This window comes from Trichoplusia ni, chromosome 6 (assembly GCF_003590095.1).
Source record: "Trichoplusia ni isolate ovarian cell line Hi5 chromosome 6, tn1, whole genome shotgun sequence".
In the NCBI taxonomy this organism is placed as follows: domain Eukaryota; kingdom Metazoa; phylum Arthropoda; class Insecta; order Lepidoptera; family Noctuidae; genus Trichoplusia; species Trichoplusia ni.
In genome coordinates, this window is record NC_039483.1 from 6,621,856 (window position 1) to 6,693,944 (window position 72,089).

The 72,089-nt window shown below is 33.8% G+C and overlaps 1 protein-coding gene and 1 non-coding gene across 2 annotated transcripts; both read right to left on the reverse strand.

The window, feature by feature from the left end:
* Positions 1-14,923: 14,923 nt before the first annotated feature.
* LOC113495008 (octopamine receptor beta-1R-like) lies at positions 14,924-47,570 on the reverse strand. The gene is made up of 4 exons (XM_026873567.1): positions 46,310-47,570; positions 20,844-21,041; positions 20,300-20,467; positions 14,924-19,880 (listed from the first exon to the last, which is right to left on the reverse strand). The coding sequence occupies exons 1-4, from the start codon at positions 47,089-47,091 to the stop codon at positions 19,700-19,702; spliced, it is 1,329 nt and encodes a 442-aa protein (XP_026729368.1). The 5' UTR covers positions 47,092-47,570; the 3' UTR covers positions 14,924-19,699.
* Positions 25,748-25,819, reverse strand: Trnae-cuc. Its single transcript has one exon. It is a non-coding gene; the product is annotated as a tRNA-Glu (tRNA).
* Positions 47,571-72,089: the final 24,519 nt, after the last annotated feature.

The window sequence follows — 72,089 nt, forward strand, 5'->3', positions numbered from 1 at the left end:
TATTCAAAACAAAAAGATTTTTCAATCCAAACCAGTAGTTACTGAGATTAGCGCGTTCAAACAAACAAACTCTTCAGCTTTAAAATAATAGTACAGATAATTATACCAATATCACCAATTAGTTTTACCTCCACAATTAGTCATAGTTAAAGTTTTGTCTACTGGCCGTTCATGTCTGTTCTTTCATAGAGCAGTGGTGGATGGTTCTTGGTAGATGCCCCGTTACAATTTGCATTAAAGTTCTCGAAAAAGTCTTTGCATTTTGGACCTGTGTCTCCATGTAGCACCTCTTCCTTTATTCCTTTTAAAACGTTCCAGATTTTTCCTTAAAGTTTTCACACGAAGGGAAAGAAATGTAATATTACAACTCGGCTGTATCGTGCTTAGTCGTATTGCAAAAATTTATACAAAATTTTCATTTATTTCTTCCAAGTAGACGACCTTTAGGTTGAATTGAATAGTATAAAAGAAATTGAAAAACCTCTTAAGCTTTTCGAACTTAGGTGTAAAGCGAAAGTAATTTTTTTTATATACACATAATATGAATATGTATCAATAAATGAATTTTAATAGTTTATATTTTATTACCGTTGGATTGCCAACTCAAAAGTCATAGGTTCGAATTCCGGCAAGCACCAAGTCTTTCACAAAGTTATTATAGCTTGCCAAAAACAGTGAAGGAAAGTATAATCAGAAAACCGGGGCAAGTAAAGATTTTGAACTTGGATACCAGGTTGTAGACATCAACCATAGGTTTAAAGGTCTCGTAGCAAACCCACTGAGGTGTCAAGTCTTCTTCTCGCGTAGCTCAAAAATGAGCTTTGCAAAAACATAAAAGCTATTGAATCCGTTTAGTTGGAATGATGGAATGAGCGTTAGAATTCAGGGACCTACAACCACGATTAAAGTTATATTATTATAGATTCCAAATACTTCCAATCTAGAATCCAAACCGCAGTGAGCTAGCATAGATCAATGCCCAAACCTTCCACACTTTAACAGGCTTGCGATCACCATTACGACATTAAAATTTATATGCTCGTTCTAAATAATGATTTATTCAAATCCTAAATTGCGTACAGCCTTTGACAGTCGTATATTTACGGCACACATGATCGTTTGCCGACAGAGAGCTTTCGTACGTTGATTATATTCTTATCAATTAATTAATTTACCTCGCTCACGGACGGACAGGGTATTGTCAGAAGTGACAGCGGACATCGAGGCATCCTTTGTGGTATAAGGCGTAAGCGCGAGCTGTTGTCGATTGGCAATTGTTTTATAGGGATGGCTAAGGATAGTACGTGCCGGAGGCAAGTGACGGCAAGAGACAGTTTCATAAAGACAAAAAAAAAAACAAAGAAAGAGAATAGTGTCATGTACTGTACATCTGAAGAAAAAGTGTGTATTGACAGGCTCTGACGCTTACTGGTTTACTTAATGGTCATGAGCGGCCAGAGTCGATGGCAAATTGAGTTTAAACTTGATTTGAATGATTTAGATATTTTATCACCCCTTTTTCTATTCCTGCTTATTCTCACTCAAGATGATTTGATCACGTGTAAGCTTTTTAAATTATTGAAGCGTAAAAGATATTTAAAACTGTATTTCAAAATAAATGAATCAGTTAGTGACTAAAATAGTAGACTAGATGAAGAAGGCTTTAGCAGAGTATATCTATTGTTTTCTAATAAGTAGCGTGGCATAAAAAAAAGCAAAAAGCATTTAACACACTACCCTGAAACTAACGGTTACTAAAAAAATCACCTGCTGTTTAAATAAAAAACTAAACCTACGTATTTATAACTTGGACCACCTAAGTGCCGAAGGGTCTACCTTATTCCTAAAGGCGGTTTCACCGAATTTAGCTTTCCCTAATTGAGGCACGTACCTACAAACACGATATATTGACTTGTGAGTCGTGACCCACTATATTTAATTCTCGATGTTTAAAATTCGAAAAGCATATTCGTCCCTAAATACAGAACGAAACTTGGGGTGACATGAATTCTTATTGACATTATGGAGAGTGGAAAGCACGGGTGGGCGCAAATAGCAAAAGAAAAAATAATTGTAACAAGTCAAAAAGTTTTCAGGAGACCATCTCATCATACTAATGTTAAACAAAAATAAAATAAATAAAAATTTACATTGGAACGTTGTAGAAGGACTGACCATTGTGGAAGAGAGATGGCGTACTATACAGTGCGTATGTATTGCAGTCTGCCGATACAGTACTTGGCATTTGCACTGAAGTACCGATCTTTGGCTTTTTTTCGTTTTATTTTTTATTTTACCAATTATTTTAAAGTTGCGTAGCCTCATACGTTAACTACCGCCCAGTAAAGTGGACATGGGTCAGTTAGTGCTTAAAAAAGCACCTGAAAAATGAATTAAATCAATCTAAATTAAATAAATGATGAATTATTTTCAAGTTTTTGCCTCACCTCGAACAATACAATTGGTCATTGATTCATTCAACTAACGCGCCGTCCTTCAAATTGGGTAATTACTGACTTTTTTTCAGACGCAGCTAAATGAAAAGGTATTTACTTTGAACGCTGTCTATTGGCTTAACGAATCAGTTTGGCCTCTAAATAGGCGAGATATTTTTTTGGTTTCTCAAGATTCAAAACAAAAATACTTATCCTATGGGTACATTTTGGTGCAAGAGTTAAACCCTCTGAAGGCTTCTGAAGTGGCTTTACATTTTCAGGCGAGTCGGTTTCCACACAACGTTTTGTTATATCGCTTTAAAAAAGTGTTTGTTACTTTTAATACGAATGTAAATTCGATAAAAACATTTGTGTGTGCCTCTTTCAGAATCTTTAACTTTTAAGTTTGGCTAGGTGACCTTTAAGTTGTCAAGGTGACCTCATATTTTGAAAATACAACAACTCAATTGTGTAATCACAAAAATCCAAAAACCGACTATTTGTCGTGATGTCATGTGTAATATACGTGTTAATTTGGCGCACATAGTTCATATTCCTTTTGTGTCTTTGATTTCATTATCTTTGCTTATCATCGGCAACCGTAGTTACTTGGATCGCTTGACTGGTTCAGTATTTAAGTTCCCGCTATTTTAGCAGCCGCATATATATTTTTGCAGCAAGCGTTGTAACTAAATTTATTACGTTGCAATCAACTGTGAGGTATTTTATTGGCAAGGAGTTCAAGTCGAAGAGTTTGTTATTGCCGCACTTGATTTCTTGATGTAAAGTGTTATTGATTGCAGTTGGAGTTCCATTTCTAGTTATATAGTGAGTAAGCAAGGCTTTTACAAGAATTGTCTGAAAATTTTTGCAGGTAAAATTATAATAAGTTCTACCTTAAAAAAATGTTGTACCTTCTGTATCAAGTCCATTCAAAAGTTGTAAAGACTATTCTAAATTAGATTTTTGAGTACAATACTGTAACAAAAGGCTTATTTACAATTTGTACCTAGTACATTGCTGGGTGATACGGCAATAGCAATAGAAGTGTCTAACCATTGACGTCAATGTACCGCAACTTGCATGTTATTTCTCGCACCGTCTAAAACGGCTTTAAGAAATGAAACACTAAAATAAATAGAATAAACCAGTGTTTTACATAAAGTAACTGCCTGACGACCTTAACTTACTCAGGTACATGATCTAGTACATCCTAGTTTTCTAGTTTCTTAATGCCCTAAATTATCAAAGGCAAGTCCTTTAGAACAGTCAAAGATTGCACTCAAGCTTACCGCAGAAACCAAGTAACATAATAACTATTAAAGATTTACCAATGACAGCCAGAACCCACAATTTTATATACCTTCCGAAAGACTGTTGAACTAGCCATGACATAGATCGTTCTATCCACAGATCAACCGTACCAAGAGTTTTTCAAACCTGAGCTCTTTCTAGCCTTTCCCACAATCTCCTCTTAACCCAATTCACCAAATTCAATTCCATTATTTTACTACGTATTACGTAACTACTTTCATAATCTCATTAGAGTCTGCTGTTAACTGGGAGCAGGTGGCGTATTCCAGTTTTACATTTTTTCGTCATAAAAGATAATGCTCTTTTCAACCCAACTTTAATCCTGTAGAAAAAGTTTGAAGGCGAATCTCACGGATGTATTTAAACCCGATTAGGTAATTTTATAGCTTGTTAGTATGTTATATTTTAATCGATGTTAATTGTGAAACAACTGACACGTGCCCGCTTAATTGAACGGTATTTTTTGACAACCGAGTGGCGCACGCACCGGTTTCAAGGTGTCGCTAGCTCTGAGGTCCCGGGTTCGATCCCCGGCCGGGTCAATGTAAAAATTCAGATTTCTACATTGTCTCGGGTCTGGGTGTTTGTGGTACCTTCGTTGTATCTGAATTCCATAACACAAGTGCTATAGCCTACTTATTTTGGGTTCAGAACAATGTATGTGATGTTGTCCGCATTTATTTATTATTTATTTAAAAAAAAACAAAATTTAAGAATAGTTCATAAATAAATTGGTTTTCTTTTGCTAACCTTGCAGTAACAAAGACTCGCAAGGAAATAGATGGATGTTAAGGAATCGTTTTGGATTTGCTCAGATGATAATTACAATTTAAATAAAATGAAGTCTTGGCAAAAAATCATCATTTCAGGAAAAAAAAAACTTGATCACTGAAAAGTAACTAGGATTAAGTTATTTATGTGGTGAAATTGATCCTCCTTGCAGTCTCTGAATAGTTCAAAATAGATATACGTACACATGGTTTTAAATGCGAAAGTATGTGCATGTGTTTCGATGTGCGTTTATGTTTGTTACGTTCCTCTTTACGCTGAAAACTAGGCTAAAACTCAATAATTTATTGTTGATTGTGGGAAAATGCTTCAAAAATATTTATTTAATAAAGGTTTACCCACGCCCGTCTAGTTTAAGGCCCAACTTGAGTTCTTAATCATGAGCTGATGCGGCGTCAGGGTCGCATGTCGAAGATTTATTTTAACAACTAGCTGTTGCCCGCGACTTTGTCCACGTGGTTAGAAGATCTTGAACCGTTTTCGCAGTGCACGCAACGGAAGCCCTCAAAGATGAATAATTTACCCCATTCATTGTATCTTCTCTCCTATTCGTCGCAGCGTGATGTTATATAGCCTATAGCCTTTTTTGATAAATGGTCTATTCAAAATAAAAAGAATTTCTCAATTCGAAACAGTAGTTCCTGCGATAAGCGCCTTCAAACAAACAAACTCTTCAGCTTTATAATATTGGTATGGATATGAAAATACTTCAAGTATTGAACATTAAATCGTAAAAATTTTTAGACATTGTTCCTTAAACAAGACATTTCAATTCGCTTACCAGAAATCTTGAACGGAATAAAATCAATTTCATACTTAATACATTTGAATACTTACCACAGAGATTCTAAACAGAAAAAGAGATTTGCCGAATAAATTGCTAATCGGATTCAGAACGTTTCGACGTTTGAGTATTAATAAGACAAACTTTATATCAATCATTTGATAACGGTTTACTCGCGCGTATATTGTGATCTCTCGACACGTTAAATTCTATCGCCTGCCGCCTTGTTAGCTCATGATTAATGACTCGAGTTGGATCCGAAACTAGAAGGAATACCCCACGAAAATGGAAATGGAAAAACGAAAACTTGAATGTTAAAGCTGTGCATTTTTGATATTTTGGAATGGCTAGAATAATTTTGCTCGAATTTGTCTACTTTCCATTCGTCTTACAAATTTTCGATCAGGCATCACGTACCCTGACGCGACTTTTATTTTTTTCCCATTACAAAAAATGTGTACAACACCACTAAAGAAGTTTTCAATTAAAAAATGTGAAGAACACAGAAACTTCGCCTTATTCATACGCAGATGTATAATCCCAACTTGTTACAAGACTTACAAAGATTATCAACGAAAAAACTCCTGAACATTTTTTGCTTCGAGTTCATATAAAATTTGGTAATATATTTCCATACTGAGCAGAAATTTCGGGGTATTCAGTCATCTTAACATGGATAAAAAAAGTTTCTGGTATTTTGTATATCAATTTTACGGAGCGGGAGTTTGAAAGATTTCGAAAATTCTTGTGTTTGATGTTTCTCTGCGTAATTGAAAATGGAAAATGCTCTAGTGTATAAATATGACCGGTTATGTTTTTTTGTACAATTATCACACGTTTGAGTAATTTTTCCCTTTCAATATAATCTTTATTTCTGAATACCAGTGCAAGAACAGGCGTCCCGGTACCTACAGTATTAGTAGAGTTACGCTACTTTTTTTGTGATGTTTATATTATTGTAAAAATAAATGTCTCATTTTTTATTCTTGTCATTTATCCTTTATTTGGCATCTAAATTTAGCAGCCTGTATTTTATAAAGATAACCAAGACACAAAAACGTAGCGTGTCTAAGGATAACTATTATTTAATACCTTTTTCTGATAAAATATCCTCTTCAATAATGTATTCCCCACATTCCAATTATAATTGTAGCCTAATATATTGGAACAGTCAGCCATCTTCTTTTCCATTCCATTATCTATCAAACTCAACATCCGGGTACAGTCAATCTCACTCGTCTTTTCTTCGTGACTTTATTTTTATTTTGTATATACCGAGCCTGACTGTACAGACTGCAGTTATCGCATTACATTTTAATTAAGTTAATATTTCGACAGAATTCGAAATACTGGTGATTTATCTTTCACAGGCCGTTGTTTCCATCTCCTATACAAGGGAGGGTGGAAAAGAGATGCCACTACGTATAGAGTAGAGCGCTATCTCTCTCGCTATAGGAACAGATTTAATTTAAATTAGTGGTAGGCGTCTCGTTATTTATTAATGGAATAATGAGAATTAATTGACTTGTTAAATTAAAGTTTTAATGGTAAATGAGAAGTTGGTACTGATAGTGACAGTTTTTTAAACCTACTATATTGTTTTGGCTTTGCTTGCTTGCGTGTCGGTTATAGCTGTGCAAATATTATCCTCATTTAAAAAACGTCGGATAAATGTAACTGAATTGATAAACCAAGGGGTTAGCTAACTCTAAACCAAATCATCGAAATCGACCTCATGTCTTCCTCTTGACGCTGTGGCTCCGTACCAATGGGCTAAAGATAAATAAATCCCTCGGATGACAAATAAATTAGAGACTGTAACAACCTTTCCTTAACGTCAATCTTCACATTTAGCATTTGTTGTTATGGCACCAACAGAACTGTATCATCTGTGAAAATGACGACTGTCTAGCTATCACTGTTCATAAGATAAGTAAATGGCAGATAAATAGACACCGGTGCTTCAACATAATTCCATTTTTGTTTCCCTTAAATAATATTATATTATTTTGTATTCAATTCTAAAGTTTAACATGTCATGTTAACATTAAACTTCCTAACATAATACTCAAGAAATTGGAACACGTAAAACACAAAACACAACTTTTCGACAATGTCGGTTAAGTTCTAACGACAATACATCAAGTTGTGGTTTAGTTAAAGTTAGTTAGTGTTTGTGCTACAGTTTAGGGTTTAATGGCATCATAAGTTTCTTAGGTTTACGCGAATGTTAAACATTGAAATGAAACTACTTTTACGGATTTTACGAGACCATGATGAAACGTCGGGAACTAAAATCAAAAATTAAACCGCGATAAAATCCGTAAAAGTAGTTTCATTTCAATCATAAGTTTTGATAGTTGGCTCTAAAAAGCTGTTTTGTAGGGATTGAGTTACTTCAGTAACTCAATCCCTACAAAACAGCTTTTTCTTTTTAGAAGATTTCCTTTCTAGAAGATTCATCTTCTAGAAAGGAAATGTGAGACATTTTTGGCCTTGTATTTGTACTGCAGTCGGACTCGCAAACCTGAGGGTTCAACATAAACGGAATAAAGCAAAAAGTGTAAGAAATGTATATAAAAAAATTACCATTCTAACCATTGTTTAACTTCGATTTTTATTTTTGTTGTTTGTTAAAGCAGTTGTTGTTGGACAAAGCGGACAACACAAAAATGACTGTTTACCTAAACCGGTTCATGAGATAAAATCTAGAGACAATAGTGACAAACGAAACGGTGACAGTAGTCTAGTTAGAGTCTCCCGTTTTTACCCTATGGATGCATAACCCTACAAACTAGACACTTTGGCCAGGACCTTAACAAGAAAACTTAAACTCTGACATTTGTAGAAGTTAGCGATATAGAATCTTTGGTGTATGACGTTTGACATTTATCGACACATTCAAATCTTCTAAGAGCAACTTTTAATGGTCTGATAGTTTGAAGATAGTTCAATTTGAATATTCATCACATCTATTGGACGGCCAATATAAAGTCGAAGTGAAAAATATCAGAACTTTCGTACTATTTCATGTTATCGTCCGGTTGGGGTTTCAGTCTAAACTGTAGGTCTCCGACGCAGTTTTACAACCTCGAGGTGTTTTTCCAACCGTTTGGTAAATGATAATTACTTTGTAATAGGCATATGAATTGAAATTCATATTTGCGTGGCAGGAATTGAACTTACGACCTTTGACTTGGCAACGTTGGATTGCCAAGTCAGGTAAGTTATTTCTGATTAAACTATGTATTAGACAGTTAAAAAAATGTCTACGGAACCTCAGAATAATAAAAAAAATAACTAACTTATAGCCTTTCTTCTTACATACTGCCTAATATTACAAGCCTACTATAAATTTACCCAAATTTTATGAAGATGACGGTTTACTTAATACAGATATTTAAATTACTTCAAAACTAAGGATATTAAATATGAAAAGGTCAGGTTTGAAACCTGAAATTACAGCTTCAATCTAATATTATAAATACGAAAGTATGTGAGGTAGCAAACATGCACATGGATTTGTTACTTCATGGTACTCGTAATTGACCCGGTTTTTAATCTTTAATTATATCGCTATAATGGTTATAATAAATGGAAAAATAATAAATGCGTCAGATAGCTAATCATTATTTTAGTATTAATTGTTACATTGTCTAGCTATCACGTTCATCAGATACAGTCTTGTGACCGACCAACAGCCAGACAGCGGAGCTTCAATACTTCAGCATGTACCCAGAACAGAAAATGTCTTATTTATTCGGAAAATTATTACGGTACCCTTTAAAACACTAATTCTATAAAGAACAGCAATTTTTTTAGCTCTACTTTTTCTGTACAGAAACTCTTTGTACAAGAACGTGTTTCAGTAGACAAATGACAATAATAACGGTATCACTTACATCCTTTGTCTGTAAAACAACGCGACAAAACAAGAGCCTCACTAATTAAGAAGCTTAATTAAGTGTAGTTAATCAAGTGTGTATTACAAGTAGGTAAGATACAGGGTGGAATATCGATTGTCACCTCCTTCCAACATCTCTATAGTAATATTATTGTCGATATAGAAAAGAGATGCCACTCTACTCTGTATATCGCTCCGTCTCGCTTTAACAACTCACGGAATTCGATACTTTATTGGTTAAGTTTTAATCCTTCATTATGAAATATATGAATACTACTTCTAATAAAATAATAATAAAATTATTCTTCCTACCTGGGCCCCAATTCTGCTATTTACAATGGCTGTTGAATGAATGAAAATTGGCTAAAAATGACAATTTTCGTATTTTCTTAATCATTTTCTCCTACACAATAAATTGAAACAGTGTGGGAAAGTGTGAAAATGTATTTTCAATTATTGTGTCAAAATCAAAGTATCTTCATTGTGTTGATTGAGTAGGTTGAAGGTGTTAAATAATAATAATAATACAGTACTACAATCAGCCCATTTAGGCATACAATAATTAAATCCTAGTCGGGCAGGAAGATAAATACTATACTATCGTTTGCATAATGCTTAAGATAATAGAAATAACTTCAAATTTAATCGAATTCCCATTCATTCATCGGCCATTGTAAATAGTAGAATTGGGATGATAACAGGGTATAAAAAGAAAAAATCTCATTAGTCCCTCAGTTATATAATTGAAAAGTATGAGACACGATTTTTTTCCTTTTTCGGAAAAACTAGAATTGACAAAGATTAACTGCTTTAAAGTTTAGGAGAGGGGGCTTGTGACTTAAAGATAGAGTAAAATTTATACTCAATCGAGACGTCACGCGTAAGTTTCATTTACTGTAATTCGGTCAAATTTATGTTTGCGGGACAAATAAAAAAATACGTATCCATTATTATACAAAAAAACTACAAGACGGACAGTGCAAAAAAAAATTGTCATCATCCCTATTGGGGCCCTGTCCGCTAACAATCTACATCAACATAACTGTCATTAAAGTTACTATAACAGCTGAATACGTATCTCAATCCAATATCCGATTCATCACGGAAATGACGTACGGAAGCAATAATGTTAAAACTAGATACAAACTGATCCCACGTAAATAGAGTATGCTACGCACGCAACGTATGCAATGCTTTTTGAAGAATGGATTCTGACTTTTCTATTACAGAATAAAGATTGGACAGCATGGATGCAAAATATGCAACACAATCACATGTATACCACATGTGATTGTGTTGCATATTTTGCATACGTGGAACCATTGCCTGTATAGGTGGTTTAGCAAAGTCTAGTCTGTGTAACTTAGACTTTACTTACGCGTCGAGTAATTTTAAGTCGTTAATATTGTTATTATTTTAAATTATCTTTTTGATTACAATTACATGGGTACAGTAATAAGTTCAATTTAACATTGTAGTGTATTATTATTACTAATTCAAAGTTAAAAGTTTGGTGATCAACGTTTTATAGATTTTTGTACAAAATAAAAATAAAAATGAGCATTCAGTATAATTTAATACTTCATTAAAATATAAAACCTGATATTATTTTTTTATGCTTTCTGACTAATCGAATTCATGAAAATTTACGAAAAGATATGTTATAATTATACACATACGTTTGAAATTGCAATGCGATGTAACACTTTCTCCCCAGTTTATCTCCAGCTTTACTTTTATCTAACTGCTTCGCTTGGCAACGTAACTTGCATTAAATGCCAAAACAGATAAGCGTTTGGGAAACAGTTAAATTTAAAGTTGAAGCTGAAGTTTAGATAAAACATACGGGGATGAAGCAAAGTATGTATCTTATTGACGCAAAAAAAGTATTTTAACTTAAAACCAAGCTTCACGATTTGACGAAAATATTTGATCATGAGCATTCCCCTGCCCTTATCCCAATTATCATTTGGGGTCGGCGCAACATGTCTTCTCCTTCCATACCTTTCTACCTGAAGTCGTCATACAAGAAACACTCGTTGCAGCACGTAATCTTCTAAAAAACAATTGATATTGATTAATATTTAATCCAATTGTCAATGAACTGAAGACAAATTATATTAGAGAAGAGTTACGTAAAGATTTTAAGTTTTGAGTTTGTCGACCTCATCGTCATTTTTTCTAATACTTTAAGGAGGTAGAGTTGTTTTTAAAGGACTCTTGCACTGAGAAATGTAATTCTTGTATGACAGGGGTTTCACGAATATACAAGTCTCCAAGATACCCAGACTCAGGACAAGCATTCGTAGAACAAACCTAAATAGTGCCAAAACCGTGGAGGTGACCCACCATAGATTGTACTGAATCGTTTTGGGAAATAATTTTTCTCATAGTAAGCCAAAAGTGACTTAAAGTTATTTCTGAATTGAAATAATCAACAAAATCAAAAATCTAGTCCGAAGTTCTGAGGTATCAAACTTTAAAAAGTATAGATACAAGCAAATTGAGAACCTCCTTCATTTTGGAGTCCGTTGAAAAGGCAAATTAACCCACGCACACTTCCTTGAAATCATCCAGAGCACCAAAAATAACTTTCATTCACTCCCACAAAAACTCAATCAAACCTGAATCAGTAGTTTTTATTTTCATTCCGTTGAATCATTTTTGTTCTAAACAAATATTATCATTTCCCCACGCAAAACTTCCCACATACCTTTCCAATATTGCAAATGTACGTACACATTAATCACAAAACATTGCAATAGAGATCTAACTTTTCCAATGAGTATTCAGCTGTTAGTGGTTAATATGTTGTGGAATTTTCCCTATGACTATGTTGCGGTGGGGTGAGAGCGGCTGAAAAGACTCGTATTATGTAGCAGCATGTAGAGAACCCTATTCTCCTCTTTGCCGTCCAATTTCTATGTACATTTTGCTTTTATTCACGTGAAATGAAATATTTATTGCTCATTTTTGTTTTTTTTCCGTGTGTTGTTGGTAAGTGTGTTACATCTGGGCTTAGTCTATTAAAAAGGTTTATTGCTTTTTTTGTAATTCTCAACGTTTTTCTTTAACCTGTTAATATGTAAGAAATAAGAAAGTATTTTCTTCATTAACACCATTTTTTTTTTGTTATGACAATTTTTTTAATATCGGAAAAGAGGTATCGAGCGAAAAACGTAACGGTTGTCTTTAGCAAAATGTGGGCTAGATATAACCAATATTCTTTTTTTCCTTCAATAATTTCTTCAGTCTAAGTTAAATTGATCTTTACCCAGCAGTGGGACACAGGTTGCATTTGGATCAAAATAAAAAGAGCGAAAGCCACGCATAATAATGAATTTATTTTACTAATACAATCCTTAATATTTACTATTTACAAGCTGTTAGTACTAACAATTAATAAACTATTTACTTTTAATACCCGTGACATGGAATTTAGTACAACACTAAACTATCTACATTTAGTATGTATCATGTGCGAATACTTTATTTCAAAGAGTACTTTTTAGTTTTTTAAACTTCAATTAAATATCATTAATAAAATTCAAACATTCATTTTTGATTAAAAATAATCATGAACAAATTATTGAAATACTTTTTACAAAAAAAGTATCATAAATAATATGTATGACATCAATAAATAATGAGCGAATAAAATATTCGCACACGATAACACAAATACCTACTTTACACTGAGTTTATTCAAATGTATTAAAATTTAAATATACACGAGTGAACACAATGTACATACATCACAAAATAGGGTTCTATATAACATACTATTTACAAGACAAGTAAAGCAATTGCTCTATCTTTGGCACATTATTGCCATATTACAGATATGTTACATTTAAATTCACATTTTATGTCAATTTATTATATAAAGGGTGGTTCGACTTAACATATTATATACATATCATAATATATGTATGGTATATACAAGTGAAGATATAAACTAAACAAATTTCTAAATCGCAAAACGAAAAAAGAGCTTTTAATAAAGTTATTGCTTTATTAGTGAACAAAAATAAAAATAAGATAAATTTTAAGCCCATAAAAATATGTAATGTATAAAAATTACACAAGCCGTAGAAAAACATAAACCACCCTTCAATATATTTTTATTTAATCTAAGATTTACAAACATTTAAATATAATTCATTTAATGATCTACTACATATTACAATAATTTATTTAAAATAAATAAATACATTTATTATTTGCTAAATTGCTCGATTTTATTTACATTCACTTTTATTACTTTAATAAATAAAAATAGAAATGAATTATACATTTTGGTTTGATATTGTCTAATCGTCTTGTACTTTTGCGTCGTCTACCAAATATGTTCTTTTTTAAAGCTTTTTGTGCTATGTCATATATATTTCATATACAATCATTTTCTCAATTGAAGTAAGTTTATTGATTAATTTCATTTTAATAATAACTTTATACATTTGTTAGTTACTAACACCTGACTCTACATGTACTTAGCAGATTACGCAACAAAAAATAATGTTCATACCGATAAAATATATCATATTTGTAGTCAATTTTCCTAAATGTTTTGTTAGCATCTCCGCCTTCTAAAACTACAAAATAATCACACGAGAACATAAGATCGAGATAAAAACAAACCCATGTGTTAATCCAGGTTATAAACTTTTTGTGTACCTAATTTCGTCCAAATCTGTTCAGTGGTTTTTGCGTCAACAAGTAACAAACATCTATCCATCTATACAATCTTTAGCGATTATAATATTAATAGGATTAGATGTTTTGAAACTCTATCTTGGTACGTAATGAGAGCTCCTTTACGTTTTACAAGCGAAAGGCTATTTATTATATTTAGTAGTGTGTCTCGTCTCCACAATGGCAAAAATCTCGCTCTAAGAATCTCATAGTACAAGCATTCCAGTCGCTCTACGTAAAATAATATATAAAATCGCTAGAAACCTAATTTCCTTTATAAAATACATACTCATTTCTCCAAAACCATATTCTGTTTTACATTTAAGTGAAACAAATTATTTTTCAATAAGTGATACTTTCAGTTGCATAGAGCAATGTTAGGGTCGGCTTCCAGTCTAACTGAATACCTATCTAAACTCTTCAACCCAGTCATCTGGGCAACACAATACCCCTTAGTAAGACTGATATCGAAAAATAAGAGTTCCCACTCATCTCCATTGAAACCAAGCAATAAAAACAAATGACAGAGCAAAACTATGAATTGCAAATACTTTTTGTGAAGTCCAAAGCACTTTGTTGATTGGTAGCGGTTAGTGGCGGCCGTTCCGAAATACTGGCCTAAATAAACAGCGGTAAAGATCAAAGATTTCCACAATAAATCCCTGTAATCTGTAGGTCTCGTTTCAATTTAAACCTTTTTTGGAGGGTCTCATTAGAGTTGGGTTGTTATCGGTTTTTGCTTGTTCTTTTCGAGATGCTAATGAAAAAAGTGGCGATTTAAATTTGCTGGCCATTCAAAGTTCGCATTTTGAGTTTTTTAATTAGTGAGTCTAGTTTTATTACTACAAAAATTGTGAAATAAACGTTCCCCTTCAGCTATCGGTTTATTATTTAATCGTCGTATTGAGATCTGACTCAGGCTATACATATAAAAAAATACTTTTCATTATTGTCAACATCAATAAAGTTTTTTTTATAAATCGACGAAGTGTAGCTGAAGTACAAACATAATAATTCGTAAATAAATTAAAATCACCATTTTTTTCCAAAACGTCGCAAAGTATTTTTATGAACCGAATGATTTACAATTAACAACTCTCAATATTTGTCTTAAAGTTTCCCAAGCTACAAACCACATACGCAAAACAACAAACAGATTTTCCAGATTCAACTGAACACTGTCTTTTACAAAAAAAGTAAATAAACCATTCAAATAAGCCAATGTACAATAAAAAGGGAAATAAACACATGCAAACAAAGCCTCCAAAGAATTATACTCTTTCGTCCGGAACTGTGCCGGATGCCACCAACATTGCCACGCAAAATGGGAAGGGAAGCCCGGAATTTCACTTGCACCTCTAAGAATACAACGTTAAATTTCAGTTGAAAATTCAGAGTTCAAACTCTGCTTTGGAATTTTCTGGAAAATTTTGCTTGTTACCTTTTGCACCTGAATGGTTAAGAATGAATAAACTATCTAAAAATGTTATGAAAATAAAATTATCCATCTGACTCTTTGGAAAAGCAAATTATTGTTACAAAAAAAAACAACATAGCAACATAGATCAAAATTTTATAGATAGACATGCAGATTGTTTTAAGAAATATCTTAAGAACTCCATAGTATAATACCTACTTTCCCGTGGCTCAGAATAAAACTGGTCAAGAGCGACTTCGACTCGCGGTACTAAGGGTTCCGCACAAAGAAACTCTCTTGCTATCATGGTTCATGAGATTCGAGATACTGGTGACAGCAAGATAGACAGGAGGATTTTAGTATTGAATTTTACATTTCTCCTTTGAGTATAAAACCCTGAAAACCGTAAAATAAATGAAAGACGCACTGAAAATCACATCCATATAACTGGTATTTTATACCTTACACAGCCAGAGACGCCATAAGACTTTACAACTCCATTAGGCCATATATAGGACTGTATAACACAATAATGGTAACATGATACTCTTTTTTACATTTATAAGGGAACCCGTCTATCTATAGAGCAGACCCGTACAGAGGTCCTACCAATAACCTCTCTCTCACTCTTAAAGTAATATTACCGTGTGGAAAAGAGATGCCACTCTACATCACGTATAGCTCTGTCCCGCTTCCACGAATGCAATAATAATACTCTCGAAGCTTCAGGTCCCCAGTTCTGCTTTTAAAATAGATAATGGTTATAAGTGCACTGGACTGGCATGAAGGGAATTTTCATTACAGCACTCGCAGGGCTATTAATTTTAACACAGCTACGTCACGCCTTGGAAAATTTTACTATTATTAAATTGATATTATGTTGTAAGGGAAAATTGGATTCGTATTTTTTCGGGGTATTTGATTTGGTTAAAATTTGTCGGTAGAGCTTGGAGACCTGTTCTTGCATGTTTCTTTTAAAAGTAAGATTTTTTTTGTTTGTTGATAACTCATATTCTGCTACTAACGTAGATGTCGTTGTAAAGTCGGCTTACCGACGATAGTTGAATGTGACAACGTCATAAGAAAAACCAGTATGGACACCGCAGTACGGGACATACGTGTCAATTGTTTCCTTCCTCAGAGCGCGGTAACGCCACTTTTTTTAGTGCGTGCAACCGACTCCATCGAATTATAAGACGTTGTCATGTCAAAAGTAGAATACACTTTATTGCACATAAGAACATGATTGGATGCAAGTAAAGTAATGACTCAAAACGAAGTAAAAACACAATAGTACCTCAAAGCTATTTCACACCAAATTCACAAAATACCAAAGACCTCAAAATTTACAAAGGAATTTCAAGACATTCTAATAAACCAGAAATTCCAACAAAACCCAATTTCAGAATATAAACTACAATCGGTATTCTTCACAACATCGTTTAAGGACAAACAGGGCAGAGGTCTTTTCAATAATGTCACCTATTTGGTATTTCGTGAAGGTATTTTCACCCTACTACCTATTAAGACTGTTGTAATTGTGGGAGCAAGACGGGTATAGAACGTGTAGAGCGCTGTCTCTCTCCCACATTTACAAGGTTTATTTAAAGACATGATGGTAGCGTGAGTCATTTGTCGATTAGAGTCAGTATGTCTTTCAGTTTTTGTTGGACATTTCCTGTATTCTTACTGAATGATTTTCGGTCGGAGTTTTTGTGCTTTTGTCCACTGTAATTAATCTTGTTGCTAGGGGATTTTGTGTTGGTAATTTGTGTGGCTTGGTAAATGTAGGATTTTTGTGGTGTTATATTAATTAGTGTGGTAATTTGATTGTTATTTTTTTATTCTACTTTGGTTTATATGTTTTTTTTTGCCAAGCCTTGTTCTTCTATTTACCATTTATATATAGCCGCTTTAATTATTAACGTAAGCAGTTTGTCAAAAAAAAAAATTAAGATTGATCGTTCTTAATCTAAACAACACTGACATCACTTGGCTTAGGCTTAATCAATTTTTTTATACCTCTTGTCTTTCATACAACTTTTCCTAATTTGTATCCTAATATCCTCATTTCCCCAAACCCAAGCACACCCTAGCCCAACTTTATTGAAATACCTCGAAGGGTAAAAATGGTACAAGGAATATGTAAGTGATTACGTCATCCATAAAATATTATACCAAAGAGATGGGTCTAAGAGGGACATAATCTTATGAGTATGAAGTTTTTGCCACATGTTCGGGAAGTTAAGCACAATATGGAGCTTAACGTGATAAGGAAATATGCTGAATATTGAATGTTCGTTTTGTACCTTATTTTGTAAGCTGGTGCAGATTTTGGACTTAAATTCAGGGTAAAAGGAGCTTTAGGGATCGTGATGGCACTTAAAATTACTAAATTGACTGTTACTGGCTTAAGACAAGATCTCATCACAGGAGCTTTAAAAATGTGTGTGGCAAAACCTTTGGATGCGACGTCTTTTTATTTTCCAATACTATTTGTAGTTTGAGTCCTAAATGTGGTTGAATATTTTCACTATCTTGAGTTGTTAAAGTTGAACTTAAATACTATGTTTTCGATAAAAAAAAATAGCCTTTAAGACAGCTCATGATTAGAACTCCGATTGGATTTGAAGAACGTCAGACAATCCTGATAAAAACGCGTGAAGTAACCGTTATTAAATAAATAATAGATCTGCCTTAATTAAGTTATAAGCTAATTAGGGCATATAATTTTACGTAAAGCGACTGCATCTTGCTTTTTCAATAAGTGTACCAGAATGTAGAATCAGATCCCGGGCTAACAGACATTTACTCTCTTCTGGAAAGCATTTGTAACTCAAGGTATCAAGTAGTTCTGGAGTAAATTTTGAAAGTTACATGTTTTACAGGTGCCAAATCTGCAAGTTTACAAGCATGCACACGACAGATAAAAATATTTATCACTTTTCGTGACTCAATACGAAGATAAGTAAGGTCGGGTGACCTTAGTATCTTGGACTATTACAAGCATGCAATAGATCAACTAAAAATTTTGAAAATTTTGCTCCAAATAAAGGCAGATTAAAAGCTTTCGGCCAAACATTTCGTAGCTATTTTTATCTAACTAATCTAAACGGTTTTAAACCACTAATTTTTAAGCGTTTTCTGCTTATATATTTTGGATAAATACTCTTTGGTTTCCAAAATAATAAATTAAAATATCTTTTTATTTAAAACAGAACATATCACAACCGTACTAAATTAATTACCATCTTCACAACCTTTACTAGTTGTTCTCAAAAAAACCTTTTTACACAGTATTTTCTAGCTGTGTCTCACCTGCTCTTGTACATATTTCGTATGAAAGAATGAGATGGATCAAGCATGTATTCCAAAAATAACATTTTCGCTGGAGATTTCCTTAATGTACAGGGTGTTCAAATGCTACGTGACATATATGTTTGTTGCACAGGGTGTTTTAATACAATATGATACATATTTAAAGTAGAAAAATAACCGAACATATAAGACTTCATTTTTGAATACGCGAAAATACATTTTCCTAAAGACCGCTTAGTTTTCCAAATAAACTCGTTTACATACTTATGTTATAAAATTTGATTTCCCTATGGAAATTGAATGTGATACACGTAATACAAATTGTATAGAATTGAAAAACCCTGACCCATGTTTCTTCGACGTCCAAAATGTTACTATCAGACATAAATATCTCTTTTGAAAGGGCAACCCTTAATATAGGTACAGTCATGTGGAAACTTTTGCATTCACTGAATTTGCTTAGAAAGATTTTTTCGTGAAATTATTTGTGTCCTTGAACTATATTTGTTGAATATAGTAGAGTTCCCATTTTGGTAGGGAAAACCAACTGTGGATATGGGTCGGTTATTAATTTTTTTCGTATCTAGATATGACGATATTTGACATCTACGTTTGCTTGCTATTAATATATAAGCTATTAATTCTATGGCTCGGGCCTCTTCAAATGTCACTGTAGTAACCGTGCAAGCGTGACGGCACAGCTTTCCAAAAAAAATACTAAGTTTTGACGCTTGCAATTTGTTTAAAAGCTAGATGATCAGAAACATAAATGGCACATTAAACAAAATATTGCTTAAATTAAAGTAATAATTCACCGTCTTACAGATCCACACTTATTAGAATCTACCCTATTTTTTACTTATTAGTTAAACTTACTGCTTTGAGTCTTTTACACTGTAACTGTCGAGACAGCGAGCAATTCTCGTTCTCGCAACTTAATCGGTCATCAGTGGCCGAAGTTCATATACCATCGGTCACGGATGACCGATCTATAAGTCACATAGGTCACGGGTGACCAAATTTACTTGCAACCTTTAAAAGTCTTAAGTCTCAAACACTATGTCTTCTGGCCTTGAGCAGGATGCTTGGTGAGCTCGCAACACATCCGCGGATGTTGATTTGACGCAATTGTTCATGTGGATGTCCGAGGATGCGTTTGAGTGGTGCTGGTCTCGGCGCGGGCGCTGGCAGCAGAAGCGGCGAGCGACTTCGCCGCATAGGGACCTGGACGGACATAATATGAATTAGTTTGTAGCTTCAGTAATCAAATCATGACCTTGAGTGTTTATTTACATTAAAGATATTATACCATCATATAAATGTCCCTCTGTTGGGCACATACCATACCACTCATACCACTTTCCATGTACAGAAGGTTTGATCCATGATCAAGACGCAAGATCAACACTTGGGGGTTTGGTTAATCTTAAATTAGTACAAAACAGCGCAGAAGGAGCGCTCTCTGCTTTCTTATTTTTTATCAATTAATGGTCATTATTCTGTACCTACTTCTTCAGTGGCATCTTTTAATAGCTCGAATATGTCTGGTTTTGTATGAATTCTCAACAAATTACTTCAATGTAGGTCCTTAGATGATCGTCCATAGAATATCGTTCTCAAAAATGTATGTATATAATATTTACCTGCAACAAGAATCCAATGTTTTTCGGAAGGCTGCTCTGAAATCTCTGTTGAAGTAAGCGTAGATGAGTGGGTTGAGGGCCGAGTTGAAGTAGCCGACCCAGAAGACCGCGGCCACTACTGGCGGCGGGGAGGGGCAGGCGTCGCCGCACAATGCTGTTATTATGTACCTGTGGAACAAATGATGTGATTTAATTTAGGAATTTACACTTTAGAAAAAAACGTAGGTAGGAGTAAAGAAGTTATGATTGATTTAGGCTGGTTAAGTACAAACAATCCACGCGCTCTTCTTTGTTCATATGACTAAGAATTAACTGAAAGGGGTTCTATAGTATATCATTTTATATGCGTCTAGCTTCAAGTTAAGTAATTGCTATTTGAAGCACGATGTCATAAGCCCCATAGCTTGCTTTTGCAGAAAATGTTACTTACAAAACACTGTTGGTTGATTTACGTACAACGCGTTCTTGAAATGGCACTGTTTTCAAATACGTTTTCGAGGAAAATGCTCTATGATTTAACATACTTGCTTAAAATAATCCATACCATAAAAAGAACGGCAGCCAACATGCCAGAAACGCCGACATGATGATCCCCAGCGTCCGGGCAGCTTTTCTCTCTCTTTTCATCTTACTGCTCGCCATCGGCTGCATCTGTATGCTCTGTCTCTCTCGCATCACCTCGCCCATCGAGATCCCGTTGATCTGGAGGTGTTTGTCCAGGAGTAAGGCTGCTACTTTGCTTCTGTGGACAAGAACAATATTTCAACCAGGAATATCTTTAGGCTGTTTTTTATCTGTAAAAAATAACTGTATTTTAGAAGCAACGAATTTTCGCCAGAACATGTTGAATCATACAGAGATTTTCTGTTGGAAAAGGTCGGTGTCGTAATTTATCAAATTAATGTCACTTGTAAACAGTTTTTTACATCTAGAGGTTTATCAGGCATACATTGAACGTTGTTTCTTTTCGAATATCATATTTAAAGCTATTTAACCGATTAAATGAAACTTAACTGATGTAGGTCCAAAAAAAATCTATTCGCCTTTAAATCTGAATTGATTCCAAAAATTCTAATTCGCGACACTAACAAACTTCTATACAAACAGGCAAAAGACGTTTAACCACATTTTCTATACCAGCAACGGAAATACATCAAATGTAGAAAAAAAGTAATTTCAAGTTATTAATTAACATATTATTAACACATCCTAGATATAGCCTGGTTATAGACTGACGAACAGACTACGGAGTCTCAGTTCTTTCTAAACTTTTTAGTGCGAATCTCTCCAGCTGCATGACTCAGTCCTTCTTCTAGTTAATAAACACATATTGCTTCTTCTCAAAACCCACATCTTAAATAGCGTAAAATCCTCTCCAAAACGAAAATAACCCATATTATTTCACAATTTAATATATCTTTAACTATTTCCTCTTTCAAAAGAACAGGATCTGAAATCCGATTGTTCGTTTTGCCAGCAAACTCTAAGGGCCATCAATGAGAGGCCAAACGTCTGTAGAGAACTAGATCTCTTAACCCAATAGATTTTATCTCGGGAACTAGATAAGATAGTAATTCGAGCCGACGGCGACGGGCAACTGGGCAGAAAACTCCAAGAGTTGGAAATGGAAAACTTTTGGAATCAAATAATTGTTATCAGTACAATGTTACGAATATAACTTGAAGTTGTTTTTGTGTATTCGATGGACGTGTGTATTTTGAACGTAATTTAGTTAGAACGTAAATTAGAAAAATACTTATCGTACGTGAGGTTCGAATCAGTGACACATCGTTCACAGTGAGTTAGACAGGTGACCTACTCGGCTATCCGTGTAATGTGTGAAAAAAGTGAACTTTTAAGTTTAACTTTTAAGACACACTGAACCGCGCCCTATTTTTTTTTCTCCTTTTCTTTGTGTTTCTTCTACCGTACTACCATCTAATATGTAGTTTTATAAAACCCTTTCTTTTTAGTTTTTAATGTTGCGGCAATTTGTATTGTGTATTATTACCCACTTATTTTTTATTTGTCAATTTCTTTGTGTCTGTTATTGTTTGTACTGAATAAATGCTTTATCTATCTATCTATCTAATTTTACATAAACACTTTAAAATAAATCATTACAGTGAGTTTTCCTATCAAAATATTTCCTCATTGAATAAACGTAAATCATGTTTGAATACTTGACGTATTTAAAAATACATACTCGAATCCATTCACTTGAACATCATTATTTTACAAACAAAATGGTTGTATATTGATGCATTATTATTTACGATATTTTTTATAAAGACCCTTAAGAGAATTTATATTTAAACACATCATTTCAAAGCAATATTCCATCATCTGTGTTTGTTTACGTAATAAAATTAAACAAAAGAATATATTTACCAGGGACACGCAAAAAAGACACTTATAGACATGTAATTAAGTACTACACTTCATCTTTGGTGTTTTTATTTTATTTATAACCACAATAAAGGTTTATTTGAGGAAGAAAAAACATAGCACCACCATCTAAGCCGCGGTAATATACAATAAGCCATGATGATGCGCGGTAATACTAAGCGTATTTCCTACTTTCCTCATTCCACTGATATTTACCGGCTCAACGCCTATAAAAAGGAACTTAATACTACACCTTTTGTTTAATGAAAAGGAAAAAAGCGAGTTGGACTTACGATACTGGGTTCTGTATAAATAAGCTAAAGATAAATGATTTTTGAGTATCTACCCTAAAAATAATTTGTCACCCACCAGCACCAGGTTGTAACAGAAACTACTGTTGCTTAACCTCCATGTTTTCAGTAGTTTTATTATTAGTTGTCATAGCAACAGGAATATATTATTTGTGAAAATTTCTACGGTCAAGCTATCAGTTTATGAGTCAGTCTGGTGACAGACGGATGGACAGAGGAGCCGTTTCCCTTTTTACCCTTTGAGTACGGAACTCTACAAAAGTGTAATACTCGCTCTTTTTCTAGGTCAAGGCGTTTACCATGTTATTTCTAATCAGGAGCGTGCGAGCAAGAGCAGTTGTGGAAGAGTAAGAAGACACTACACCGCATATAGCGTCATCTCTCTTTCACAGCTTAAAGAACATATCTTTAAGAGGACTTGGTACGTTTTCAGTTTAATGCACCGTCTTAGACAATCATGCCTGTAATTTTGCCATCTTCACAGATATTACAATTTTATCTCTATGTAAATGTAGTCGTGGTTGCCTTGTGGTTATATGTATCTGTGTACTATGAGATGCAAGTTCGATCCAAAAGGCAACGTCGCGGTGTCACTGCTTTTTTCTTAATTAGCTAGTTTTCAAGATTGTGAAGAACACTGGATTAAAAATATTGGATTCTGAAAACCCCCGCAGTGAGCTAGCGTGGTGAAAAACGCTCAATGCTTCCCCTTCTTTTAACTATCTAGCCATAACAGTTCATGAAATACATACTAGTGACGGACGGGCAAAAGGGTGGATAGACGAATAGCCTCAGTTATAGGGTTACGTTTTCTACTTCTGTGTACAGAACCTTCAAAAGGCAGAACCTTTACTTAATAAAATAACTTGAATAATGTATGATTATGAGCACGTATTTAAGTATTAAACTCGTATATAAATTATACAATCGTATTGTTCTCAGGCTTACAACTGTGAATCTTGTACAAAAGAGGGATTATGTATGTTTAACTTTTGATTTACTTGTGTAATCTTTATTCCACGTGTACACTGGAATGTTCCATGGATTAAGTTCTGTTGTTCTGTTTGAGTTCGTAAATATTATAATACATTTTACAATATTAAAAGAAACGTTTTAAAATTGTAGAGTTTTGTTTAGAGTTAATCTCTCTACGAGTCCGATTTGGAAATATATTTTTTAGATGCAAAATCTATATACTAATATTATAAAGTTGAAGAGTTTTTTTGTTTGAACGCGCTAATCTCAGGATCTACTGGTTCAAATTGAAAATTTATTTTTTGTGTTCAATAGAACATTAATCGAGAAAGGTTTTAGGCTATATAACATCACGCTGCAACTAATAGGAGCGAAGATACAATGAAAAATGTGGCAAAAACGAGGATATATTATTAATCTTCGCGGGTTTCCGTTCAAAAATTCGGGAGCTACAGCTAGTATCAATACGAATAAATACAAAATTATATATTAGCCCAAAAGTTTACATCTAATGATAGAATTACCTGACCCCTGAACTAGTGTAAACTGTATTTAAGGAGCCAGTGTCTTCACCCGTATATAAGTTAGTTACATAGTTGGTACAATAAGAATGTTATGTGACTGCGTTAGCAGCAAACCTAAAGCTAATATTAAAATTAAAAACATATTGAAAAAAAAAGTTGTGTGAGGAAGTAAATGAGCATACATGTGGGCAGATATCGCATGTCAGCTGCATTTATTAGCGTCTTGCTTTTACAATCTAACAAAAGTCTCTTTATTCCGGGATGCAACTCTAATTAATGACTTCAACCCATGCCGATGAATTCTCACCAACTCGGGCCGCTTAAGCCAGAATTATAAGATTGCTCACGCATGCTCTACGCTACCCTGGCATACTTTAGTCCTATTCGACTTCTTCTGACAGTTAGTGGTTACGTTTTTTTCAATTAGCTTTAGTTTGGTAAGTCTAAGAAAAGTAAAACATTTTTTTCATCTCCCTTTAAAGGGTAGTCCAGCGAAATTTATTTTTAGAAAATATTATTTTATTTTTTCAGGACTCAATAATTCATACAACCCTCTACGATCGAAGCCTATTTTTATAGGGCATAAAAAGTTTTCTGGGTTAGCTAGTATTACTATAAAATGAGGTAGCAGGCCGGCTTGTTTTAGGAGCTAATATATGGAGAAGTAGGTAAGGTGATTCCACACATAGACACACACGAACAGACTTTCAATAAAATCTCTTTTAATATAAAGCTGTAACAACCTTTGTAGGTCTCTCGCATTTAATTAAAAAGGCACAAAGAGACCGAACGCTTTTTTCAATTGAAACATTTCTGCGTAAAGAATGATTGGCTACGGACGCAATAATCTCGCTGCTAAAGACTTGGGTGAAATAATACATTACGGTGTAAAATGTGCAATTACGGAGATAGCACATGAATTGGAAAGTCGATTTCTTAAAATTATTACAACAATAAATTAAACTAAACTAATATTTACATCTTTAAAACTATATATAAAAAGAAAAATATACATTATTTACAAAGCGTCAAAAAAGACATCCTCATCCCTGCCAAAGTCAAATTTAAATTTCTTAAAATTATGTTAGTTTGAGAAATTTTATTCGATTTGATTTTATTATTACTATAAAAAAAACTATTTTTATAGGTAACAAAATAATATGCCAAATATTTACAATGGTAAAGAAAAAAATATTCCAATGTGCACAAAAAAAGACTAAAAGTAAAAAGCCTCTAACTCCCATGAGGAATTCCGATACCGGGAATCGTACCCGAGCCTCCTGGGTGAGAGCCAGGTATCCTAGCCACTAGACCATATCGGATAATGTCATGTAGGTCAAAATATTGAAGTATATAGTTCGTTTTAATTATGCTGAAATGTGTGTGAACATTTTTCATAGTCCGAATGCTCTTGGCCTTAATTTCAATAAGACCGAGTTATTAAAACTGAAAGTTCCGCAACTAGAGACTAAAGAAAAAAAAACAACCTCTGACTTAACCTCGGGATTGTCTGTAAAAATTTTGATCGATTTCAAATACCTAATAAAATATCAAATATCTAATATCTCATGGATGAGAGCCAACAAAGTGACAAACGGATGGACAGATAAACAGACGGCACAGGTTTAGTAAGGGGGTTCTGCTCAGCTTCAGCTTTTTACTCTGATTACCTCCGATTTTGATAAGCCTTATTAATTTATTATGTCTTAAATTCAATCGATTGTGTTCAACCAAAACGCTTACAACTAACCAAACCGCTTAACGTGATATGTGTGCCGAGTGGTATCATATAGGTCACCCATTTACTAGATATGCCGCGGGTTTGATCCTAGCGTTAGGTAAACATTTGTGTGATCTGCAATTGCTTTTTCCGAGTCTCAGTGTCTTTGTACACTTGTCTTGAGTTGAATGTTTCTGGTTTCTGCAAATAAAATCCTAAGTACAGAATTTTATTTTGTTTAATTTAATATGATTTTGAAAATTAACAAATAATGGCGAAAAACATTAATTTCCATATACAAAATCTATTTGAGCACAAAAAATCCTTTTATAAAATCTGAATAGTTTCAAAACAAGAGTATTATATGACCATCCTGATCCAATTAAGAGCGGTATGCATGCGTAATTGGGCGAAACATGCAAGTGCGACAGCTAACGAACGGAACAGACTTGTGAACGGGATAGACGCGGACTGGCTTAATTAATGGGGGGCCTTCTACCACATCTTGAAATAATACTTGGGTCCTACTATCATGTCTTTAATAACTGTTAATTGTGGAAGAAAGATGTCGCTTTACGTAGAGTAGCGTGCCGTCTCGCTTTATCATATACAGTAATGTTTAAGGGATGTCGGAGGAAGTTTTTTTTATAAAACGGCTTACGAACTGACCAGACTTGTAATAAAGTACAAGATAGACGCGGACTGGCTTAAAAAATAATGGTTTCATCACCACCTCTTAATTCCAATTGATTTGTACCATCATGCATTTGCATTGTTACGAAATGAGAGTTTAACAGCCGAAGGACCAATAAATTAAATGAAAAAGATTTTTTTTAACATTAATAAAAACAGACAAAAATGATGATAAAATACTAACTACTTTTAATTTATTTAATAATAACAACGACTTTTGGGTAACTTTTACCTAAGGAAAAATCGCCACATTAATTTATTAGTAGATCCAGTATACATTTTTTAAATATTCATCAAAAATACACTTAGAATACACAAATCGCTTCAGGTCCCACTTACTAAATTGTCATTGTGAAAGCGCAACACCGATACTTATAATGTAGAGCGCCATCTTGCGGCCACATACAAGGTTTAGGGCCTTTAGTCATTGTGGCCGGCTCTTAAATCTCATAGTACAGGCACTGAACATTTGTTTCTCAGTTCTATTGACTTGTCCTACTTCTAAACACAAGTAACACCCACGTTATATCGACACCCACACGACAGCCCACGCGGTTAATACAATATTAGTAAATATTTAATGACACATTTCTTACATTATTTACTGAATTATTAAATAAGAATATATCAGTTAATCAATTATGAAATAGGAATATAATCTATACTAATATATAAAGCTGAAGAGTTTGTTTGTTGTTTGAGCGCGCTAATCTCAAGAACTAATATTTCAAATTGAAAAAATATTTTTGTGTTCAATAGACCATTAATCGAGGAAGGTTTTAGGCTATATAACTTCACGCTGCAACTAAAAGGAGCGAAGATACTATGGAAAATGTGGCAAAAATGGGGAAAAATATTAATCATCGACGGCTTCTGTTCAAAAATTCCTAACTTATATATTATCTTCTAACCACGCGGACGAAGTCGGGGGCATAAGCTATTAATTTAATACGTTGTGGAAGTTATGATGGCTGTATTTTTAGCCCACTGGTTAACATTTATTGAAATTGTTATATTTTTTCTTTGCAATATCTTGTGCTGTGGGTGGAAATACGTTCAGAGTTAAGCGTAGGCTGTTTACATGAAAATTATTTGAAAGAACGTCGATAATAATTTAAGTGGTCACTTTCCTTCAGGGAAATAAATAACAAGAATTCCTACGGAAATGTATTAGACCCGTATCTTTTTATACCTTTAAAACTAACCAATTGGCTCAAATGTGAGGATTAATATTTGTTTTTTTTTCAGCAGTTTTCATCTTATATGACTTTGACTGCAACAAGACACGTATCACGCAACTCTAGACTGGTCAGTTCTTTAAATTTGAGTGATTCATCTGGATCAGCTGTTTGAAAAAAAATACTTTCGGTTCGTGATAGTCTGATACACTCGAGGACTTGAAGCAGTGACTTAATGTTCTATTACAAGTAATTACTTTAGCGAGTCATTACCATTTAGCCTATTCCTAAATAATATTCAGTCAGACTAATAATAAAACGCAAATAGAGTTAAGAAATCTAAAAACCCACGTAAATGACACTCCATTCAAATTTTATGAAAATCGGTGCAGCTGTGTTTATAGCTGTAAACTGCATTGTCATCGGTTTTTAAGCTACCCTGAAAATTTCAGCCTGCTAGCTTATCAAGAACTGCCTCAAAATTTAGTTACAAAAATTCAACTGGATCGACAAACAAGAAAAGTGAGTAAATAAAAACGGGGGACAATTAAATCAAATCCGATTTCTCCGAAAATTTTATCATAGTCATCATCATCGTCTAATCCAAAATATTCGAATTCTATAAATCAAATTGCTCAACAATTTATAAGTTAATGAATCTTTCCAATGAATATAATACCTCGTTAAATAAAACGAATAAAATTCTTATCGAAATACAAATGGTAATTAATATTGGGAACTCAAGGAAAATACTTTTGTGGAGTCAATTCGTGAAATGTTTATGACCTTGTTATTAAATTACTCGAATCCGCATTATTAAGTAATATGAATTGGAATCCTGTGGTAATTATTACAATGGCATTTGAATAAGGAGTTTGTTTCGGTTCAAGCATATTACGAAATATTACTAAGTTTTAACCTATCACATTTATTTTTAATTTCTTAGACAGATTTGACGAGCGCTGAAGAAAGGCTAGGTATTAAATCACCAGCGTGCAAGTTATCAAGCGTCATAATAACTGCTTATTTCTCGTCTACATGGGATGAAGTTATGATGGGTCAGATAAGAACTTGTGGTAAGATAACAGAACTGTCAAGTTGACCATCAAAGCTTTCATGTTTTGGAAGGCTCGTAAAAATGTGGATCCTGATCTCGGCCCTTCTTTGATCGTCTCGGACTGCCGTCAGTCAGTCGCCCATCATCCTAAGCGAGTAAGAGAATAGAAAAAAGAATATGGAAGAATAGAATAAATTTCAATCGGGCAATGACAGTTAGGGAACAGGAAAAAGAATATCCTACTACTATTATAAAGGCGAAAGTTTGTAAGTATGGATGTATGGATGTTTGTTAGTCTTTCACGTAAAATCTACTGAATGGATTTGAATGAAACTTTACCACAATATAGCTTATACATCAGAATAACACATAGGCTACAATTTTTGAGGTTTCTAATGTGAGGTCGTAAAAAAACACATTTTTTGCGCTTACATTGCAAACGCTGACTGAATCCTACAAGATAGATAGGTAGATAGAATGCAGGTATAAATTATAACTTATATCTTCTAACCACGCGGACGCAATCGCGGGCAACAGCTAGTAATATATGTAATGATAGAATAAATTCTCATTGTTTCCAGAATTATAGCTAATAGCAGTACATACACAAAAACTATAACACCGTTAACTATAGGTTCAAGTGTCAGCATTATGTCCCGAGTATATAGTCCCCATAGATCCCCCCTTGAGGTTAACTGACCGCTGATTTTCAGTTTAAGTGTACCTATGGTTTTACACAATCTTGTGCACTATTATATTTTATGTTCCCGTATCTGACTGGTGACCTCCGTCATTAACCAACGTCGCTGAAATCGGTTTGAGCACATTTTATGCGATGAAGGTTGCTTTCACAATAGCAATATTTCTGCTTTAAAGCTCACTCTCTAAAATCATGCGAAATTTAGTCCGAGTAAGGTTCAAAAACAAACCAAAAATGAAAATGTTACATTTTTTGTTCTTTATTCTACTTAAGGCAAGACCATAATGGGCCTATATATAACTTTATCATTAAGACTTAGAAAGACAGTACGTATCATTTTACTTAACTCATTAAATAAACAAGAAAACGCTAAGATCTTCTAAAGTACACCTGATATTTTAAGTGCCAGTAAAAGTCTGAGTAAAAAGCTAAAGTAGCGTGCATGACAGATGTGCTCAGAGGACCAACCAGTGTAATCTTAAAGTATTGCTCTTGCAGTTGAGGAAAAGAGATGGCGGCATAAACCTTGTAGCGCGCTCTCTCCCTTCCACTATATTGTAAGGAGGCAAGTATTAGAGGTAGGTATTCCGGTGTACCCGCAGTGCGCTGGGACTGGGCGTCTATTACAAAACTCTTGGCAAGACTATTTCTTTACTAAGACTTTTCTAAGTTAAGGTGATATTGTGTTGATATGGTAGCACTTACTTTTTAGACATTTTTAATTTTACATTAAACAAATTCTCGTTTGTTATTTAAAAAATCTATTGTAGTTACTACTATTTTTAATTTTTAATAAATATGTATGTTGAATTTGAATATACCGTCATACTACAAGATCATTAAAATAAAAACAGAAAGCAAACAAAAATGCTTAAAAAAGTATCTTATGAAATACAGCAATAACGCAATGATCTAAAGCCAAAAAAAGGAATTTAAAAATAATAATAACCAAATTCCTTCTATTTTTAATTCGTCTGGCCCCGACAGTATCATTTCAAATTAAGAACGAAGATTAATTAATGATGTCGCCGACTTCAGTTAGCATAAAATGATGGGAGCAGAGACAAAGACAGTATAGACAACTCTCAAAATTCCTCGGACGAAGAAAACTTCAAACTATTCTATTATTAAATGAATAAAGACGTTCAGTTGATGGATTAATAAAGTCGAAATGAAGTTGACGGCTTTTAAAGTTTTTGGGAACGAATTGTGAAAATACTGGCCGTTTTCTTAAGAACGTTACGGTTTATTTTAAAAACAATATTTAACACTATTAAGCTAAGTGTTTAAGTGCTTGTCTAAAACATAATTTAATTATGTAAGTGTTTGAGAATTGTAATCATGTTAGATTTTTATTCTGATTTCTATTGTTACTTTTTTATAAACGGCACCCGCTGTTAGCAATTTAATCTTTGTCATCGGGGTGACACAAACATTCAAGTTACGTGCATAAAGCACCTATACTCTGAGCAAGCGTTCGTGGTTCACACAAATGCTTGTCCTACGCGTTGATCCAACCAGCGACACGTCACGCACAATGAGTTTGGCGTGATAACCACTTGGCTATCGACGCAGTCATTCAAATTCATATTTTTTTCAAAATCCCCATACAGCAAACCTATGACTAAACAAAATTTCATACACCGGCAACGTACATATATGTGCATTTGGGTATTTAGGTCAAAATATAGGCGAAGGTTGAAACATGTAGGTTTAAAGTGATTACATAGATACGTTTGAATCCCGTTGTACGGACAGCAGCAAAAGGCGATGAGCGCACCAATTTTCACGAACTCCCAAAAATGCTTAAAAACATCCATAAAATTTGTTTAAAGGACGCTTTTTGCAGACTTCTTTTAATTTAGCTAATTAGTTTCAATGGTCCAATTTATAATAGTTTTTAATTGTCTTCACAATGAATACATTTTATAGCAGAAAGGTCTTTTTTGCTGACTGTACTGAGTTTAATATGAGCGAATGTGCCCGCAGCGATATCACGAAGGCTTTTAGCATTGCTATAATATCATTTTATTTCTCGCAAATCTCTTTCAAACAGATTTACTGCGACAAGCGGATTATAGTTTTCGCGTTATAATTTGGTATATTTGTTTTCATTCAGGATTTGTCAAATATTAAGCTAATACTATCTCTATTATTTCTAAATATTAAGTCTCTTTCAAAATGTGGTAACGTTGTATTTTGTGAGTATCAGTACTCGCCTTCAAAATAACCAGAACAACCGTTGGTTAACCTTGATCTTTATTATGTACATATGTGTGTAAAGATGGGACCTCAATAATATTTTTTAGTTTTTGGTTTCTGGTTACGGAACCCTAAAAATATTGGCCCTATATATTCGGAATGGGCATAAAAACATTACAACATACTTGGTGCAAAACATTTGAAAACAATCTTAATTTTCATGATCAAACTCTTCGTAATTATCAATCGAAACCATCTTTAAATACGTTATATTAGAGAGTTCTCATCCCAAAACGAGTCAACCCATCAATAAATACCCTACCAAGAAGATTTCAACAAAATGGACCCGAAATATACCTCAAAAGCCTCTTAAGACATCGTAACGTAATACTAAACATACACAATAAATGGAAATTTAAAGCCTTCGCAAGGCAGACAGCACTCCAGAAAAGGCCCAAATAATTTATGTATATCTTGGAACAAGGCAATGAATAGAACCTCCATTGTCTCCCATCACAAAAGTTACGGTCCATTGATAGATAAGCAAATTCGAAATTTAATTAAAAGGTTTTCAATGACAATACTTTTTGGTAGGTACTTTCTTAGAGCGAATGGTTGAATGGGAGCTGGTTTTAAAATGATAGCAGTTAAGATACGTTCTTAGGGTTTAGTAAGGGGTAAAATAAGTAAAAGCCTACTAATAAGGTACCGCTGTCTGTCCGTCTGTCTAGAAGAAATCTAACCTATCATTGGCAATGTGTGTGACTGAGACAATTTTTTTTTTTTTTTTAATGTTGGACAATGTTCACACAACGCCATCTAGTCTCAAATTAAGCAGAGCTTGTGTTATGAGAGCTAGACAACTGATAAACATACTTATTTAGTTCTAAATACATACATATTATAGATAAATTACTATATTTAACCCAGACACAGAACAAATGATCGTGCTCATCACACAAACATTTGTCCTGGGTGGGAATCGAACCCACGACCTCCGGTATAGCAGTCAGGGTCACTAACCACTAGACCGACAGGCCAGTCAATTTGATTGTTTCAGTCAAATATCCTAGTACCCTGGGTACCCCAGCAGTGTATCAGAAACGTTTCTCATTATTTAACACGAGTTTTTCATTTCATCACATCATTAAAAAGTTAGCAAGATTAAAAGCAGTTAAGGTGATGAAATGTATGGATAAGTGGCTAAAAACATAACATGCTAGTAAAAAGCGTACTGGTAAGTGACGTCACACGAGATTTTAAGTCACTTCATCCCTTTGATTTTTTGTTAACAAAAATACCTATCCATTATCCAATGGTTTTTGGAGGTCTGTCCGACTAAACAGTTTTTTTTGTCAAATACCAAGCATCCTTCGCAAAATTGTCAATCATCCCTTTCGAAACTATGCTACATATATATACTATCCTAACCTATGTTAGTTTAACGATTGAACAGCTCAATATTTAACCGGACCTCATCCTCAAGAGTTACCTACACTCAGTAGATACCTCACGAACCGTAAGTACTTCGAGCTCATAAACTTTCTACAGCCGTTTTATGGGGGTAAAAGAGGATTGTTTGAATTAATTATCAGCTAACAATGATAAAACATTCAGAGGCGTATTGCGCCATTTTCGTATCGTATATTTCGTGAACGACTTTTATCAGAATTTGGTTCATGTTTTAGAAAGAAAAAGGAGGCAACATGAGAAGGAGTTTTATGTTTTTTGACTGGCCTGTTGGTCTAGTGGTTAGTGACCCTGACTGCTATACCGGAGGTCGTGGGTTTGATTTCCACCCGCTGATGAGCGATGCTATATAGGGTGGTGCTGTCCGTCATTCGAGCTTTATATCCTATTTACTTATTTTTGAGTACTGTCAATCCCTTTGTTGTAAATAAATTCATTTGTTTCGTTTTTCTGTCAGAGAATTAAGCTACAAGTGAATGATTCATGAGATCTTTTCACATTTATTTTGCTTCCTCCTAAGTACTGACTTTAACTTGCAAATGTTCTCTAAAAGTCAGACTGGCAGTATTGTCGTCTTGAATAACTAAGACGTAGTTATTGAGGCCAATCGGATTCAATCGACAATCGTAAAATTGATTCCCTAAAATCTGGGAGAATATTTGAATAGCGCTAATTACCTGCGGAAGCAATTTGAGCTACCATTGTTAAAATTGGGACGTTTATAAATTGTATAAATGTCTGAAGTAACCTAGTTACGTCCTACGTACCTAGGTACCTAGTGTCTAACTTAGTTACATGGATATTTATATACAGAAATAGAGTACTTACAGTTCCTTTGGAGAAAAAAAAGTTTCCCCATCGTTTTGTGCTGAACAAAGATACTATAGAAAATATATATATATTTTCTAGAGCACTTTGTAAAAGCAAAACAGCGGCCATTGTCTGTGGGAGATTTGTAATATGATTGCTACACTTCTAATGATATTATTATCAAACGTAATATAAAAAAATAGGTAGCTAATAGACCATGAATTTTTTGAGTCCCTATCAAATGAAATTGCCCTTGATAACATACAGCTGATATTATCTAAATAAACATGAATCCCATTAACATCAAAACCAGTCTATCTCTAAGCACTCCAAAACATCCTTAAAGCAGATTTTTCCTCATCACAATGCCTTTAAAAACAAAAACAAATCAAATTTTCTCCATCGAGTCTTGGACCCACACTTGACTCATCCCATTATAGTGACTCAGAAATTACCTTTTCCCTGTCAAGTAGATTTTCAAGGACCCTAATCTCTGCTTTAGCTTTGGGCTTATCTTAAATTAAATTGATGTTTTTGTTTGGGGATACATCTTAAATTTTGGAGTGTCAGGTCACGAATGGTTTGAGTGGAAGTTGCAAGGTTACTTTCGGTAAACTTTTTTTGTATAATGCTAGCAAATTCTTTGGTAGTCTCTTGAGATTTAATTATTTTGAAAGTAAGAGTGTTTTTTTAAGTAAGATCTGACGGATACCTGAGTGTTCGAAGACCTACCAAGTCTTACCTACGATGCGAGATGTCGCGGGTTGAATGCGTTTTGTGCACTTGTCTTGTCGTCTTTACGCTTGTATTTATGTTTGTGAACCGTGGTGAGATCACCGATACAAGAAATAATTCATTAGAGCACTTCTGTTTTAAGGAAAAAAAGTTAAAAAAAGAGATAACGTCCCAAAAATCTGGTTTCTTGAAAATATCAATAGAGTCCCTATTGCAGAATAAAATAATTATTTTCAGTAAAGTGTTTTTCAGCTGCAGAATACTAAGGCTCAAATAAACTGAACTGGTTACAGGCCATTAGTTAAAAAGAATATTAGTCTCCATATGTAAAATTAGTCTAATATGGGGGATTCTCTTTAAAGTACAGTACAAACTATCAACACAAACAAGTTTGTTAGGTTTTAATCTTTTTATTAAAACCTAACAAACTTGTTTGTGTTGATAGTTTGTACTGTATTTTATACTGTATTTATAGATCACTGTTTGTACTGTATTTATAGATCAGAACAAAGCTCGCAACTACAGAGTCTGGTTTGAACGCTATTGGAAAACTATTTGCATCGAAGCGTCATAACTTTGAATTCTAAACTCTATAGTAATTGTTAGAAACATTTAATACGAACTTGCCTGATAGCATTTGTGTTGGAACCACAGTATTGTAGTCAATATTTGAATTTTAATGCATGGAGAAATTCTTTGTTATTTTACCTGATAACTAGGGAAGAAAAACCCTCATGGCATCAAATATTGCAGTCTATAATCGCCAACCTGCCTAGGCCAGTGCTCCAAAACTCTGTATATGGGAGGATGTCTTTTGAAAACATTGAGGATAATTAAAAGCTGGTCTTATTTTTTGATTACAGTGGTTCTCCCAAAGCTGCATTACAAAAAAATTTTAGTTAACTGACTCATTCACCTAATTTCAGACTCCTTCTTAACCCATCATACACAGTCATCGTCGTCTACAAGTCTGGCAAATTTCGCAACAACCTGCCACTTGCCAGTATCTACGACAGCCCGTCATGCTAATATCACTCGAAGTTCCGAAGTTCCAAGACATTATTATAGTTGGGCCAGCTGAGTCAACTACGGTAAGGTTTAACTCAATCCGCTTCTGTAATTAAACATCTCAAGCGATTTAGCGATTTGCAATATTGACCTCAGAGCTATATTGAATTGTGAATTGCTTAAGAGGTTAATGTTGTTGGGTAGTTGTGGTTACATTATTCAGTTTCGGGGACTGATGTATTTGGATATCGAAAAGTAAAGGGAACAAAACCAGTATGTGTAGAGACTTTTTAGGAAGATTAGGAAGTGGAATATACATATTTTGTCATCCTAACCCTTTTACTATTTCAGATTCATTTTGTTAATCGTAAAGACAATTAATCGTTTTCACTAGGGCGCACCTAGCTTAAGTGATCCATGGTATTTGAGTAGGTATACGGTGTGAGAGCACGTGCTGTATGGATTTTTATAGATGAGATGCAGACTCGATCCAAACGCAAGCAAAGCAGCAATGTGATTTTTTATAGTTATATGTATTGAATTATTAGTTTTTTTAATTCTTAATTATACTAAGACATCTCGAGAAAAGCGGTGAAGGTAAAAATCGTTAGGAAACCTGGATTACAAATATTTGAATTCGCCACGTACCCGTAGTGAACAAGCGTTCTAATCATCTACTTTCAACAACGAATGACCTTGTCCACTGCTAAACGTAGGTTTCTACCATTATTTCCGTTACAGTACCCGGTCTACTTTAACTAAACCCAAAATAACGAACTCTCATCTGGATATAAGCTTCTTTACAAATATTTTAGTTTGTTATATGGGTCGAACTTTTAAATTAAATTAAATTTAAACTAGCGTCACAGTTGCGAAGAGTTTCAGAATGTTTTTATATGACAATGAGGATGATACGGGATCGTTTGTACCCGAATGTTGATGTTTGTTTGCAGTCAAACTTTTTGGTACCTACTGAAGATATATTAGATTAACTTCCTGGATTGCAGAGAGAGAATTTGTGAGTCTTGTCAAGGTTAGGCTATAATAATTTAAAATTGTATAAGTTTGGTAAACTCTGTTTGAAAATGTCAAAACTAATATTATTTTGAACAGAATTTTTAGGTTACATAACATTTTATTACAATGAGATGTATTAATAAAATTCAATGACAAAAACTGGATTTCCTTTTAGTATTTTACATGGTTACTAGAATCCACTTTTCCCACACTTGAAATACAATTCTCATACATAAAAACGTATTTTATGAACTCGAAAAACTTGAACAAAGGGCACATTTTTCTTTAGTAAATGGCGACGAAATTGGGTGCGGCATTGGCAATCAGATTGCAAATTGGTACTCCTTTGGGACGCTTGTGACCGTTTATACAGAAAAAATACTGTTGAAACTATTGCCTTCCTCGGAAGGGGAAATAGAAAGATCAAATGTCAATTGTTATTACGTTGAGGCTTTTAAAATTTCTTATTTATCAATGAAGTTGGCTACTAGATATTGAATTTTGACGATAATGACAAAATATGTGCCCTATTTAAGCGCATCTCCCGTAAAACAGTATATCATCTGTGATTTTAAATGTTTCTTTTTTCGATAATTCCAAGCGTCTTTTAATGAAATTAATTGTTTCTGTCCGCCTAGCCCAATGACATTTCCACAATCGTTAGCGTCAAACAGACTAGAAATGACATTTCGGTATACCATACGTGCGATGTGAATACTAAATTTCATTTAAAAAATACGACTCCCCAATTAAATAATTTAAACCTTGTGTCTTGGGTTTCACAAAGATTAAAGTTACATGCACAAAGACACCCAGACTCAAGGACAAGCATTCGTGGATCACATAAATGCCTGTCATACGCGGAGAACGAAACTGTGACACGATGAAATCAACCACTCAACTATACCGTCCTGCAGTTACTGATTATAGAAATGCTGTTTGTCCAAATGTTTTTCTATACAACTACTGCCTCTCCTTTCATTCAGAGCACGTTTTTTTCAATTTACCATTCAAAACACAATTTTGAGGGGTATCGACGCAAAGAGCAAATGTTTAGGTAATACTATGTAAATTAAATCCTCTCCTACTTATCCGACGGTTGAACTTTAATAATGGCTTTAATGGGCTTCCCATTCAATTTTCTGGGAATACAAATAGGGTTTCTAAACCTTGTTTCTTGGCTAAAGGTCTCATAAATAAGGATTACTCTATGAAGATATATACCTACTGGGATGGTCAATTTACGAAAACCGAAAAAAGGTTTCCCAAAAATTAACATGACTGATTTACTGTCAATTTTGGAGTTATTGATGAACTTTTTCTTATTTTCCACCTCTATTATAATACACACCGTACTAAGATAGGAAACGAAGAAGGGGTCTCAGTATTTCGCAACAGTTTAGATTCATTAATTATTTTGAAAGCTAGCTTATGTCGATGCAGATGTCTACTAAGTTTTTCTCAAACTAAGCAAAGCTTGACTCACTTACTAGACAACTGGTTAGCATACTTACATATTTCAAATACAAACATAATATAGATATAATTACACCTAAAGACAGAACAAATGATCATGCTCAATCATTTGGCCTGGATTGGAATGAAGAAACCCACGACCTCCGATATAGCAATCTGGGCCATTAACCACTAGATCAACAGGCCAGTCGAATCTGTTAGAGGCGTTCAAAGATGTCTTTAAAAAAGTTATATAAGTTTTAGGCCTCACTAGACGTGAAATTTTCACCTACTCTACCTTTACCAGTCTATCACTAACTTAAATCTTTAGTTGTTGACTTGAGGACTTAATACTACATTTTCAACGAAAAATTTTCTTGTCACGCAAATATCGGGAATATTAAACAGAATTTTCATCGAAACGTTGTATTTCTCCTTGTCATTTTCCGATAAATAAGCGTATACCGATACCTGTACCAAGAGCTCATAATGGAGGAATGTTATCGTTGTGGGAGTGAGATGGCGCTCTATTAAGCGTAGCTACGTCTCGCTCTAACACTTGCGCTAGTGACTTTTTTAACGTTCTTTGTGCAGGCAAGACCGTATCTTCGCAAATGATAAAATTACATTTCAAATAGGGAGTCAATTTTCATTGTATAAGAAGTCTCAATCATATACAGATGGGGAACCTCCTTACAATCAATTTTGTAACTTTGTGATGGTTTGATATTCAAATAGGGTTCTAAGAATTGGTAAAAAAAAAAATCATATGTAAATTGTATGTGTATGCCTAAAGATGTATACGTAGGTGAATTTAAGACACGTGTTATGCAAAATTTGTTTTTTTCTAAAGGCTAAAAATAACAAATTTAATTTCAAATGAACTACATTTCAACTAACTAAACGCAGTCTTGTGATAGACCAACAGACAACGATTCCTTAGCGATAATGGTTGCTGTTTTTGTCCTTTATATGCGGAACCCAAAGAATATACTTCTAAAAGATATTAGTTCTCAGTTAAAACAGAGTACACTAACTACTTGTAACGCAATACTTTTTCAGAAATTTGTCAGAAGTCCTTGATATTTACGACACAAACAAAATAATAACATTCATTTGAATATCAAATTGTTTGGATGTAAAAGAATAAGAGTTTATTTGTTTGTTTATTCAAATCCTCATTCTAATAGTCCTTGAGATGGTCGTTTACGTCATAACTATGATGACAATGAAGCGGGTAGAATAGAGACATTTTTGGGAAGGAATAGAAACGTAGTTATTCTTAAGTTTTTTGGTAATTTTTTGGGTTTTGGACTTTCAAACTATTAACAATTTATTATTCCACAACTTTAACACAACTCTATCTAGTGTCAAAAAAATCACATTTTTTCTTAGTAGTATTAGCTTTTTTAGTGATAGCACTAGAAAACTGATAAACATGCTTATATATTGTATTTTTAAATACATTTATGACATGAATAAATTACAACCAGACAAAGAACAAATGATCGTGCTCATCATACAAACATTTGTCCTACGTGGGAACCGAACCCACAACCGAACAACCTCCGGTATATCAGTCAGGGCCACAAACCACTAGATCAACAGGCCGGTCAAGATCTAGCCGTATCAACTCCCAATTTTTTTTCAACGGCTAAAACCTCACATTTAAGTCATAGCAACAAACCTAGAGTCGTTCAACCTAATCATTTTACACTAAACCCAGTCTCATCCTAAACATTCGGAAAGTTTCATCCAATAACTATTTTCACAGGTGTTCTAACTGGGCGTTCAATTAAACTGGGCCAGCGCCATCTATCTGGCTGAACTTGTACTAATCCTTGCAAGTTCTCTTCACATGAATTGAGTCTTTCTACATACACAAAGTTGTATATTTCAAATTAGACCAGTTCTTGAGATTAACGCATTAAAAAAACAACTATTCAAATAAAATCTTCAACTGCATTATATTAGTATAGCGATCAATATGATACTTAGGTAAGTAACATTCTAAAGTATCTTTTAAGACAAATGTTTCTACATTATACAATGACGAGGACAGCAAGACAGCTACTTTTGCTATGCGACTGTAAGTCACGTGCCATGCTGTAAGTTAAATACTCAATATTTTATTTACACTCCACAATGTATACATTTGGTCTTGACAAAATAAACTTAAGAGTAACAATCGTGGACCCTGTCGGGCACGGCAAAGTAGGAGAGAGGAGAGCGGCTAAAATTACATTTAAGTACTTAAATCAAGTAAATGTAAGTAGGTACTCAAATCTCCGCACAATGCAAGCATTTTTGTGAGTGTAAGTATCATACCAATTTATTACCTAATTTTAAGTGGAATTAAGGTAAAAGAAATACATATTATTTGGACAATTAAATAAATTATATCTCAAAGTGGACTTAAACTGCATAGGCACAAGAATTAAGTAATTTTATATAGTTCACATTACAGTAAGTTACCAATATTGATAAAATACGACCAAAATCGCCAATTTACTGTAACAGGTAAAAACAATATCGAAATATATCACGAAAAGGAGCTCTAACCATTGAATTACCTTTTCTATTTCCCCTCGTCCTTTAATATTTGATTAGCCTTCCCATCATTTAACCCAAATAAATAATAGAGCAGTTTATTTTTACTGATAGCTCAATAAATGTTAATTTGGCCCTCAATACAGGATATTAGACTTCTATAAATTATGTTCGTTTAAGACATAAGCGTTTCGGACATGGAAGGTTTTTGGGGTGTGTTATCAATATCATGATTATGTTGTAAGACTTCCATACTAACGAATTTAGACCTTGTGTCGTTGGAGGGGGAGGGGGGGGGGGGTGACACAAACATTCAAGTCACATGCACAAGGACTCGGAGAAAAATAATAATTTGCTGTCTGAAGCGCTGTCAGATATAAGTATGCAAATATATCCAACGGAACTTCTCAAGTGGTGACAACTATATAGCAAATACATTTTTCTTTATTTATCTCCATTATAATTATATAACATTCCACAACTTCCACACAATGCCATCTAGCTTCAAAATAAGGAAAGCGCATATTATGCCACCAGGCTACTGTTAAACATACTTATATAATTATAAATACATAAATAATATGAATAAAATACACCCAGACACAGAACAAACGATCCTGCTCATCACACAAACATTGCCCCGGGTGGAATACGAACTCACGAACTCCTGTATTGCACTCACTTCCACTTGTCACTACACCAACAAAACAGCCATTATAATCAAAAACCATATTATTATTACATACTCCTAGCACACTTCCTGAACTCACTTTGTCCAGTTTTTATCACCTTACACTTAAAACTTCTTCCAACTTTTCCGAAGTTCCTCTTTCACCAGATATGTAACAGCATTATTTAACGGCTCAGAACATTAAGTGGTATCCATCAATGTGGGTCACAACCTTTAGAACCGGGTCATTTATTTTTAAGGTGCTATTTTTGGGACACCGCACTGCGAGTTTTCAATTAAAGCTTAAATGTAAAAATATTACGCATTTTATCCCTTGGAGCAGCGTAAGCTTTTAATGGTGTACATTTTTATTTGGTTAGATTTTTAATGATTCTCATTGTATTTTGTCAAATTATTTATGAGAAAACAGTGAAGTTGATTTTTAGTTGGGAGTGGAACTCATGACAGCCATGCTCAAATATTTAAGTCTCCAGAGCGTGTATAGTGTAACATGTAGAGTAACAATTTTTCGAGCGTTAAGCTGACAAATTATTCATCAACATTATCTTGGCCTGCAGTGTGTGTGCTACATCTTTTGGTTTACTATCGGTATTTAGTTCTAAGCTTTCTAGAGTAGTTGTAAGATAAAGATGCATTTAAGGACCTAATAAAACTTCTGGCTTCGACTGCTGTATATAAGGAAGCGATTTTAGGAAGTAGAATTTCCTTTTTTCTTAAAAAAACGACTCCCGCAGTAAGGAATTTAATCCTTGTGTCGCGAGGATCGCGGAGGTCGTATCTTAGGTTGTGATTTTTTTTGTGCCACTGTTGATACACCAAATTAAAGTTCGTCAGATATCACCAGCACCGTGGGTAAAATTATCTCAGCAGAAAAAAAACATTCAACAAAAGCATTTTCAGCTTTCAGGTTCCCCAAAAAAAAAAAACAGGGAAAAGGATGAAATAAATTTAAAAACACAGCTGGGATACATTTTGTCTGGCAGTTCATTATGAAGATAAAGTTTGGAATGAGTTGAACTTGTATTCATTTGTCATAATGAAAATCAACCATAATTAAAACCACAGATTAAAATTATTTTTTGAGCTGGCAACGAAGATAAACTTTTTGATTAATATTTTGTGGCAGACAAAATTTTTGAATGAGCCGTAATAAAAATAATCTAACTTTTTAAATAAGGATTAGGAGGTTTTTGTCCTAACAATTTATTTAGAAGCTGTTAGGAGTCCTTTTATAAGACTCTTAATTATTCCCTTAATTCATTTAAAACCCTAATTTTAGAGCTATGCATATAATAAATTACCAAACTTCATTTATTCTTTTGATAGATTTCAACTAAAATTAAGTTTCAAAAAACACGCCACAAAACGAAAATTTATGACGCTAATCACCTGAAAAACGACAAAATGAAAACTGCATGATCCAAACATTCTATTTTCAAAATTAACATACCGTTCGTTTAATTAACGAAACTGCTTTACTTTTGAAAATGGAACAGCTAACGTTCTTTGTTTCAACAAACGAAATTTAAATGTAGAACAATGGAACGTATCAATTCGATTTAAACGGAAAATTGATAGCACTTATATTATTGAATCAATTGGAAAGTGATTAAGTACCGTTAGATTAGGGAATTAAGTATTCATTCGGTAAAGTTGGTAAATACGATTCCTATTGACCTAGTTTTCGACATCTGAAAAATGATTATTGGACTTGTACAGACAGCAACAGCATTTAGATAACTGTACAACAGGTAATTTAATACCACTTGCCAAAAAAAAACTACTTTTTGAAAATAACTTACTGATACTTCGTCAATCTGATAGTATTAACCAACTTCCGCTGCTAACTGTCTCAGTCATAGATAGGGTTGAAGTTAGTTAGATAGACTCAACATTTTGGAGAGGGGTAAGATGTTGCAAACTAGACGTGAACACGAAGAGATGTGATCAGAAAAGGGAAAAGATCAATGAAAAATAGACAGGAATAATCACAGATAACCCAGTCGTATACGTCACCATGCCAAACCCACTGTGCATAACGTGAGGCGGGTTTGATCTCTGCGTAGGTACTGCGGGTTTGATCTACTCATGCAAATTCTGTTTATGTGACTTAAATGTTTGTGTCATCCCGCGACACAAGAATAAAATAAATATTTTTTTTTTATTAAAACCATATTTCACTTTACTTAGTACATGTACGAATAAATGTAAAACCAGTAAAAATATCTTAATAGTTATAATCATAGGAGTTGAGTTAATCTACACCAAAACATAATAATATACGAGAAGGATGGTCTAAAGATAATATAGGGACCACCCGAACTAGGTTTGTTTTAAACCTGTGTTTCGGGAATGAAATTTATTGGAGAAAATTAGGTGTTAAATAATAATAATGAACAGTCACCACGTAACTTTCTAAAGGGAAAAAGAAGCATCGAGCCAACTACCATTATTATTTATACAAAAATAAAGTATAGGGAACTGAAAAAACGGATAATTAACGGTCCCTGGAATAGGAAATTAACAATTCATTACAAGGTCAAACGGTTTTCGTTGACGACGAAATAATTAGAAAAGGTCATAATTTTTAAGGTGCGAACCCATAGTGTGAAACTTGAACCCAATTTGCCCTGCTAAAACAAATATCACCGTTATTTAACGATTGTTACGATAAATAAATAACAGATTCAAAAATCTAAAAAAAGACCTTTTAAATGTTACCCCATTAAAATTTTATCAAAATCGGTCCAACTCTTTTTATAGTTGTAAATTGCATTGTCATCGGTTTTAAAGCTACCCTGAAAATTTCAGCCTGTTACCTTATTGGGAATTGCCTCAAAATTGAGTTACAAAAATCCAACTAGAACGACATACAAACAAACAAGAATGTATGTATAAAGACGTCGGAAAATACACCCCCAGACTAACGCAACTATCTTTATACTTTCATAGCTATACATCAGAGGCTAACTTTTTAAACTTTGATAGTAACTGTCGTTAGAATGATTCATTATTAAATGATGTAACGGTTTACTCACGCGTATTTATCGGGGTAGCCCGACTAGTTTCGGACCCAACCGGAGTCCTTAATCATGAGCAGACGCGGCGGGATCGCGAGTCGAAGTCCAGTTCAGGACTCCATTTAATAACTTTTACAGTAGTAACTTTTAGAGTACATCATTTAATATTTTTTTAAACAGCAAAAAGATTTTAATATCACAATGTACAGAAACATTTACATTTCTCTACCTTCATTAGCTGTCTTTAGGCTTCAGTCCGAATTAATTAAATTACAGAGGGCTCGCTTGAAAAGATAGCGATTCTCCAGAGACCGCCTGTTGCCGAACAGAAAAGGTTATATCGACACTAAGTGCTCTATATAAGAATAATTCACCACTTATAAAGAATTTTAAGTGATTCAGATCATGTTTGTGCATGAAAAGAATAACTTTTCTCATTATGCCGTTTGTTGTTGACAATAAAGGCATTTATTAAACCATGAATTGTTGCGGTGCTTCGTCTATTTTTTTATTTAATAATTTTGGTAAACACAACATTGTGGAATAACATAGAGCTACAAAATATCTTGTACTTACAAGGGTACCGATTTTTTCTTAAAAACAAATCTTTTTTTTTATAGCAGTTCAAAAAGTCCAAATACTTTGAAGCCAAACTTGAATAAACGGATATAGGTATGTCGTTATTTTTATCTCATTTATTTTCATCATCATCATCATCACCATCAGCCTTTAGTAGTCCACTGCTGGACATAGGCCTCCCCCAATATTTTATTTTCATACCTTCGTTTCGAGGAAGTACATACATTGTAATCAATGTTTTATTGAATATGGGCCCATAATTCAAAGTACTTAAAGTCTCTCTCAAATACAATAATACTCCATAAATCTCAACGTATTTGTGTAAATATGTGCACACTTAAACATCGTGTACACTTGAACTGTAACACTTTGTCAATATTATATTACGCTATCTAAGATTTATGATAACGTTTCACGTGTTGCATATATCAATAAAACGTTTCCGAGAATTTGAATTCAATATTACATCATACGTTCGCGAGTCTTTATGACTTTTATAATAGTTGACATTTATAAATCTTTTGAGAGATAAATTTCTGCCCTTGCGATTCTACGCATGGAGTTGAGGTGCAGATGCGATCCAAATGCATGCAAAGAAACAATATTTTAAAGTTATATGTAGGTATGTACTTTTTTAACTAATCTAAGACACCAATGGAATCTGAAAAGGCAATACGTAGTGAGCTAATGTGCTAAAACCTTCTCTTACTAAGAGGGTTGTGTAAGGACGTAATTTCAACATCGGCCAAAATGATAATTCGACTGGAATAATTACAAAATAGCCGAATATAATTAACGTAATTGTCGTTGTGTTACCTCTCCGTTTAATTTCGACTCGACTTTAATTGGAAAAGATAAGTATGTCACATAACATCTCAAAATATAAACAATTATAGCAAAGTTAAAAAAAATTAATAGAGTACATACCTGTATAACATCCTCTCTTGTCGATCAGCCTCCATATAAATCCTGTAGTACATATACAGCATGATGACTCCAGGGATCCAAAAACTAACACTACTTGAGATCACTGCGTACACTTTGTTCACAGTAAAACTGCACACATTTGGGAAACGCTTCCTAAAGTTCAGGTGGTCTTCGGTCGTGTACCAGCCCATAAAGATCGGGAGGAAGGAGACCAAAGCAGGACTGCACCAGACTACGGCCAGCATGATCCCAAGCTTCGCAGTCGTCATGATCAAAGGGTAGTCGAGAGGCTGAACGATAGCGTAGTACCTATCCACACTGATACAGCATAGATGGAGAATGGACGCAGAAGAAAAATACACGTCCAAGGAGTTCCAAACATCACACATGAAGTAGCCGAAGAGCCATTCTCCGTTCGTTATTTCTACGCTAAAGTTGAAACACATCGCCCAGATAGCGACGAGCATGTCAGCCAGGGCTAAAGACACGACGAAATAGTTTGTGATGACTCGTAACTTTCTGTGTCTCATTACGGAAACTATAACGAGCAAGTTTCCGAAAATCGCCGCCAAAATTATGAATAGCATGATCACACATTTTAACACCACTAAGAAGACTATTAGCGGATCGTCTTCAAATTGGTTGGAGTACACCAAGTCATTAGTGGTTTCGTTCACCTCTATACTCTTGTTAACATACAAGTCCGTTAGGTACATTGAAGTCGACAAGTCGCTGAAGTCCAAAGTAAAATTATCGGCTTCCAAAACGATTTCAAGTTTCATGTTTCACATTTTTCAAGTCGTATTAACTGTTAGCATGAGGGCGTCGAAGTGTGATTCCGGGCCGATTTCCATCGTCGATACCTGAAAAAAGGAAAGTTAAATTTCTTTTGTGTTCACAAAATGTTCAGGGGAGCTTTCGAAAGGGATTATTGTTAGACTTTTAGGTGCCGTTTTGACATCAAACAGTTACCTAGTACACGTGTTTTTTTATCAAAGGGAAATCCGTGTTTTCTTTTGAAAAGAACTGTAGCATTACTTTTGATTGTAAGACGCTTAGATGTGAGAAAAATAAAGTCTTTCCGTCTTCTATAAATGTCAGACGAAGTTTTTCCAAATACGATTTTCTCGGTCGAGTACCAAGTTTTGTTTGCTATCGTAATGGTAAATGGATGTCCTTTGTTCTCGATGAATAGAAAATAAATATAAATAGGAATAAGAAAATATATTTGAGGTATATTTAAGACCAGTTCAAGTACCTAGAGTTTTTCTTGTGTGGGATTTTCAGTCGAGGGTAAAACACACAGTTAGTAGTAGTATTAGTAGTTATATGGAGCAAATAGTCGCTGGAGGCATATTTACAGTCACGCTCACTTAGTTCAACCGAACGGTTCCCACGATGCCAATATTTATGGTAAGACCACTTATCATTGCAGATTTTCAGAGTTCAATCAGAAAATTACAAAATTTTATGTATTTTCGACTCTATCATACACATAAAAATATCACATTACAAAAATACAAAACAAACTTCACAATCCACCCATCAGGGAATGAAACGGCGCGACGTACATAAAATTTTGATTAAAACGTACTACATGTGACATACAATTTTGAAGCTTGTTAATTAAACAATAAAGTCGAAATAACAGTGTCACTCATGAATATGTAAACGGCTTGTGACGCTAAAATACGAGCCGCAAATGTTTGCAGAGTAACGGATTTAAAAAATCGTCTACAGCTGTCTGTCTGTGGTTGGGTGAAGGACTTTTAGCGTGGCGTTTTAATCGTATTTTTTTGTACTTTTACGGTCGTACCTCTTAGATAGAGAAAGAATTCTTGTTAAATCAATTCAATGTCCGTTTGTCTATTTTCTTTTCTTATCTCGTGAGGGAGAGGCTGGTCAATTATAAAAATTAACCATGCATGATGAAGTAGTAATAGATGCCTATTAGTACCATTTTACGCAACTTGTAGTAGGTTTGGGTCAATATAAGGAGGCTGAACTCCTTGTCATAAAATATAGAGTTAAATTATAACATCAGCCTGTATTATCCCTTTATTTCAAAGGCGGCATTCAATATACAAAGGGAACGGGAATTGCTCACCACCACACAACACGATGCTTGATCTGCAATTCAAATTATTTTCCGGACCGTGTTTTCTTCCAAACCAAAAAATCAAAATTTATTTTTTTTAAATAGGTTTTCCAGGCACTTTTAAAGCGTTATAGTAATGACTCTAGTTGCACGGGTTCGAAAGAATATTCCTTTTGAGAAGAATCAGCAAGAGACTTTATAAAAAATCTGCCGAAAATATACCGAAAAAAACTAGCGGTTAGCTTCCTCTCGGTCACTAAAACCGCAGCCTTAACCACCTACATCCAACCTTTTGTCAAAGCTTTACGAAGATTATGAAACATAAATGTAGGCATTACCGAGTTCTGATAACCAAATAAAACATGGTTTATGTATACTCGGGATGTTGGTCATTGTTCTAAATATGGTCAGCCTTGGGATAAAAATCCGGTTAAATATTTAGGTGTTTTTTTTTATTTTGGAAAACATGGTAAAGGTTTTTGATGGTTACCCAGCAATTTTGACTAAACAACGCCGTCTGGTAACGTTTCATAACTTTCAAGAAATGGGAAAACAGTTGTTTGAAGATAAAAATAAAATATCGGAACGAGATAAAATAATCTATTCCCCTGGTAAACACCAAGGTATTTTGCATAACAGGACAGTAAACCTTAAAATACAATGAACTGAAAACACTACGAAAAAAAAATTTATATCACAACACAGACAAATATCACTCAGAAAGATGCATTCAAACTAAAAATATTCCCAAAGATTCTTATACATCCGGTACTTATAAAATACTTTCTGCAAAAGCAAACGACTTCGCATCTTATATTAAAAATCCAAGTTCCATCATTATCCACATAAAGTATATCTTTTGAGACGCAGTACAATTTAATGCAACCTCATTTGCTTAGAACTTGGAAAGGCGTACTTTACCAAAGGAAAAATCTTACCACCACATCTCAAAGTACAGTTGGGTATGAGGAAGCGGGACAGCGCACTACACAGCATATAGCGCCATCTCTTTTCCTCAACAGCAATTATATTACGTTAAGATGTCATGGTAGGTGTTCAGATAGCTTGGGGGAAAATACAGCAATTTCCTTCAGACGAATGCAGTCACTTACGTTTGTATTACAGTGAAAGCTAGTATCTTGGTAGTTACGTCATGGAAGGAGAGATTTATATTTGAAACTGGTATTAAAATCTGGATGTACTGTGAGAATTATTTAGATAGGTATACGAGTGCGCGATGCTAGAGCTTCATAGAGTTGAAATTAGATTGTGCGACAGTTTTCAGTGTAATTTTTTTTAACGGAATGGTCTGTCCGTCTTTTTGTCCGTTTGTTGCGATAGCTATAAAGTAGACATTTTCACAGAATATATTTTTCTGTTGCCCTGGCGTGGAGACCTACCATTCGGCTATTTAAATGCCACGTGTCAATTGACGAGTGTCCAGCTAAGATCAAGGGTTTTCTACAAATATGAGAAAGAAAAATGGACATCGATTTCAGACAACACTTCCTGAAAATTTTAAGTCTCCACTTGGCACTTTCCATGAGATAAAGTCTGATAACAGATGCATGGACAGACAGCGAGGCCCTATTAGTAAGGTTCCAATCTTACCCTTTGATCAAGGACACCAAATATAAATTCGTACAGTACAGCGATTCCTACCATCTCCAGCGCTTACAAATGACTTTTCTACAAAGTTAGATATTTTTCTCGTTTCTACAGTAAATACTTTCAACAAAAACAAAGTGTATCCAACAATAAAGTCACTTTGGATACCCATTAAAATAATAAACAAAGTCAGAATACTAGACGCTGAAAAATTTAAAAGAAAATATCCTGTTTCTATGAAGTTTCTTTTTAACTGCGTGAGTTAAAAAAGTGATTTAAACATTGCTTCGGAGGAACAAAGTTAAAGAACGTTGTAGCTTTAAGTTTTATTTTGTTCGAACCTCTTTGGACAGGGACAAGGTATTTTTTACTGATTAACTGGACTTTTGAATACAGAAGTTTATTTTTAAGAAGTCTTTCTATACATTATTTTTGTGGTCTTTATATGGTTCATTTTGTAAGTCCAATCAGAAGAGAAGTTTATTAAGGATTTAGACTATGCTGGTTGAACTGCTTTGAAATGCACTATTCCATTTACATAATATGTTTAAGTCGTTAATGTATCTAGACTTGATCCTCGGTTGAACTCATTTTGAACATGGATTGACCAATTTTTTCTAACATACGTTAGAAAAAAATGATTAAAATATATCAAACTAGCTGTTGCCCGCGACTTCGTCCGCGTGGTTAGAAGATATAAGTTATAATTTATACCTGCCTTCTATCTATCTTGTAAGATTCAGTCAGCGTTTGCAATGTAACGCAAAAAATAAGTTTTTTTACGACCTCACATTAGAAACCTCAAAAATTGTAGCCTATGTGTTATTCTGATGTATAAGCTATATTGTGGTAAAGTTTCATTCAAATCCATTCAGTAGTTTTTACGTGAAAGAGTAACAAACATCCATACATCCATACTTACAAACTTTCGCCTTTATAATAGTAGTAGGATTTTTTGGGTTTACCTTTTTCTTTGGTTTAAGTATTTTATGTTCAAGCAGCAAAAGTAAAGAGGAGAACTGAAAAAGTAAAACTAAAATAGCTATAACGATTCAGCTATACAGCCTGATGACGGGTCGCCGTAAGGTTTTCATTTTAACCTTTAGGGTATGGACTCCTAAAAAGATGAACAAGAAAAGTGAGTGAAATATTTTAGTACGAAACTATCAGACTTTTTTTTTCATTTCCTACCCTGCCTACCCCTAATCGAATGAACAGTAAATATTATAACCAGGTACTATAGTAGGTAGGTAGGAAGGTGTAAGGTAAAAAAACTACGCTCAATTTCACCCAAGCACACTTAATTTACTCATTTTCGCATACAATTTCAATATACTTGGAAAAATTATATTTCACGAGATTGATCGAAGCGACAAGCCCGTGGGAAATAAACCACCCAAGTTTATTGCCTTTTTAATCTGCTAGAACGAGCGAACGAACGAACGGCAATTCTGGACGTTGCACGTTGTAAAAATGGATCATCGTCGTCCTGTGTCGACAGAATTTTACGTCTCTTTAAATTTGTTAGTGATCTTAAAAGTTTGATATGATATAAGTTGTTTTTAAACTAGTTATTGTGTGAATTAACTATTATTGATTCATTATTAAATGATGTAATGGTTTAATCTCGCGTATTTATCGGGATTGTCCGACTAGTTTCGGATCCAACCAGAGTCCTTAATCGCGAGGGTTGTGATTCGACCCGTCTGTGAATACGCGTGAGTATAGCATTGCATCATTTATAGTAGTTGTTTTTGTAGATGGATAGAATTATTATACTTGTGCCGGACAGCGGCAAATTTTGCAGGAGCAGATATTTCTTTTCTAGCCCAGCGTGTTCTAGTCCTTGGCAAAGGCTCTCCTAAATCCTTCTGTCATTCTCTATCTAAAGCTACATGAAACCAGCGTATGCGGTAAGCGTTTAACAGCATGTTTTGCTAAAGTATAGAAACTTTCCGTCTCAAATCATAATATTAAGTAAGTAAGTAAGTAAATCTTTATTGCATACCATAATGTTACATAGGTGGTAAATTATAACTAGGTTCACAGCTCATTATGGACCCTGTCGGGCACAGCAAAAGTAGGAGAGAGGAGGATAATGCTATTTATTAAGTAAATTTATGACATATGTATTATGATATATTTTAATGTTGTGAATTGCGTATTTGTATATAATTTCCTTTAATTAATGGTTATATTAGTTTTATCTATCCTAATTTATTTTGTACTATGTTTTTTTTTTTTTATTTAACAATCTATGAGTAATTCTATTTTATTGTACTATTTTAAATTATAACGTTTATCTTTTACATAATATTCTTAAGCATATTTATTTGGTACATCTTTCTTACTATTTAGTTAAGTTCTTACTATTAATAAACTTAAGTTTTTGTATAATTAATATTAGTTATTAAAAATTAACATAGAATCTAACATATTACCTTATTTAAATAAACCCTGATTACCTAAAACTCAAAGCAATTGCGAACTCAACGTATACCAGACGTTTACTTAAAACTTAAATTTAAGTGACAAATCATCACTCAAGGAACGTCACTGGCAAATACAAAGTTGGAGTTGATTACATAAGTTTGTTATCAGGTAACCTATCAAGCTTTGTTTTATATAAGTAATTTAACTTTGCCAAAGTGATAAGAGGTTTTGATTATAATAGATAGATGGAGGTACAAGATTAGGTCTCTGTGGATTTTGTAGACAGGGCAAATGGGAATGATGGCCGAGTACAACGATTAAAAACCTTTTTAATCAGTCAACTCAAAATCAAAAGTCATTCATTTAAATACAGCTACTAACTAGCACTTTTTGAAGATCAAATTATATTAGACAGCACCCAGTTTCGCACACCCTTCTTCGCTTCGTAAGCGGCTTTCCTGCGAGAGAAGAAACTTTGCAACAAACTACCAGCAGCTCGATCAATCACCGCCTCTCGGCCTTTTGGCTAAGATCAAAGTGTAGTAGCTCGTTCAATAGATATTATTCTACATTTGTACAAGACGGCTTAAAGCAAATTATGTACCAATAGTACAACTAACTATAAAAAAGTCTTTATTTTTATTAATATCCTACTACTATTATAAAGGCGAAAGTTTGTAAGTATGGATGTATGGATGTTTGTTACTCTTTCACATAAAAACTACTGAATGGATTTGAATGAAACTTTACCACAATATAGCTTATACATCAGAATAACACATAGACTACAATTTTTGAGGTTTCTAATGTAAGGTCGTAAAAAAACACATTTTTTGCTTACATTGCAAACGCTGACTGAATCCTACAAGATAGATAGAAGGCAGGTATAAATTATAACTTATATCTTCTAACCACGCAGACGAAGTCGCAAGCAACAGCTAGTATATATATATTATATTAATTTCGTTTCATTATTTTAAGTTTTAAATTCAATTATTTTAACTACGCCAAATCGTCATAAACAATAAAATAATAATTATTTTAAGCCATCAGGACAACACAAACAATCTCGTACGAAATACGAATTCTGTAACTACCTTTTTACCCACCTACAGACACTTAAGAATCGTACAAAAAAGAATACAATAAAAAACATTTAACAAAGTACCAGAGTTTTTCATAAAAGAAATGGTTCTTTCACAAAAATACGACTTTCAATATAAAATATTTAACTCCAAGAAACAAACTCCCACGCATCAAGACTTTATTAAATTAAGAACGCCAAAGATTTTCAAATAATAAAATGAAGCCCTCTCACAATGGAAATCAAATTCATCATTCCATTTTGTTAATTAAACATTAAAGGTCAGGTATTTCGGATATGACTCAGTATTTGTATTCGAAACGAATTAATGAGTATTTAAAACAGGATTTTGATGAGAACGGAGCCTTAGCAGTTACTACGTAATTTTTATCGACGCAGCGGTGGGTTTGAGACGTAAACTCGCCGCCGCATCAGCTCATGATTAAGGACTCTAGTTGGTTCCGAAACAAGCAGGGTATTCTCGATAAACCCACTTGAGTAAACCGTTGAATTATCACTATTAAAGTTCCAAAAATGTATATGTTCGGCCTCTATATAACTTTAAGTAGACTGCAACATAACAACGACTTTAAATAGAGTAACCATTGAGTATTCCATCATTAAACACTCAAATACTTCACTCAACAGACGTCCTCATATTAAACTTATACCTTCTCCCATACTTCACTCTGAGAGACTGTTAATCCGAACCTTCGGGCTCCATCTTACAAATAGCTAAGACCCAAGAGAACCTTTGACAAAAGATCAAGTATTTGGCACTTCAAAGTTCTACTATTACTACGAGCTTGTAAAATAAGGCAGTTGCTGTTGAGAAAAAGAGACAACGCTACGAAATGTAGACCACCGTCTCTCTTTCACAATGAGCCCTGTCGTGTTGAGTTCATGGTACGGGGGCCTGACAACTGTTGAAATCTTTTGTTCGTTATGCTTTGAACGCGATTTAAGAGGTTAAAAAGTCGTAATGGTTTGTTGATAGGTTTCATACCTAGGTTGCAGTTGGGATGGGTTTTTTTTTGTGATTTTCATATACTATAATTTTAATTTGCGCTTCGCATTGGGTCTAACAAAACTTATTAAGGTTCTGATTCAATTATATCTTGCAGTGATTTAAAATTAATTTTCATTCATTAATTAATTATTTTTATGGAGTTTATTAAATTTAATCCTCATTTATGACTAGCCGTTGTCAACAGCTCCGCCCGCTAGTAATCGAAATTGATCCTACAGAAACATAAGATTACCATAAAAACTATCTTATATGTTATTCCAGATTATATTATTTGTGTCGTACCAAAGTTTGTCCAAATACGTTCAGTGGTTTTTGCGTGAAAGAGTAACAAACATTCATCAATACTTACAAATGTTCGTGTTTTAATATTGGTATATTTTTTCCGTTTAACGCGACGTCCTACTCCGGCAATTTCCTTTCCCACATTTTTTAGTCCTGGGCCAACTAGAATCAGTTCATACGATCCTGCCTTAGCTTTACAATTATTCAGCCTTTATTTTAAGCTAGATTTATTAGAAAACTATCTCAAAGTCTATTTAATAACTTGTAGAATCGGCATCATAAATACTTGTGCTGAGTCCGGGTGTTCACTAGTTTATTATAACATGTCCCAGAGCGGGAAACTTTAGGGTTCGACGCGTTACTAACACGGGCTACTCGTGATAGGGTTGACACTTATGTCTACATTTTTTGGAAAGGGATATGTATGTTTTTTAACTTTTTTAATGAAGGGTAAAAACTGAATTTACACTACTTATTGAACAATTTATGTACACAGAAAATTTACATGAATATGGGATATGAAAAAACATGTACAAAGGTACTGCTTATTTCTATAAGAAATCTCTTTCAGCAGACCCGAAATTATAGACATAATAATATTATATGGAATTTTCAAAGATGATTTATTTTTTGTTACTAAAAATATATATTGAGATTTATTAGCAAGGTACGCGCAAGGTACATTATATTCATACATTTACTGGTGGCAATAAGTTGGGTGGGTGACAAATAAATTTGAGAGATACTCACTTCCATAATTGTTTATTACAAAATCATTTATTTGATCTGTCTCAAGACTATTTATACTTCTTCTACTTTCAGTTAACGGTTTTATTTTTCATTAATACTGGAAATATTTGTTTTGTATAAAAAATAAAATTCATATCTGGTACACGAAGCCATTTTCAAATTTCCGGTGTGGGTACTCGTATTTCAAATTAAATTTATTTTCTGTATTTTGTTTTCTCTTCGTTATCCACGTCAAATATTTTTGCACGACACAGCACAATATTAAGTATATGTTACAAAATAAAAAAGTTAAGACTAAAAACTATTACGCGATTACCGCGTTTAAATAGGATGAAAGAAGAAAAATAATCAGACAAAATTCCGTAAAAATTTTGGTCAACATTTTCTAATTTGAGCCATCTTCGTACCTAATTTATCGAAAGCTTGTATTATGAGTACTAGACAACTGATAAACACATTACATTATGGATGCAGAACAAAATATGATCATGCCCTACACACAAACATTAATCCTGAGTGGGAATCGAACCCACGACCTTCAGCATAGAATTATCTTACCCATCAAACAAACATCAGTCCTTGGTAGGACCCGCGACCTCCACAGTATAGCAGTCAGGGCCAGTCAACAGTTCCTCGTCACTACATCTAAAATTCTGTGACAACCCTACATATACCTACGTTATACCTACGCATTCCGACATAAACTCAATATTAATAAATTCCCCTGAGCATTCAGTAAGGCCGGAGTTAAGCAACTTTTTGATGTGCGTATGAAGTTAAAGATAAAGATTGGCGTCCGGGAACAAAGGTGTAAGGAATGATTATTGCTGTTACGTTAACTGAATTTTTGAACAAGTTTCGGAGTTTGTTTTTCTTACGCTTATATTTGTAGAATATCCCCAATTCTATATTATATGCTGTTATAAGGTTAATCTGTTGACCTCTACGTATATTTTCCGTTTAGTTTAGCAGTACGATTTTTTGTTGGTTTTTTTTAGAGCTTTTATTTATTTAATTAATACTGCATGGAAGGCTTAGAGCTAAATACAATTCTACTAAAAACAGTTTGTGCAACAGTGAGCCAATTACAAGCCTTCGCTTATAAGAGATCGCATAGCAATTATCAATTAATGTTTTGTGAGCAAAAATAGGTAGAAGAAATATAATTAAAGTAAAAAGGAAATAACTCATATTTAAAGAATTTTAGGCTTGTGCATTGTCTTGCCACTGAAGCACTAGTTAAAAATTTTAAGTATAGTTTTAAGGTCAGTAATATCAATGAGTAATAATTAGTAAACTTCCCTTCCAACCAACACAGGTCGAAAAACATTTTAAAAATAAGAACATTTTAGAATAAAATCTCGAAAAAAAAAAACAAATACATTAGGTAATATTTAAACAAAACTTTTTCATATTAAACAAAGTTGAAGCGAACTGTTTTTGAAGCGCAAAAAGTTTGCATGAACAAAGGATAATGGACGAAACAGTTGAAACGCTGATTCATTAGCAGAAGGCAGAAACGACTCATTAACATGAAATATTCAAGATCATAATGGTGATTTAGAGTGGCCGAACTCTTGTGTTCGTGTTTATAAATTTTAGGAAAGGTTGTTTTGTGGTTATCGTTTTTTTTATATTAGAGAAAAATAAACATTTCTCTAAAATTTTCCATTGCGACTGTTTTTGTTTCGAAACGTTTTTTACTTGACTTTTCTTAAGATTTTATCTTCGTCGTAATTAATTGTTAAGCATTGTCACGCACCAACTAAATGCGGGAGACATTGATGGACAATGGTATGGTCTCGGTCTATGTTAACTTAAAGATAATCGTGGGTTTCTTTTTCCTACAACCGGACCATTTACAACAATTACATTTTCCAAAAAATTAATTCTAATTCCAGTCCGAAAACTAACACTTATTTTTAAAAACAAGGCAGCATTTTCTTGCCTATGTCAAGAAAAACTGCCGCAACTTTTCAAAGTAATATCATTGAACTTGTAAGTCTGAGACGCCGCTAAACAAGGTGCATAGGTCTTCCTCCCGCCCACCGAAAATAGTATTATTTTAAAAGTTTAAAAGATGATCATAATCTCTCTGGAGGTGTCATTCCACATCCATTATGACAATATAAAATTCCACAACTTTCACACAACACCATCTAGTCTCAAACTAAGCAGAGCTTGTATTATAAGTACTAAACAACTGATAAACTTACTTATATATTTCTAAATACATACACAATATAGATAAATTATGCCCAGACACAGAACAAATGATCGTGCTCATCACACAAACCTTTGTCCTGGGTGGGAATCGAACCCACAACCTCCGGTATACAGGCCAGTCAATAGAACAATAGTAAAAAGTTTAGTTTAGACGAACCCTTATCCAATAATTCTACTCACAAATGAAATTATAACATTCTGCAAAACAACCTCTTTTGGGCCGAAGATTAAATTCGTCAGCCAACTCAAGTCCATCATTATCTTGGAGTTCTAAACATAAAGGAAACACGAAAAGAATTGTCTGTCCCTTTCTGTCTGTAGCAATTATAAGGGTGGGCGAAAGAGAGGTCAAGTGAATAGGTAATAAGGTTATGTCATAATTATCGCGTTTACCAATTTGGCTCTGAAGATGGTAATTATGTAAATATTGTTATATTACTCCAGATTGAGGGATTCTCGTCAACAGAGGCTATTTATTTATTTATGAGATGATGTTTTGCTTAAATCAGTACAAGATTTAGGCAATTAACTTATACGTATAAATAGAAAATAGTAAAATACTTTTAAAGGTTGATCTGTATGCTGTATCTGTCCGGTCGTTTATCACCACGTATCTTGTGAATTGTGATAGCTACACAGTTGGTATTTTCATAGATGGCGCATTTATAACTAACTCTAAGAATAAGGATCGAGATAATGATATTGAAATACTCAATAAAATTCATCTCTATCGAGAAACCTTTAACTTTACCTATGCCTAGCTAAAGTTAAAGATTAATATTATAATCACTATTACAAAAACATACCAATAACATTATTTAAACACAAAATCAAATAACTAAAATTATAACACAACAATTTCTTCAGTATTGCATATTATCCATATCTGCATACATTAATATTCAACTGGCCGGCTCGCAAACGACCGCTCTCGGGCACGTCTGCGGTGTTAATGACGTTATTTCTACCCCCACCATCGCCCTAATGAGAGCCTACCCGCATTATTGAAACGGTATCCACTAATTTATCCCTATACGATATTCTCTTGGGTACAGGATGATTAGAATTGCTTTTATTAGTGCCACCTTATTTTTGTCGCATTGCAGAGCAAGATCTTGGTTTTTTTTGTTTCTTTGGCTGTGGATTTTGTACTGATAGTAAATAATGAATGATGGATTTAACAATTTTTATCATGATTTTTGTGTAGTTTCAAACCCACAAATAGAGAAAAATAGCTAAGGAACTTCCACATCCCATAGCCTGATTCTGTTAACTAAAAGTGTAGGTGTTTCTCTTTTATAAATCTTTAAAGAAGGATTAATTTTAATTAGAAATTAGTTAAGCCCACGATACATAGGTGCTATGGATTCTACTTATCAAACTCTTTCATTTGTAACTCATAATTAGCAAGCTACGTATTAAGACGCCATCGACCATTTTTTGTCAAACACACAAAAACAAAAAATCACACTTAACGAATTTACATTATTGTCTTAACAATAAACATAACAAAATCGAAATCGGATCATCTTTTCAAGAGCTACTAATGTCATAGACACAAACAAGTCAAAATGATAAAACCCAGTTGTATTAGAAACGCACAACTGGGTTATAATTGTTTCCATTTTCCATACCCAAAAAACACATTCCAAATGTTGACCTTCTCTATTCTATATTATTTCTCCACATAAAATAAAAGGTGTTTTTTTTACAAAAAAAAAACGAGTCCCGATTTTTTATACAAATAAAATGCAAAAAGTCATCGTTTATTAATTTCATACGATTCAATAAAATTGTCAATCATTTATTTTACAGTCGAAAAATGGTCGTCACTCTGTTTATTTGTCACACTCGATGTTCAACGTTATTGCACAATATCCAATGGGGCGGAATTTTAAATGAAAGCCTTTTTCCAATATGTCTTTATTTTACTAAGTATATTTGTACCATTTGTTTTATCAAAATATCATAACGACGTTTCAATAACACTGATTTGATTACAATACCATTATAAAATAATAATCAGTAAAACCAATAAAAGATCAAGTGTGAGTCGAACTCACCAACAAAGTTATAGCCGTAACATTATCTGCTTAACCTCGACTTTTACTTTTTGTTATGGCAGTAGTACCAATATATCGTATGTGAAAATTTCAATTATGTTGCTATCACGGTTTATTCGGACAGACGGACAGACAACTAATCCTCAGTATTAAGGTTCATTTTATCCTTTTTTTATAACGCTAATGAACATTAATACAAAAATGAAAAACAAAAGAGTTACAAACAAAACAACATTCAACAAACTCGAAAAATGATATTCGTGTTACTTCAAATTTCAAATTCTGAACACTTGCAGCTACAAGTAGGTCAAACAAAACAACAGAGCAATGAGCAAATACAGAGAAATGGTCAATAAATGGAACAATAGGTAAATATTTACTATCAGCGACCCAGTGAACCACCGGGCAGTAATGTACAAGGGAAAAGTTCGAAGAGAGGCATATAGCAGTTTATGTTTTATTTACAACTGTTTGTAAAGGGTACAGATAGTAAAGTAGTTAAAGAAAGTTGGTGTTTTTTTTTGCTGAATGTACTAGTATCGTCCTAACTCGTTAATATGATTCAAGTTGTATTTTCTAGGTACCACTTTTATTTAATTATGCATGGTTTTCTGATGCGTATTTATCGGGATTGCCCGATCCTAATGTCGTGGTAGCCTTGTGGTTCAATGCATGAATTTGTATGCACGAGGTGCAGGATTGGTCCTAATGCAGGTGAAGTACCAATGTGACTTTTTGAAAGTTATATGTATTTTTTAAATTGTTCTTAGATTAGACAAACGGCGAAGGAAAACATCGTGAGGAAACCTAGATTCCTAATATTGGAATCTGAAATCACCAACACCAGTTAGCGTGGTGATCAATGCTCTTACCATCTCTATATGGGAAGAGGCCTGTGCTAGTGGAACGTATAAAGACTAGTATAACATAACAATTATACAAATATCACTTAGTAAGACAACGCTAGGCGTAGTCTACTCTGCCTTCTCACTTCCTCAACACTTAGAGTCCAACATTACGCTCGGTAACGCGTCTGTGTTTTTAAAATTTGTTGAAACCACAAGACTAAAACCATACAACGAAAATTCAACTCTAATCTCATCCAAACACAGACGTTTTTTATTCTAGTGTTACAAGAAGAGGGTCGTATCACACACAGTTTTCGAGAGCTTTTGAGTTGTATGTCAAAGGCAACGGTGGGATTATTTCAGGGATGACGTCACCTTTTGTAGATGTAAGGGTATTACAAATCCGTTGGTTCAAAGTAAGGTCTGCAAAATCGTCATACAATAGGAAATGAAAGAATGAAAAGAGTATTCTGTTTGAGGTCAATATTGCAACAAACAGATAGATTATGACAGAAAGTAGACAAACAATTTGTAATTGGCATAATCATCCTAGTGTATTGTCTTTTGAATGTTTCTTTTTTCTAATTTAACTCTTTCGAAAGAATTTAATAGATCAAGCAAAAAATTAAAGATTTCATAGCTTTTTCTTGATTAGACAGAAAATCTGTTTAGATTTTCAAAATTATTTTTAGAGCGAAAAATATTTTTTCCGAAACGCCTCGTTTAATTACGACGATGTTATTCCTAAGACTAATGAAAAACAAATAATGTCTAATATTAAATAAAAATTTGAATTCATAACGCAGAGATACACGTTTAAATTAAAAGCAAATACTAGAATTTAGGTGAATTTTGAATATTTATTTCGGACGGTAACATCAATACGTATTTACCATTTTAAATCAGGCGTGTTGGTTTAAATTAGCTCGTTCAATTGTTTTTGAGTTATCTCGTGAAATTGGTTGGGATTGAAATAAATTGTGTTATTTATTTTGCGAATCGTAATTTTGATTTAATTTTGCTTGAATTGTATTTCAGGTTTACTGTGGGTTTTTGCGAGCGTTGCTAATTCATTTAAAATTTGAGGTCATGGATTAGTGGTATACCTATGTATTATAACTAGGTATTACGTCATCAGGATTTGTGGCTAGTTTTAAAGTATGCATATTTTATTCTAGTCAAAAATCAAAATCAAAAGTTTTCCAGGCACTTTCAAAACGTTAAGGTGATGGCTCTAGTTGCGCGTTACCTAAGTGTCACTCTTATGGAGAAGAACCGGCAAGAAACTCCATAAGTTGCTCTTTATAGTCTTTTTGTTATTATACACACGTGTTATACACGTGACATGTTCTCGAAAAATGCTCATTTATTTTGGTATCTTCACGATGATTTCCTCCAACATTTTTAAGCTAGCATTATCACTTAATAATTATAGTTATATATGAATTCTTTAAGTCGTTGTGCGGGATTTTTTTTTATATAAAATGTGTTTTTTTGTGGTTTACCTTCCTGCAAGGGTTTCTCTTAAATATTATAAAGGTAATGTTACTCCATCAGTAATAACAAAAGTAATTAAAATCCTTATTATTGTTATGTAAGTTGTTTCAACGTGTGGTCTAGTCTTAATTATAATAATGAAACGTCTATGGCGCAAATGTATAGTACAATTGACAAGAAGTAGCCTTTAATGGAGATGTACTATACTGCATACATTTACTTTTAAAAAGAGTAACTTATGGAGTTTCTTGGGGGTTCTTCTCTATAAGAGTGACACTATGGAACCGCGCAACTAGAGTCATCACCTTAACGTTTTGAAAGTGCCTGGAAAACGGCCTACTTGAAATAAAAACTTTTGATTTTGATTTTAATGGTTGAAACTCTCTTGTATTTATCCTACTAATATTATAAACGCAGAAATTTGTAAATATGGACCCAAGTTTGTTACTCTTTCACGCAAAAACCACTGAATGGATTTTTAAGAAATTTGGTACACAGATCCTTACTAATATTATAAATGCGAAAGTAACTCCGTCTGTCTGTCTGTTACGCTTTCACGTCTAAACCACTGAACCGTTTTTAATGAAATTTGGTACAGAGATAGGGTTGTCCTTGAGATAGAACATAATATAGTTTTTATAAGGGACTTTTGAAGAGTTCTCTTGGAAACGCGATATAACCGACCTCGACGCGGGCGAAACCTCGGGCGAAAATCTAGTACCTCATAACTTGGATTGACATTAGGATATTCCCATTGGATAACTCTCGTATTTTTTAACAACATGGCCCCAATTTTACAATTTACAATTGCCGATAATGAATTGAAGTTTTAATAAATTTGATACTATTCATATTCTCCAAAGCATTTTGCCAACACAATAATTACCAATTCATTGGTATTGACAGTGAGTGTTCCACCCCGTACTGAATTTCCAATCAAATTAAACGAAATAGCAGAATTGGGGCCTAGTAAGTATCTTCATAATAATTGTTAATTGTCGCCAACGCTTGCTACTTGGACCAAGCATAAATGTAATGGCGCGTCACTCTTAAAACTCAACAATGTTGAACAACCATTTGCGGAGCGAACGACCAGTGCCTTCCTGTCTATATGCGGAACCTCTACACGAGCGTTTTAAATTGTATGTGACGAGTCTGTTTGTGCATCACTCTGTATTTTAACCGGACATATCTGGCTTTACATGGAAGTTAAAGTTGAGCTCTTATTTCGTAAGCAATAAGATTGAAAATGGAATAAAGTTGTTGTTTTGTGATGCCTTTGTTTGTTAAAGACTGTATTATTTGAGTCTGACAGTTCTAGCTCAAAGTAAATCTCTTATTTTGTTAGCATCAAGACTGAAAATTATTATTTTTTTACTTCTTGTTGCCTCTATTTTTGCTTGACTCTGTGGCACGTGTATTATCAATCGGACAGCTAAGGTGACGTATTATAGATTGATAAATTACCTTCATTTTATATGAAATTGTTATTTTTGTTATTGTTATCATTTTTATACGATTCTGCACGAAATTGCAAATCTTTCTCTGTCAATGATGATAAAACATTATTTTATAAAGAGTAACCTATGGAGTTCCATGCCGCTTCTTCTCTATGGGAATGACATTTTTAACCGCGCTTAGAGTCACTAACTCTCTAATTTTGATTGCAATAATGTTGTCATAGAAAGAATAGGCCATCTTGTGAGCGGGCATTGCATCTCGTCTTTTCTTCGCCTATATTCACGACCTAACCATGCTTTTTCTTTTTTTTTTATTCTTAATTTATTTTTTCCCGCATTAATGAATTTAATCCTTGCGTCAGGGGAGCTTCACAAAGATACAAATCACGTGCTCAAAGAGACCCAGAGTCAGAACAAGCATTAGTGAATCACACAAATGCTTGTCCTAGACGTCGCGCTGAGTGGGTTTGGCGTGATGACCTCAACCACTTGGCTTTCCTTGCAATCAGTCCACAGTTGAACCTTCAAAACTAATGCATTGTGTACTTACAATATTAGATGGATGTTATAAGTATAACTATGAAAGCTACATCACTTCTCTGACAGCCATTAGGGTTAGATTCGGTCTGACAATGATTGAGCATGACTCATGGGAGATGATGATAGATCTCACTAACAATACAATAATATATTTGCGACTGTAATTTACTTGGAGAATAATTTTATCCTCAGGTGAGAGAAAATACAATTTGGGTATTAGAATTGTTAAGTTAGGTTTTTGAATTACTTTTCCTGAGGTTTTTTTTAACACGAATGTTAAAAAATACGGCGTAAGTAGGTACGACTCTAAGAGTGTCATAGAAATAGTTGTAAGAAGAAAATATTGGTGTGGAGACAAATTTTTGGTAGCCGCAAAATTAAAGAAGCGTAGCATCTTTTTTTGTATTTGTTGTTACAGCGTCTAGTTATGAAGGTTCATAAGATAAACCCTGGTGGCAGAAGGACGGCCAAAAGGACAGCGATCCTTAGGAATAGGGTTTTAGTTTTACGATTTGGAAACGGACCCTTAAAAACTGGTCAAGAGAAAGTTGTCCTAGTGACACTGAGTGCTCTGTACAAGAGCTCAATCTTAATTAATATTCTGAGTAGAATAGTAGATAATCATTGTTAAAACAGCAAAAAAATGAAATAGAATTTTCTTATTGCCGAATAAGAAATGTCTAAGTTTCGTGAGCCTTGTTATACTACTAATAATTCAATTTGTGGTTGTCATTTCATGCAAATATTTCAATTAAGTACGTTACCAACAATATTTGCCCATTAATTCTTCCTATAAGTGCTCCGTACACAACATCAAAATTAAATGTCCTTCCCTCGACCTGAATTACCACGAAAATGGGTCGTGTTGCTACCGGGACCTATTAATACCTCTGTTATTAATATTGATGACCTATTTATCGACATCCTTAAGGGCGTTTGTCCACCAAGGCCGACACTTGAACCAGGACATAAAAAATGTGATTTTTCGAATCGATTAAATAATTGTCATCATTATTGTCACTTGGAATTATTCGCTTTTGGGTATACGCTTCTAGTTTTGCCAGTTCGGTGTGACTTCAATTTAAGAGGTGACGGTAAACTTAGTGAAATTATTAGACTAAAATCCTTGCTCTCGGTCTTCTGTGGAGTCTGAAATTTGAGGAAACAAATTGCTCTAACATTAAGTTATCTACCACAAACCAAGGCCCAAGGCATTCATTGCATTGACAATAATCCTCCATCGGCAATTGTAAAGGGCGGTATTTGGGTTCAGTCGTCTTGTCCGAGACAAATCAATATAATATGTGTGTCGGCAGCAGTGGTAAAACGCTCTTAGGATAATCACAAGGCATTATTTATAGAAACATTTGACGACCATAATAATTATACCAGCTATGCGAGATTGAATGATAAGTCATCTATAATGTTTAAGATCTATGACAACAATTTTCTTGATTGCTCAAGTTTGCAAAAATACATTTGCAGTAGTATTTACTTATGCATTTATTCATAATCATTATGTATTCATTCAAATATGCGTACATCTATTAAGAGTATGTGTCAATATTAATAAGCAATTATGTGTTTAAGCATTTATCTTTAAGTAAATCAATGTGTCTTCTATGTACAGTCGCAAGCAAAATATATAAATAAAGGGTAACTACTTTCTTATTTATAATGCTTAGATTAATATCGTATAATAAAGATTCGTTTTTATATTGTAGACTAAAATTACTGCTTAAGCATTTTTCCTTGAAGGGATGCAGTGCTCGCACTCATTACTTCTACAAATTAATAAATATATAACGATATAAAAAAAAATCTTTAATAGCTTTAGGGGAACATGAATCCAGTTAAAGAATTGGTTAAACGTAACAATTTTGCTCATGAGTGTACCTAGTCGAGTTGTAGGAAAATTCTAGTTTATTCTCTATTAAATAGTAATATATCTTACTTACACACACAATCTTGCTGATAGCATATAAAAATTTAATGTTTTATAAATAACCTTATTTACTAAGTGTTATGGTTCCTTTTTCCGTGAAAAGAAATGTTTCTTTAGTAAATTTGGTCTCAGTTCCTAAAAACATAAATCATGTACTTTTGTTACTTTGAAGTAAGACTTTTCTGACTTTACATGCGATTTCCGACATTCGCATACAGCGATAAAATATGATTTAAAAACCCCATTTTTCAAAACTCTATGTGTCATATTTCAAACATTTTTTATTTTATTTCTTATAATATATTTCCATTTTCACGAACATTTATCAATTGCTCACACATTTGTCAATATTAGAACTTGTGTTAATACAAATATACAAAACGAAGCCATTTTTCAGTAACCTGTAAAAAATAGGTAACAAAATATCTAGTTATACTTTTGATAGATGGCAATTATACAATTTGTGACATACGACATTTCACATCCTTGAAGTTGTCACGATTAGTCAGAAGTCACTTTGAGTCCTACTTAGGAACATCCTGTTGCCTAGGTAATTGATTGAGAGGCCAGATAGGCTGTCGCACCTTGAAAAACTCTGGAACTGCATTTAATATGAGACAAAAATTGAAAAACATGTAAATTATTTAATGTATTTTCAAAATCGGTTGTTTCAATTTTACAAAAAGACACGCCGATTTTATACATAATAATATGTATCAATTTCGTAATAAATTATTAAATGAATATAAACATCGAACCGTGCACGTTTTATTAACATAACCTTATTTACTTGCATATCTATACTTACTAATATTTTATAAAGCTGAAGAGTTTTTTTGTTTGTTTGAACGCGCTAATCTCAGGAACTACTGATTCGATTTGAAAAATTCTTTTTGTGTTGAATAGACCATTTATCACGAAAGGCTATAGGCTATATACCATCACGCTGCGACTAATAGGAGCGAAGATACAATGGAAAATGTAGAAAAAACGGGGAAAGTTCTAACCACGTGGACAAAGTCGCGGTCAACAGCTAGTACATTATACACGTCACGTACACAAAAATCCCTTGTAAAGAGAAAAAAAAGCGCTTTTTCACAATTCAAATTTGTTTTTGCATAAACCACGGCGGGAAATGCAAATGCAGTGAAGTTTTTATTTTAAATGTTAAGCTCTCGAAATGTTAATAGCGTTAAAGCGGCTTATACAAGTCTATAGTTTTCGTATAAATATAACAATGTTTTATTAAAATGTTTTCTTTGTATCTGGATGAGCAGGTTTTGTAAAAAAATGGTGCAAAAAATTAGGAAATGTTGAAAACGTTAATAAAGGTACGAAAGGTATAAAGATACGAAGTTGAAAATTCAGCTACGAAAGATCGCAATTAAAAAACAAAATGTTCGATTTCTTATAGTTTTTTTCCTGTTGAGATGTAGGTAGTGAGTTTTGTCATTTTCTTGTGGACCTTAAATATTTATCATACAAATCCAGCCTACATATTCAAATTTAATATTACATTATTGGCTGACATGTATGAAACATTTCGATTTTCATCTCGCAAGTTTTAATAACTGACCAACAGACCAGTAGAAATAATACTTACTAGCTGTTACCCGCGACTTAGTCCCCGTGGGTAGAAGATATAAGTTATGATTTATACCTGCCCTGTATTTTTTCACATTTTCCATTGTATCCTCCTATTAGTCGCAGCGTGATGGTTTATAGCCTAAAGCCTTCCTCGGTGAATGGTCTATTCAAAACAAAAAGATTTTTTCAATTTGAGCCAGTAGTTCCTGAGATTAGCGCGTTCAAACAAACAAACAAACAATCAAACAAACTCTTCAGCTTTATATATTAGTAAGTAAGTAAGTATAGAGTATAGATAAAATCAATAATTCCCATTTTTTGTATATTTTAAATTTCAGCAACAGTCATTTAAAACTTACATTTAAAAACAAACTTAAAAAAAAATAGAGCTCAAAAGCTATTGGAGAAGCAGTAGTACCGTAACAGAAAATCGTGTTATACCAGATTATTGAACGTTATCGCTAGACTGGTTCGGATTTTTCCTAGTATTTTCAGTACATTCGGTGCGCTTCGCTTGGCACTCGCGAATGTTATTGAATTTGCTGTAGTTATAACAGTTGGGTATAACATTTGTTGGGAGAAATGTGTTTATCGAAGCTCCTGTTTTGTTTTTTGCTTTTGTAATGCTTCTTTTTTTTAGATTGAATCAAACGTGTTTTTTGAAGTAGATATCTATGTATCTATTTTTTATTCAGACTCATTTTTTAATAAGTTTGTTAAAATAATACTGAAAAAGGTTTGTATAATTATTTTTTTTATTTCAAACACTTTTTGTATGATCCGTATTAGTTAGTGCTGCTGCTGGAATCATCAGGTGCCTATTCCCATTACTTTAATTCGGTTTAGATTGTTGTATCTTTTTTTGTATTTAACACAACGTTTAATCTCTTCTTTCGGTTTGAATTCCAATTTCTTACCAACTTTGATGGTAAATACTGATAGATTAAAAAAATAATAATAATCAGAATCGGTCCAGCCGTTTTTATAGTTGTAAATTGCATTGTCATCAGGTTTGAAGCTACCCTGAAAATTTCAGCCTGCTACTTTGTCAGGAAGTGCTTCAAAATTGAGTTACAAAAATCCAACCGGAACGACAAACAAACAAACAAGAAAGTGAGTGCATAAAAACGTGGGAACATGGAAAAAATTGAGTTCCCATTATAGTACAAAAACATTCAACATACATTCATAACATCGTTGAACTGCATTCTAATTTGCAATATAAACAAAGAATTCCAACAAATATATTTTTCCGTTTCAATACGAACACGTGTTTACACGACGTCCCGGAATATTTCCGGACGAGTGCGTTCAGGAACTGTTTGTCCTACAGTTTACGTGTAGGGTACGAAAATAACTCCGGACAATTTGTTGATTTTATTGATATATTTTATTTCTGTCTCTTGAAAATTATTTTTAGAGGTATTTTTAATATTGAATTACTTTTAGGTACATAAAAAATGCTGGATAAATGGAGTAGAAATAAATGACAATCGTTTGCTTAAAATCATTTTTCTTGCATTGCTTATTATACCCGCTTCGAGGTATTGAATCCTTATATCGCGGAGGGTTTCACAAACATTCAAATGCATTTGGCGAAAAAACACCCAGACAGCGCGGTATAAACGAAACTCCTCCTCCGTCCGTCCGTACTTCACCAGGCTTTGCCTCATGAACCGTGACAGTTAGGCAGTTGAAATTTTCACAGAAGATTTTATCTATTGTCACTATAACCGCTACTGAAGGTTAAGCAACGATTTTAAGGTTTCAAATTTGATGGGTGATTAATTTTGTTTTTTGTCTATCCCATTTTTAGGACAACTCAGTTTTGCCTCTGACTTGCGCTTTTACCTGTAAACTGATTATCAGCTATCACATATCATATTTATCGGTAGAATAAAAACATAATTTGCGTCACGCAGTTTTGTTTTAAATTGCACAAGGGGTGAAGGTCGCTAAGAGGTAAATAGATGAATTGATTCGTGAAAAATCGTTTACTGAGGGTACGTTGAATATTTTTACCCTTTTTTGCTACGTTAGAGCGATATTTTAGGCCGAGACGGGTTATTTATTTAGCTTTAGAAGCGGGACTAATTTAGAACGGCAATTCATGTACTGTTTTTGAAGATAGAGTTTATATTTTTGGATTAATATTGCAAGGAATAAATGTATGACCTTTTAGATAATAAACGTATTAATATTTAAAAAAATATTACACCGTATATCTCGAGATGAATGTTTGAGGACACCACGCCAAAGAGTAAGAGAACTTTAAGAGACTTTAATCCTCTATCGTCAAGACGAGTAACATTATCAGCATCATAAAATATTCCAAACTAAAAGAAAATCACTTACACGGCAATTTCAAAGCTTATAATAAAAGATCAGCAAGATTTAGTAACAAACAATGGATAGCAAAAGCAAGAGACCGGACAGAGTAGAAAAATCTAATCGACGCCTCTGCCCTGCAGTGAGACAGTAACGGCTGAAAAAAAAAAGGATTTAGTAAGCCAGGAGCGTATTACCAAACTTGTACTCGGTTCGGTTGTTTGGTTGTTACGGTCATGAATTGGATGGGTGACCAATTTTGTTGAGGATTAGTTTTTCCATCCTATTTCAGGAATCTTAATTGTCGTTAGTCTGACTCCCACTTTAACGCTTTTTTTCAAGATTTTTATGTAAAGCAACACACACACAAACATACAGTAATGTAGACAATTTTTTTTTTCCTTTACCTATTTCCTACCTTTGTCAATATACTTTGAACACCTCACATTTACTTTGTAGTATATAAGTTATTGTCATTAATATAATGTGTAGGTACCTATTACCGCCCGCTCTGATGCTACCGGTTTTACGGAAAACATGACCTCGTAAGATCTTCGAGGGGTCGGTAAAGGGCTTACCGTAATGCCTTTTGGGGTCCTCAAATATAATCCTACGTCTTTCAACCTAAGGCTTTGTCATAGATATTATCTTTTGTCGTCCAAACTCACAGTTTTTCATAGCGTTTTCATGTTCCATTAAAGTTTGCTTTGTTATCAAATATTGTGATTTCATTATTTTCGGGTTTAAGATTTTTGATGTATTTTTGGATGGTAACGAAATCAGACGTTTTTTTTTAGTTGTTAAGGTCCAGTATGCGTTATTTTCGGAATAGATTATGAAGTTACTACCTGATATTATTTTTTAGAAAATACACTGTAACAAATCCCTTCAGACGGGGTGCGATAAGTTCGAGAAAGTGTAATGTAAAGCCTCTGCATAATACCTAATCGTCGAAACAAGATGGCGCTCTACATACCAACAAGTGACGTCACTCCTCCACAACTACACCAGCTCTCCTTATAATGGTGATAGTAGACCCCGGTTTGAGTATAATATGTCACACTCAGCTGTAAATAAATTCAGTTTCCCGATGAACGTGTAAATGACTCGATTCCCGAGCTCCATTCAAAGTTACTCCAACTTTGTGATGTGAAAAATATGTCGCACCCGACTTTAGTTCCAGTTACCAGTTTAGTAGTTTCGAGTTATTTGAACTTTTAGGTATGGTAATGACATGTAAGAGCTGAAGAATGAAGTTAATATTATTGTATTACTAGCCGTTGCCCGCGACTTCGTCCGCGTGGTTAGAAGACATAAGTTATGATTTATACCTGCCCTATTTTTTTTTCACATTTTCCATTGTATCTTCGCTCCAATTAGTCGCAGCGTGATGAGCCTATAACCTTCCTTGATGCATAGTCTATTCAAAACAAAAATAACTTTTCGATTTGGACCAGTAGTTCCTGAGATTAGCGCGTTCAAACAAACAAATACACAAACAAACTCTTCAGCTCTATATATTAGTATATAGATTCTTATTTTTTACGACGTCTTCATTATTGAATTTCATTCTTGTGTCGCGGGGGTTTTACAACCGGCTCAAGACATAACTCAATCATGGATCACACAAAATGCTTCTCCTGCACGGGGATTGAATATGCTGCGTGATGACCCCAACCACTCGAATATTGTTGCAGTGCATTCATATAACTTTGTGAAATGAAGACAAAAACCGTTGAATTCTGACATTCAATGCAGCCGTGAATAAAAAGATAAAGAGATTATAATAATTAACGGCAAATTCCCAAGAAGAACGATACGCTATATTTAAGCTTATTCAATTAATTAATTTATTGAACTCATCTATATCAAGATACCAAATGAACTGTATAAAGTTTCATATTGTAACTTTCTTGGAAATGTCAAGTCGTTTCAATAATGTATTACAAGCAGATTAATTAATACCTTTATTGATACAGAATTAACGAAGCTCAAACTAGG

Coding starts and splice junctions, on each gene's coding strand:
- LOC113495008 (XM_026873567.1), bottom strand. CDS start 47,091: ATGAAACTTGAAATCGTTTTGGAAGCCGATAATTTTACTTTGGACTTC. Junction 20,468..20,843: donor TGGCTGCCGTTCTTTTTATG/GTATGGATTATT, acceptor TTTGTTCCACAG/GTACATAATAACAGCATTGT. Junction 19,881..20,299: donor ACATTGGATTCTTGTTGCAG/GTAAATATTATA, acceptor ATGTCCGTCCAG/GTCCCTATGCGGCGAAGTCG.